A 67494-nucleotide genomic window follows, 5' to 3' on the forward strand; every position below is an offset into this window, starting at 1 on the left:
GAGCCCGGGGGGTCCACCCCAGAGGCCTCTGGGGAGGAGTGCGCACCCCTTGGTGGCCGAGGGTCCCAGGAGAGGCCGAGGAAAAAGTCAAAGAAAGGAGAGAAGCTAAAGGAGGAGAAGCTGAGGAGAAAGAAGCCCAGGAAGGAGGAGAGGCCCTGGGTCACCAGGGAGCCCCGCCAATCTCTGTCCCAGCGCTGGGAGGCGCGCAAAGGAGGCCATCGGCCGTGGACGCGGTCCTCCAGGGAACTCGAGCACGAGAAGCAGCAGGCCTGGGCTCCCCGGCGACTCCACGACCGTGACGACCGACCCAGACAGAAGCCCCGTGGGGGAAAGGGGCGCGACTGATCCTGCCCCTGTCCTCCTTGGTGAACCCCGTGTCCCTTTTCCCTACAGCACCAGTAAATAAAGCTCGTGCTGCAACAGCCACGCTTTCTGCTCCTTTGTGCCTGGACCCCAAGGGACGAAGAAATGGGGGTGGGTCGGCGAGATGGCGAAGTGGGTAAAGGTGCTTGCCGCTGAGCCTTTGTCCTGGGACACACTCCCCTCCATTATCCTGACCTCCATCAACCTGTTGTGTTGTGTGATGGCTTCATAAGCGGCCTGGCTTGAAGTTCTGACACCCCTGTCTCCACCTCCAGAGACACCTGCGCCGCCACGTTGGCATGTTTTTTTCTCAGGTTTGAGCCTGTGTAGGGGAGGGGGGGGGAGTTGGGATGTGCAAGCGTCCTTTAAGCCTGAGCTGTTTGTCTAGCTCCCCGTTTTTGGACTTTGAAACAGGGTTTTACTCTGTAGTTCAGGATGACTCAAAGCAATTCTCCTGCCTCAACCCTCCCCTCCACACATACAAATTAGTTAACTAATTTAAAAAGTGACATGGTCTGAGAGTTTAATGCCAGCATTGGGGAGGTGGGGGTCGGTTGGCTCTCGGTGAGTTCGAGGCCAGCCTGTTCTGCATAGTATGTTCCAGAATGGTCTGTACTACATAGAGAGACCCTGTCTTTAAAAAGCGATGGAGATGGAGCGCATTCTCACGGACTGGGTGGTGTGTGTACGTGTGTGAATATCTTGCACTTGAGAAGGGAGGTGACAGGAGGTCCCTCCACCCACAGACACCCCAGCTGAGTGTTTGCTGATCTTTATTGGAGTACTGACAAAGCAGGCGTCACCGGCAGCCGCACTCGGTGGCCACCATGTTAGGCACGTGATGCGCGCTGATGCGTTCCTCAGACAGGCTGATGAGCAGCTTGCCCGCGTAGGCAGTGGGCACGCAGCAGGGTAGGCGCCCCAGGGCAGCCCCGCGAGCCTGCATCTTCAGCAGGAGCACCACGTGGTTCCCGTAGTGCGGGTTGCGGTCGGACTGTGGCCACGCGCAGGCGCCTTGGCAGTTGTTGGCCTGGTAGGTCTCAGGGATGAGCACTGAGCGCTCTGCCCGCAGGTCTACGCTCAGCTCGCGCAGCCCGCACGGCCCTTCTGCGGCTGTCTCCACACTGCGTCCCGCCCTCCCGCGCCCTTCCCTCCCACGCCACTCAGCACGCAGGCCCTGCAGTGCCTTCAGTAGCAGCAGCGCGCGCAGCGGGTCCCCGGGGCTGTTGGAGTCGTTGGGGCACAGAGCCAGCAGGCGCGACAGCAGAGGGGGCGCAGCGGGTGGCAGACCGGGAAGGCCACGCAGCTCTGAGGCAGCCGCCTGCAGCTCCACGGCTACCCTGCGTGCCAGGCCGGCTGCCCAGGGAGCAGAGGCGGGGCCCTGCAGCGGCGTGGGGTCCCCCACGGTGGCTGCAGTGGAAGACAGCAGCAGTAGCAGGGGTTCCTCCCCATCGAGCAGGCATTCCAGCGCCGCGGGGTCCGACAGGTTGACCAGGCCCTGCGGGAAGCTGGCCAGCGCCCCAGGGTCCAGGGCCAGACGCGTGTGAGAGGCTCGGGTCGGGGGTCCCCGCAAGGCACGCACCAAGCGGGTGAGAGTCTCTAGGAAGGGGTCGGCGCTGTGTGGCAGCTCCTCCGGCTCTAGGGGCAGCCTGGAATAGAGGGCAGTGAGCCAACCTTGAACATAAGAGGCTGTGGAGGGAGCATTTCCTCCTCCCCACATCTTCCCAGTTCCAACTCCAGCCCGGCCCTGCGCACACCTGGGCGGCGGGAAGGGCATGGTGTCCAGCTGGCCATGCGCTGGCTGCATTGATGACTGGGTAGGCGGCAGCAACAACAGGGTAGGGGTCATGCGTGTGAAACAGCGGGAGTCAGAGCCAAACAGAAAGGCCTGCAGCTGGGTGATACTCAGGGTGGCACCTGCGGAGGATGAGCACGTGGCTAGCTGAGGGAAAGGGCTAAGGGCAGCCTCTTTTCACACCGGCCCCTCCCCTCTGCCTGGACCTGCCCGGACCTACCTTCTTTGCGTGGCTGAAGAGTTAGGGCGAGGCCAGGGCCACTCCAGGCCTCTGCTGGGAAATCCACAACCAGCACCAAATAGCGGGTGTCCCGTGTAGGGCAGAGGTTCTGTAGACATCGGGACTCTGCTGGACTAAGGAGGATGGCCAGGCTACCAGGCACACCCATCCCATACTGGGACCTTGTGTACTAGAGACCCCAGGAACCCTTCTATTAGGCAGATCTTTATACACCCCAACCAGACGGCTGTTCGGGGATGGCCCCATGCCACTCCCAAGTACCTGTGTGCCCTGCAGTCCAGTCCCTGTGACGGTGACCTGGGGGCCGGATCCCGGGTAGAGCACCAGCAGGGCCTGCTCCCAGCGGATGGCTCCCCCACGTGGAGGCTCTTGGAACTTAAGCAAGAGCGTGGGCTCCCATATCACTGTGGGCCAAATACTGGTTGACAACTGAGTCTGAAGCCACCAGCTTCCATCCATCCCTCAAGACCTGTCCTACAGAGTCCCTCAGCTGGAATCTGACTGGAGATCTGTGGCCATGCAGGCCTGAAGGACCCTGATCCCAGACGTGAAGTGAAGTGAAGTGAGGACCTTGCTTGAAGGGACTCGGTGACCCCTTGCCTGGGATGGAGTTGGGGTGTTGTGCTCTGCCATCAAGGCTGTGCCTGGCAGTCAAGCAATGGGACCTCCCCGCAACCTCCCCCAGGTCCTTGGGATGAGCTTCAGGTTGTACCAGGCGCAAGGCCTATCACATACCTTCAGTCAGATGCAGGACCAGCAATTGCTGCCCCCCAGGCTCCCCTAGCCAGGCCCCAAGGTGCTGCAGGACTGGCAGGGCAGCCTGGGCATCAGGACTGCAGACTCCAAAGGTGGCCAGGTTTTGGGGTCCCCAGTGAGACTCCTCTACAGCCTCCAGGAAGGCATGCTCATAGCTGTCCAGCCCCCCTACTACCCTTAATGGGGTTCTGCTTCTGTTCCCCCCAGCTCTCAGCGTCACCAGGCACAAGGGCTCTGGGGGATCGTTGGGAGGCCAGAGCCCATCCTCCAGGAAGATGAGGCCCCTGGTGCTGGGGGCTCTTTGGAGCTCTTCCTTCAGAGTCTCCGCCTGTAACACAGCCCCCATGGTCACCAGCAGTAGTGCCAGCAGAGAGAGGGGTCGCCCCTGCATGGCGGTGCAACAAAGCCTGGAAGGCCCTGCTTATATGTACGGCTGAGCAGGAGTGCTTGGGAGGGGCACCCCTATCAACTCTGGAAGTGACCTTGGGGGACAGTGCCTGGCGCCCAGTATGCCCAGCAGGTGGGAGGTGGCCTTCTCAAAGGGTTTTCTGTCCTCAGAGACAGGCCCACAATTGCAGAAACCACAACTGTCCTTGAGTAGCTCCCATCTGTCTAGGGAGCCCACCTGGAGGACTCACAGAACCCCGGGTCACCGTGCCTCCAATGAAGGCATGCAGTACCTGCCCATCCCCTCCAGCCCCCAAAAACACATAAACCACAATGCAGACAGGGAGACATGGGGGAGGCTGTTTAATGGACTCAGAACAGGACAAAATAGAAAACTTTTCAAGGACTGGCCCCGGGAAAAGGCTGCACACAGGCAGCAGGGGGTGCTGGGGCCATGACTCAGTTGCCTGGGGGAGGGGGAGGCATGTTCCCAGGGCCGTCTGAGGGGAGTGGAGGCCTTAGCATGGGGGGCATAGGAGCTGGGTGCACCCCAGGATTTGAGGGGTGAACCCCTGGAGGCTGAGGGTGGACTACAGGTGCAGCAGGGTGGACCCCAGGAGGAGGCTGGGGGTGTACCCCAGGTGCCTGAGGGTGGATGCCAGGAGCTGGGGGGTGCACCCCAGGAGCCTGCGGGTGAACTGCAGGAGCAGGTGGGTGTACCCCTGGAGCCTGAGGATGAACTCCAGCTGACGGGGGAGGGTGGACCCCTGGAGCAGGCGGGTGGACCCCTGGAGCTGGCGGGTGCACTCCAGGGGCTGCTGGGTGGACCCCTGGAGCTGGCGGGTGCACTCCAGGGGCTGCTGGGTGCACTCCTGGGGCTGCTGGGAGCACACCTGGAGCTGGGGGATGGACTCCAGATGTTGGTGGGTGGACCACCGGTGCTGGGGGGTGTACCCCAGGAGCAGGGGGATGAACTCCAGATGTGGGTGGGTGGACTACTGGGGCTGGGGGATGGACCCCAGGAGCTGGTGGAGGCATCTGGGGAGGTCCAGGGGGCCCAGAGGGAGCAGGCCCGGTGGGAGGCATAGGGGGCAGAGGCAGGCCACCAGGCGGAGGTGGGGGCAAGGCATCTGGCAGTGGTGGGCGAGGAGGCAGGCCATTCATGAGTGGGGGTGGGGGTCGCTTGACGCCTGGGGGTCCAGCTGGGAGGCTGGGTGGGGCAGGAGGCTTCTCCATCTTAAAGTGGAACTGAAGAAAAAACTGTAGGGGAGGAGGGGGAGGAGGGTCAGAGACTGGAGTGGGGAGAGGGAGAAGGAGTACCATGCAAGGTCTGCGGAACCTCACCTGCTTGGTCTCTCGGTTCCAGTGGGTCCAGAACTTTCCCTCTGCCTTGTCGATCTCCCGGCTTGGCACCTGGGAGAGGAAAGCAAAAGCTGCAGTACCCTGGGTGGAGACCGGGACAGACAGACAGCCTGATCCCAGCTGCTCCCTCTCCTGTCCTCGCTGTCACTACCTTGAAGGCAATGGTCTCGTAGGGCTCAGCAGCCATGAGCAGGTACTGCCAGCGGCGGTCCGGGGGCTCAATCCTCTGCTCATAGGCAGACATGAAGCGGTGGCGTGGCATGATGCCCTCGGCAATCTCAGGGTAGTCGATCTGTGGGACGTGCACAGCAGCATCAGCACCACATCCAGGGGTCCGCTCCACCCCAACCTCTGACTTGTCCCACCTCACCTGAAACAGCAGGCTCTGCTGGCCCATCTCTGTGTCCCTCTGCTTGGTCACTACAATACACAGGGGACAGGGCTGTTATGTGTCATAGGTGCTCACCTGGCTAGGATCTGAGCAAGAGAACCTAACCCAGCACTTCATGTCAGGGCAGTGTGGACAGCCCTCTGCAGCCTGGCTACACAACTGGCTTTCTGACCAGGCCAGGTCACTGGGGGCCTCTGCTGAGGGGCTCTGGGAGTGCTGACTGCAGATAACCTGCCTCCCCGTCCTTCTGGAAGTTTCTAGTGGGGGATGGGTGCTTATCGCCCACCTGTGGGCTGCTATGACGACAGAGGAAGCAGCGGCTGTGTGTCCTAGGGATGGGTGTATCCTGTGCCAGGGCCCTCAGGGCTCATTCATGTCGCAGCCCACAACCATGGGCTGGCCGACACACACACACACCTTTGTAGCCAGGGCGGCCAATCTTCACAAACTTTTTCACCTCCACCTTGACCTTCTCAGGTGCTGGCTGGGCAGGGGCTTCCTTGGCCTCTTTGGCAGCTCGCCGGGCCCTACAAACAAGAAACATGGGTGCATGGCCCCTCCACCAGCTGCCAAGGCCAAGCACACAGGCGCCAGAGCCCCCTGGCCTTGGAGCTCATGGCCAGGATGAGGGCTCAGCCCCGGAGTCTCCCCAGCAGGGACGGAGCAGGTGGGCACCAATCCCCCGCTGTCCTTGCTCCTCAGTGATCGGCTCTGCAGTGGGGCTGCCGGGCCGGAACACAGGCAGAGGAAGCACGGGACCTGTCCCTCCTCCCCACCCCGCCACAAAGTGAGGGCTTACAAGTTAGTCTGATGTTTCTTCCCTTGGGTGTGGGCCAGGTAGCTCCCCTGCAGAGAGAAAGGAGACAGGTCACTGAAGTGGGGGAGGCGGGACAGGCAGGACAACTCTAATGGGACCCAGCCCATGGGTCTGACATGAGGCCCAGAGTTTAGAGTTTCTTGGAGTATGGGAACCTACGGGGATGCCGTAGCCATGGCTGCACTGGGGAGCAGTGACCCGCCATGCCACCCTGGGAATCTCTCTGTGGTTAGGACAGGCACACACACAGGGAGCTCCTACGGGGGGGTGGAGCCTAAGCTACTGCTCAGCATCCTGTGCAGTTGTGGCAGCTGACTCCACTGTCAACGCGGTCACTGCTGACTGCTCTGCTCCTCCAGCCAAAGGGCTAGGAGGCGACCTCCTGGACTACCAATGGACTCCACAGTCCCTCCCCAGAAGACAGAACCATGGCTATATCTCCTCCCTGATCCCCTAAAATGCAGAAGCAGCCCTGTTGCTGGGACACGCTGACTGCTGTCCTGACACCAAGGTCAGAGAAAAAGGGTAAAAGGGCAGCTGGTCCCCAGGCCACCTTCAGTGTAGAGCCAGAGGCCAGGGCTCACACAGCAAGCTGCACAGAAAGAACTGGACGGGCATACAGTTCAGCACAGAGGCTGCTTACCCAGCATAGCTGAGAAAAAACAAAAAATTCAACCAAACCAGACCAACACTGAGGGAGTCTTCGCTCTGGGTGACAGGTCCAAGGCCCACCAATGTCACCAGTGTAAAATGCCCCAAGTCTGCCCAGCTGGGGAAGCGCATACCTCATTGTTATGCAGCGTCAGGCAGAGTTTGCATTCATAGGATCCCAGATGGTTTTTCATAAAATACGGGTCCTGGGAGGGAACACAAGTACCTGTTAGACCACAAAGCCTGGCTCTCTGAACCCAGGACGGAGGCGTGGTAGGGGGCTCTGTGTACATGGGGACACTCCTCCCAAACCTTGTTGATGTCGATTGTTTCAAGGGCCAGCTGCCGCAGGCGCTCCCTGCGGTCCCGGTTGCTCTCGGAGGAGGAGGCCACGCCCCCACTCCCCGTCTTGCCTCCAGGTCTGTGCTGAAAGTCCATGGTGCAGGCTTGGGAGCTTCAGGAGACAAGGAAAACCTGGGAGAAAGAAGGGCCAAGGATCAAAACACTGTTGATCCTGCTAGGACCGTGGGGTGGCCAGACACTCATGCAGCAGGCAGGCCAGCCATCACTTGTCTTGTATGTCCCAGACTGGATTCTACCTAATCTCTAGGGCCAATGTGAATCAAGTACAGAAACCGCCAGTTTTTGCTAAGCAAGCCTGAGACCCTAGTATCATTTCTTCAAATCTCATGTAGCCCAGGCTGTCCAGAAACTCATTATGTACCTGAGGCTACCTTTTTAACTCCTGGTTCCCCCAAGCATTGGAATTATAGAGGTGTGCCATTACATCAAACTGATTCTTTAGGTGTTATGAGGGGGTGGGGAACAGGCAGAGTCTTACATAGCCTGGCTTGGCTTTGAACTCCCTTTGTGGTGGTGGGGGTGCTGCTTGTGTTTGAATTCTTGTTCTTTCCAGGTACTGGAAAGGTATGAGCTACCTTTGCCTACTGTAACTTATTAAGATGGGATCTCTCTCCATAGCCCTGGCTGTCCTGGGACTCTCCACATAGACCAGGCTGGTCTCAAACAGAGATTCACCTGCCTCTGCCTCCCAAATTCTGGGACTAAAGAATCCCCATCTGACACACAGGGCATAAGGAGTTTTTCCTAGTCTCCCAAGTTCTGAGGGCTGTCCACAGTGCTGCAGAAAGCTCTGTGCCAAGGGTTCCACCTTCCAGGCTCAGTCAAAGCCACCAGGCCATGTTCTCTTGATGGTGGAACACTTTAGACTGTCTGCTGTTTATATGGTTATAACTCAGAGTAAACTCAGTGCCCAGGAGACAAGTGGAGGGCAGTTCCTGTTGTCATTGCTGGAGTCTCATACAGCAAAAGGGACCTTGCAAATCCTACTTATCTACAATGTCACCTTGGAGTCTGCCTAGGAGGTAGTTAGGAGAGCTCAAGGCAGACACTATGAGGTCACTGGTGGTCAGTTCCGAAGGAGGAAGGGACACAGAGGCCTCTGGATGTTGGGAAAATGAGAGGATGTGCACTCAAGCTGTGAGCTGGACAGACTGTTGGTCTGTTTCATACTCAGCCACCCAAGGACTGAAAAAGGGAAGCACTGTCCATATCTTCAAAAGTCACCAGGAGACACACTCCCAAATTAGATGGAGTTGGCCAGATGCAAGAGCAGAGTCTGCTCCCCAGAATAAGAGGGCACCCAGGGCAGTGACAGGAGGGAAAACTCCTTTGACTTCTGGCAAAGAGGACTCCCAAGAACATGAGACTCTGGCCATTCTTCCAAGGGGACAGGGTGTCCAGCCACAGGCTTGAGGGTGCAATTCAAGGGTGGAGTGCTTGTCTAGTATGCATAAAGCCTCTAGGGTGTGTGCCTGAGGTACTTGCGTGAGCGTACCCACTGAAGGAAAAATTCATCAGTTCTGGAGGGTGGGAGGAAGAAAGGACAAAACCAGCCCGGGAGAGCACAGTCCTTGGTTCTGGAGGAGCAGAGTTCTGCAAAATCTCACAACTGAGCTACCCTCTCAGCCCATGACGAATTTTCAGCCTCAAAAAACACAAGCACTTAATTGTGGGGCCTGCCTTTCATGTCAGCTCGTTTTGGGAGGCCAAGGTAGGAAGATGCCGGAGTTGGAGGCCAGAATGGGCTATGCAGTGAAAACCTTTCTTAAATAAGAGATAAAGGGCGCTGGGTAGGCTGGGGAGTTGGCTCAGTAGTGAAAAGCATTTGTGCCCTTGCAGAAGACCCAAGTTCCGTTTCTAGCACCCAAACTGGGCAGCTGACAACCAGTTCCAGGTCATCTGGCACCCTCTTCTGGACTCAGTGGGTGTGGGTACCACACTCAACATTCACAAACACACATAAAAGATAGTCTGGGGAAAGCAATGTGAACACCGGCATTTATCATTCTGCTTCCTGCCAAGTTCCTGGGACAACACTTCCCCACCAAAGCGAACTGTACCCTTACACTGTGTGCAGTAATAACCCTTTCAAACTAGACACCCAGGTGTGGAGGCACGCGCTGTTCATCCCAGTAGTGGGGAGGCAGAGGCACCACGATGTGTGTGAGTTCAGAGCCAGCCTGGTTCACATTAAAGTTCCAAGAGGGCTGAATTGTGCAGTGAAAACCGTTCGAAATAAATTAAAAGTTCTGCCAATGACTGGAGACGTGCGACCTCACGGCCCACCATAAGATTATCGATAAACGATCGATAAGGGAAGAAAAGTGGTATTTGAGAAGGTGCTGCTCTGGTCCACTTTGGGAGGAAATACCGTTATCTTTTAATCGCAGCAACGGACCTACATAGGAGCAGCAGTCGCCAGGGCCCTAACTAACGATGAGGGAAAGTGAGGCAACCAAGGACGTCAAAAGACTCTCCAAGACCCCGAATCACACCAGGGGCCAGACGCGCGGCGGGAATCCCTGACGCCGCTACGGCCCAACGGGCCTTGCGAGAGCGCGCTCTCAGGGCGCGCGCCAGGCCCGAGGAAGAAGAACGCGCTGCCCGCCCCCACCCCCACTTCCACCCCCCTTCCAGGGGCCCCGCGGTCTGGGCAGCCACCACCGACAAGCCGCGCAGCTCCTCACCGGCGCCCAGGGCCACGATACCCGGGCTTAACCTCCGCGACGGCCACGACTCGGCTGCGCGTACGCGCACGACGGACTTAAGAGATCACTTCCGGGAGCAAATGAGGCGGAGTTTCTTGTGTGCGCATGCCCGAAAGATGGACTCGGTTTCTAGAGGCGCGAGGACAAGGAGTCTAAAGTGCGCACGCTCACTGAGTTGTCCACGAGCTCTCGTTCCGCTCTAAGTCTCGTGACGCTAACTATCGCGACAAGACAGAATCTTTGTTTCACCAGCCCGGGAAGGGGCTTAGCTTAACGTGGGGTGCTATGAATCTAACTTAATACTTCACGTTTAGAGTATCTGACGGTTACCTAGGGACGGGGCTTTCTTTAACTTCCGGCTCTGAGTGCAATTGCGCCGACCCACACGCCAGTGCCACCTTATGGTAAACTACGCGATAAGCTCCACGACGCGCAGGCGCAGTAGCTTTGATGGGACTTCCGGGAACGTTCCCTGAGACTTTTGTGGCGCTGGTTGCCGCTTCAGACAGGACGGCGACCGGGAGTCAGGGCGCGTTTTAGTTCGCACGGATCCCGGCGGTGTGATGCGGTACAATGAGAAAGAGTTGCAGGCGCTGTCCCGTCAGCCGGCAGAGATGGCCGCCGAGCTAGGCATGCGGGGTCCCAAGAAAGGCAGCGGTGAGCGCTTCGGGGCGGGCCGGCTCGATTCCCGGGTGGGCGGATGAGAACAGTTCCGTACTGACAACGCCCTGTGTCCACAGTGGCCAAGAGGCGGCTGGTGAAGCTGGTGGTCAACTTCCTCTTCTACTTCCGCCCGGACGAGGCCGAGGTAGGGGCGTGGGGGACTCGGGGGGCCCGCGCGGCCCGAAGGCCGGCGCTCATGGCCGTGTCTCGCGCAGCCCCTCGGAGCACTGTTGCTGGAACGCTGCAGAGTGGCCCAGGAAGAGCCCGGCGGCTTCTCCATCAGTAAGTGCGCTGGTCCCCACTGTCCCCACCCTGGACTCTGCTCCGCGCACCTGTCTCCCTTTTACTCCCCAGGAGCCTCCATTTGTCCTGGATCCCTCGTCTCCTGAGGACCCAGCCCTGCAATAGCTGATACTCTGAGGGCCCCCGGGTCTGGTCTCCGCTGTCGCAATCATAGTTTCTTCCCCCACCTTCACAGTGCCTATTCTTCGCAAGGAGAGGCACAGCCTGTGCAAATTTTGTTTGTATTAGAAACAATCTCCGCGGGTAGCGCTTCTAAGGCTGAAGTGACACCTGTTAAACCTTCTTCCTTGGCGATCTTTACGGTACCATCTGGTAGAGATTTGGCCCTCATGTCTCACACGGGGTTCTCCATCTGTACTCCTAGTTTTTGCATGTGTATATGGAGGCCAGAAGTCAATTTCTGGTGTCTTCACCACCCCCTTTTAAAACAATACATTTGTATGTACACATACGTGTATTTGTCTATGAGTAAACATGCCACTAAGGCCAGAGGACAACTTTGGTTCTCCTCTTCCACTATATGGGTCCCCGCTATTGAGCTCTGGCCATCAGGCACGGCAACCAGCACCTTTACCTGCTTGGCTATCTCATCCGTCGCACATGGACTTGGTTTTTAGGCTATACTGGCTGGCCAGCAAGCCCTCGGAATCTCCCCATCTGTTTCCTCAGCACTGAGATTACAGGTGCATCCTGCTTTGACATGGGTGCTGGGGCTTGAACTCAGGTCCTCCTGCTTATTATATGTGTGACAGGCACTTTACCAACTAAGCCATCTCCCCAGTCCTATTACCATTAGGGCCGACTCTGACCTCACATCAACCAGTTCATACGTAATTATCCGACTTCCCAGTGGGTTCCCTTTTCATGGGTTCAGGAGTCAGGACTCTGGAGGAGCCAAGCCAACCTGTGACAGGCAGAGAGGATGGCTTGGTAGGACAAGAACCCCAGTGAGAGGAAGCTGGGCCTTCTGGCCAGCAGGATGTGGACCAGGTGGACACCCACCAGAGGTGGCTGGCTCCCTTCCTTTATTTACCCCTTTCTAGGCTTTGTGGAAGACCTCAGCAGGAAGTATCACTTCGAATGCTGTAGCCAAGAGCAGTGTCAGGAGTGGATGGAGGCTCTTCGCCGGGCCAGGTGGGGCTTTGGGAACCACTGGGAGCTGGGTGGAAACATGGGGGAATGTGATCAGTGAGTCTGGCCCTTTTCTCCAGCTATGAGTACATGCGACGAAGCCTCATCTTCTACAGGAACGAAATCAGGAAGATGACAGGCAAGGTGTGTAGGGGTGGGGTGGGGTGGCCCTTCCCTGACCTTGTTCACAGTCAGCATGCACCCCCCACAGGATCCTTTGGAGCAGTTCGGCATCTCTGAGGAGGCCAGGTTCCAGCTGAGTAGCCTGCCTACGGACGGGCGGACCGCTTGTATCGGTTCCCAGCTAGATGTGTTGGACTGACCTTTGCCCGGCCTCTGGCTATCTTTGAAGGTGTTTTTTAGAAATGTCTGTTCAAAGCCAGAGGTCCAGAGGAGGTGGGCAAGGACTAGAATCCTTGTTCCCATGCCATCTCCCTGTCAGTACCCTTGAGTGCCCCCAACTGGGGACTGAGCCTGGCACAGCTCCCCTGTCCGTTATTGGGTGAATGTATCATGCTAGGTAAAGCTGTGAACCCCACTCCTGCTGATAGAGCAGGCCATGGTGCTGGCCTTCAGTCCTGAGCCCGCTATATAATAAAGGTACCCCTTTTCCAAGCCACACAGTGAAGTAAATGGGGAGAGGTGGGGGCACGGGTGGCAGAATAGCTCTTCTAAGAGGTTAGCGGCTAGGCCGGGCTGGGCAGTGGTGGCACACGCCTTCAATCTCAGCACTCAGAAGGCAGAGACAGCAGATCTCTGAGTTCTAGGCCAGCCTGGACTACAGAGTGAAACTCTGTTTTGAGAAACAAAACGAAAAAGACTGGGCTAGGGACACATAAACACTCATGCATGCAGGTGCATATACACACACAGCTTGGGGGACAGGCAGTTCCCAGTGTGCCTGGTACCAGGCTGGTTACCCTCACTGAGGAGATGGGGAATCCTGCCTGGGTTTTGTGGGGGCACATATTAGTGAGTCCTGGGTAAGGGACCCATACCACCTGGCTGTGAGCAACTTGAATGCTGTTGACTCACTGGCTTGAGTTTTCCTCAGGCTCCTCCAGAGCTGTCATAGTCTCTCAAGGGAGGTGACAGTAACCACACAAAGACAGACCACACTAAGAACTGGCTCAAGTGAAAACAGCTTTTTATTACTGTGTCTAGAGGCGGCAACAATGTGTGAGATGCCTTGGGAACCAAGGGAGAGAACAGTGCACCCGTTAAGTACAGAGGTCATTACAAGACAGAGCGAAGCTGCATCAAGTTACAAACAGGCCAGGCTGCCAAAAAAGCTGTGTAGGTTGAGGGTGGGAACCGAGAGGTGTGTCTGGTAGAGTCCCTGTGTGGGCTAGCGTGGGAGTAGGTCCCAGTCCGTAGGGCTTCCTATCAGTTCCTGAGCTCAAGCCCTGCAGCACCCTTGGGCTGGAATACCGGGGACCACTGAGGCAGCCTAGCCCCATGCTAGGACCATCAGCCAAGGAACCCAGGGCCACCGTGCACCATGTTCAGTTTACTACGGGTTCCCCTTTCTTGTGGGCTCAGGAGAGGACTCACAACTGTGCCCGCCTGGAGCACCTGTGGCCCACTGGGCCATGCGGGCCACGAACATGCAGTGTCTGTCCCCTAACACTCAAGTAAGGTGGGGCAGCGACCACTGGAGCAGCAGCTGCCAAGGTGGCAGGTGGTGTGTACAGTGTTCACTCAGTGTCTCGTTCCAGGCCTGGGACTTGCTAACTTTATGGCCGCCCTGCCCTGCAGCACCGTAGCTAGCTGTGGTGTGCAAGAACAGGCCTGGCGAGCATGAGCACCATCACGGGGGGGGGGGGGGGGGGGTGGGAGTGGGGGTGGAGGGTGGAAGGGACACCAGCACCATCTTCACAACTGCCAAGGGAAGCAGGTAAAGGCTGAGGAGGTCAGCATGGCCTCCCAGCTTAGACCACCTACCCCTAACCTGAAGTGAGCAGCATTGAGGGCAGTCAAGACCGCCTCAGCAAGCTAAGTCAGCCCTGGCCCCTTTGCAGCCACACCCAGTGCACCTGTCCCCAGGACCAGGAAGCAACTCTTGGACATAGGCAGGTGGTGCCCACAGTGACCAGAGACCCTGGGTGGCCCAGCACATCTGGGCCACACTCCTGCAGGGCCCCTGACCAGCGCCATTTTTTTTTGTGCATTTGAATAAATAAATGTATTTTTCCTCCTCACTTTTCTTTCCGTTAAAGTTCACTGTGCATTATACAATCTAAAAATAAATGCAGTCAAGTCTATGAAATTTATAAATCTCCATCACATCTCTATAAAATACTGTCACTCATCATGTGACTCTCTTATACACAGATGCCAGGGGACCCACAGTGGGCCAGCCCCATGTCACCTGGCCAGCATGCCCCGAGCCAGAAAAGCAAAGAAATACAAAGTAAATGCACTTGTCACAGGAGCCACTGAGCACTGCAGTAGTGGCCCACACCTGTCAGCACCACTCAGCCCAGCCAGGCACCCAGTCCTGCCCCAGCCCAGTCTGCACCCACAGCAAAGACACGCCTAAAGCCACAGGGTTAACAGCAGGGTGTTCACAGTGACAGCGGGCGAGTTCCAAGGAGGGAACAGAAGTCAGCCCCCATCGTGCATGCCTGGCGTGCCTTTGGTATCAGGACAAGCAGTAAGGGTGCATCTGAGAACTGTTTGGCCATGGTCCACATCTGGGGCAGCACCCGGGACAAAGTTGGAGATGGGTGGGCATGGGCTCGGTGGTGAGATAGCACCGGGACGGAGTCTAGAGTCCTCCTGGTGGCCAGCCCGGCAGGCCAAGTCTTTATATGATTCTCTCTCACAGACACTTAGGCGTCCCAAGAGGTTGCCTTGGACGACTTTGATGGAATAAAATAAGTCAAAATTGCTTATACTTTAAAAAAAAAAAAGATAAATATTTTATCTAAAACTATTGACAGTACAAACTGGACCAGTCCAGCACCTCCTGCGGTGCCGCCAATTCACAGTGGCTCCACGTCCGGCTCCGCCGGCCTGGCAGGCAGCAGGCTTGGTCCACACCATCCTTGCATAGGTCGTGGCTGAGGTAGAAGTCCTAATTACCTGCAGGGAGGAGGAGCATGGGTTAGGTGCGTTCAACATGTCCTCTGTGGCCGAGCTGCCCCACAGGACGCGCAGGCTAGCTGGAGAGCTCTGGCCCTAGGACCTCCAGGTGCAGCTGTCAGGCTGTCCTGCACTCAGGCTACGGCTACCACATGGCCATACCCTACCGCCATGATGATAGCAGGTCAGGGTTTGACAGCCGCTGTTCAAGGAGAGGCGGACAGCTCCCTGAACCTTAAATCCCAACTCTGCTCAAGAATGCCCATGCTACCACCCCAGGCAGCTTTCTGCCCGTGGACAAAGTAAGTCTGCAACCTTACCCACTGACTACCCCTTGTTTCCTTTGCACAGGCAGGCTGGTGACAGATGCCTTAGTTCAGAGCTAAAAATGTGACCCCAAAATCAAGGACTGCTATGGGCCAGGAGTCTTACAGTAGGTTGGGGCTACCTTGGCTTTTGTGAGCCACATTCGAGTCCCATCACCTCAGCTGTCCTCTCAGCGGCTGGATGAGGACCAGGTAGTTCTGCACAATGTTGGCCCTGCTTCCCTTAGTCCCCCTCCCCCATCTCCACGACTCAGGACCCCAGGCATCTGGCGAGCCCTGCCAGCCGTCTTCTGGGCAAGAGGAGGGGTGGTTTGGCTCTAGCCTTACCTTACAGAACATGAACTGCTAGCTAAGCAAGGTCTTTATCGAGGCTTAACCCCCGAAAGGTGCGCAGCATAAGGAGGCGGCATGCCAAGGGAAACCCACACAGCAGATGGCCCCGAGGAGTTGGCCTGTGGGGCGGCGGGCGCAGCCTGCGCCAGGGCCAGCCGGGGCAGGGGCTGGTGGTGCACCGTGAAGGAGGGGCGGGAGACCTTGTGTGGAAGGGAAGCGAGCTTGACAGACAGAGAGGCATTAGCAGGCTGCAGAGAAGCGGCAGAGGAGGGGGGTAAGAAAGCTTTGTTAGCCGGGAGGGAGGCCAGGCTCTGCAGAAGCACTGGCTCCGAGTTAGAAGCCAGCAGCGCAGGTGGAGGAGGCAAGGTGACGTTAGGAGGAGGGGGTGCATGGAGGACAGGTGGCCCCGCAGGGGGCCGGCCCAGGTGCTGAGGAGGAAGTAGGGGAGGTGGAGGGGGCGGCCGAGTCTCGACCGAAGCCGCGGCCTGAAAGGAAGAAGCCGAGGTGCTGGCCGCCGCCTGCAGCGGGCTCAGGCCCAGCGTGGCACTGCTACACACAGCCCCGCTACTGACACCAGCTCCAAACGGGTGAGCAGAGGCAGAAGGCACCGCATGGGTAAAGACACCTGTAAACAGGAGAGAAAAAGCAGCTTCAACAGGCAGCACGGTCCAGGCGGGTGGAGCAAGAGGAGCATAGTCACCAGCAGGGAGAAGCAGAAGACAGCGTGACTCCGGTCCAAGCGCAGGCACAAGCAGCAAGCAGTGGGCTCAGTGCAGGGACACTTACCTGCCAGGCTGAGGCCCCGCCCCTCGGGCCCACCTGCCCGCCCCTGCCCAGTCAGGACTGCACCACGCCTGGCCTGTGGCCCAGGCTCCACTCCGCCCTGTGTCTGAGCAGGCCCTCTGGACTCATTCTTGCACCAGGCCGGCTTCCACAGACCGGCCATGAGGCATGTGGGTGGTCACCTCAAACAGGGGATGCCCCAGGAGAAAGAAATGCCTAGTTAAGTGCACCGTAGTCTTCTGAAAACAAGAGGCATGCGTTATAAGGCTAGACAGTCTCCTTCAGTCACACCATGATGACGGCTAGCGAGGACACAGGGACACACTCCCATTGTACCCTCTAGAGGGCTTGGGAGGAACCTCCAAAGCAGCTGGTGAGGAACTTGAACTAGACGTCCTCCCCTCCTTGCCTACCTCCAACGGTTCCACCGGTCACCCCGGAGGAGAAGCTGCCCATGGTGTGCGAGTTGGTCAGTCGGGGCGCAGCGGATGACACATGCACCAAGCCTGCAGCGGCGGGCACAGTGCTGAACAAGGACTGCAGCACAGAGGAGCCGGCCACAGAGCCCAGGTTGGCCTGTAGGGACATGGGGCCCAGAGTGAACTGGGGCCCAGGGGTGAAGGTGCTGAGAAAGGGCCGGGCAGCCTGGGCAGCAGGTGTCGTACTGCCTGCAGAGGAAGCCACAGTTACTAGACCAGGACCACCGAGGAGGCCACCTGGAGGCACGGCTGCAGCAGAGATGAAGAGGTTGTGGCCACCCTTGAAGTCCAGCTCACGGTCACGGCCCTTGCCTGCCCTGCTGCCATGAGGCAGTGCAACTTTGTCCGCAGACCCACACAGGGGCAGGGCCTCGCCTGACTCCTTGCCTGCGTTGCCCTCGCCCTTCAGGCCACCCAGGCCCTCTGGTTGCCGCCTGCTAAGGAAGGGATTAGTCTCTGTGGTACTATCCTTGCCCCGCTGTGATGGGAAGCTCAGGCTGGCCACCTCAGGGCCCTTGTGGGAGAGGGAAGCACCGTCGTTGAAGCTGTGTAAACCGAGGTCTGCAGCGAGGCCCCCATTGAAGGCCAGGCCGTTGGGAGGATTGGCGCCAGGGCTCGGGCCCTCGGCTGCAGTCAGAGAGCCGGCAAAGCTTTTCCTTGGGTGGGTAGGGAGCTTGGCCTCAGTTGCAGGCTCCTCCAGAACCGGCCGGAAAGAGAACAGGGGGCTGTGGCTCAGTGCAGAGCCAGCCTGCAATGGACTGTCCACGGCCTTGGCCAAGCTGAGGTCGGAGATAGGTGAGAAAGTGGACTTCCATTTGCTGCTGTTCACAGGCTCACTTGAGGGTGCAGGCTTCCTTCCCACCAAGCCACCACCTGATGGGAGAAGTCAGTGGCCATGAGCTGAGCCTGGGGCCTGCTGCTTCCTGCAGTGGGGAAGTGGGCTGTGCCTACCATGTGGCTGACACACATTCTACTAGGCAGAGGTGATGAAGAGATGAGGGGCTCATGCACTATGAGACTTCTCTCGTCTGCCCCTCCCAACTGCCCATGCACCAGATGCAGTCCCAGGCTGGCCTGTCCTGAACACGGGGCACCCCCACACCTCCAGGCTCCAGGAAGGGAGCACATTACCATTTTCCAGCGTCTTCGGAGGAGATTTGCTTTCTAAGGAGATTGTTGCAATTTTTCTTTCAATTCTGTGCAAAAAAAACAGTCACCGATGTATGAATCTAAGTGCTCAGGGAGAATCTGAGAACTCGTCCCACGCACAGCTCAGGAAATGAAAGGTCCAAAGGCTGCCCTCTGTCCCGTGTGGAAGAGTCAGCAGCAGTACTAGGGCTGTGTCTGTTCTGGTGGGGACCCCAAAAGGCCTGTGCACAGGGTGACAACTATGCATATAAAGCAGGGTGGCCTGCAGGAGCTTCCCTATTCTGAGCCTTAGCCAACCTGGAGCTTAATGCAGCAGAGGCCCAGCTCACAGGTGACACACACACCCACGATGGTCTACAATGGGCCTTAGGAATGACAGTGGGCAGCAATCTTAGAGCACATCCAAGTCAGAGGCAAGGTGTGACCAGAATTCACACTCGCAGTAGTAACTCCACTGTGACACTTAAAGGTAAGCTTGGGACCGCAGTGATGCACAACAGTCTGCAGTGCAGCTATAATGTAGGTGGCAGAGAGGGGCATGTGATGACTTTACTCAGGCTAAACACCTAGAAAGTCCCCACAGACCCCACAAGCAACACTCCACACTGCTCAACAAGAAAAGCAAGGTAATACCCATTGAGAAAACAGCCTTGTACCAGGGAGGTCAGGATTGAAAGACAGCTAATGGAGGCCACTTGGCCACACGATAGCCTGCACCTAATCCAACCATCACCCTGCAGAGCTGCCCCCCAGGACTCACCGGGTACTGCTGGGCTCATCCTCAGAGCCTGGTTCCTCGTCTGAGGTCAGTGGTGAGTAATGGGCCCCATTGGTTGGGCCCAGGGGCCGCTCCTTCCTGAGCACCGGGGGCTGATCGTGGTCCTGGTAGGGGGTGGGGGAACTTTTCAGGGAACTCTCAGGGGATGAGATGGCTGTGATCTCCAGGGGCTGATTGATGTTGCTGACCTGCGGGATCAGGGAGGGCAGATGAGCCACAGGCCCAGGCCAGGGTTTCGGTGGCACCAGAGGTCACATCTAACCCTTGAGACCTCTGTAATCACCAGCTCCTTGTGAGGGTACAGGTGGGGAGAGGAGAAGGCCAGCAGGGCTGCACACCAGCCACTGTCCCTGCCCTGTACTGCCCAACGGCCCACACAAGTGGTGCTTCCCCACCCTGCAGGGACAGGCCCTACACTTACCATGGAGTTCAGGTTGAGAGGAGACCCCGATGACTGTGTGAAGAGGCCAGCGACAGTTGGCAGAGCTCGGCGCTTGGGGGACACACCCGTGCTAAGGCTGAGGGTTCCAGCTGATGCTCGCTTCCTTCTGCTGCGTTTACGACTGTCCTGCCCATGGCTCTGTACAGAGTCCCCACGGGTGCCAGAGGTCAAGGGGCTGTGTCTGGTAGAAGGTGATTGCTTAGAGCTGGAACTGGCTGCAATGCTGAAAACAATCCTCCTCTTAGCTTCATTCTCTGGGTCTGAGACGGCAGGGTCAGAAGGCAGCTCCCCCTTGCTGGTATCCGGCAGTGGACCTTGGGCGGTCACACTCAGTCGGGGACTGGTCGAGAGTTGGTGGGCAGGAGAAGCAGGGCCAGAGTTGCGGGGCTGCGGTAGCAGAGGCGGGTGCTGTGGTGGTGTGCTGCGAGAGCCCATGGTGGCAAAGAGGCTGCCAGGGCCAGAGGACTCATCAAAAACAGCAGTTTCCATTCCAGAGGCCACAGGTGCTGGGCTGCTGGCCAGGGCTCCACTGATGGCCACCGAACCAGTGTAGAAGCCTGTCATGAAGACACCAGTTAATCAAGGGAGGCAAGGAGGCCAAACCCACTCTAACAACACCTCACCCTGGGAGGAACAAGCTGAGGTCAGTAGCGGCTTCCTAGGGTAGACCAGGGCCATAGCATGGGTAAGTGTGGGCAGGCTAGGCCCAGAGGAGGACTACATCCCGACTTCAGTCATCTGCAAACACCAGGGCACACTAGCCACACTGGGTGCTGTCCCTGCTGTGAGCCACCTGAACCTCTAGGAAACAGATGACGTCAGCACACAACAGCTTTCTAGAACTGTTCCAGACCGTAAGCATCCCTAAAAAAAGTTGCCTGGCCCTGCCCTAGCCCAAAACAAATCAACAGGAGAGAGCTAGTCCTCTGACTTCTAGTCACACAAAATCCTAGACTCAAAACCTCAGAGCTACCTCAGAGCTACCCAATGGGATCGTCTCCCCAGAGAACATGGCACCTAGCAGGAAGAGGTCCCTATGTGGTGTGTGTGGGGGAGTCACCTGTGGGTGCCAGTGTGAGGCTCCTGCTCCCTGCTGCACTGCCCCCTGCACCATGGGCGGAAGCACCGATCTGCTTTTCAAGTGTGGCTGAGGAGTCTCGGGGCTGTGGCCCAGGGCTGGGAGTGCTCCTCTGCAAGAGAAAACCTGCCTAGTCAGGGCAACAGGAGACAGTGGGGCAGGAGGACCCAAGAGGGGAAAGAGCTGGGTTAGGCCTGAGAGTCCAAGCAGAAAGGTCGGGTCACATTCAGTTAACGAGGGGTGCGACAGGCATGGGGTAAGGTGGTCAGGTGTCAAGGCCAGCCACAACTACATGGTGAGTTCAAGGCCAGCCCAAGTCACACAAGACTCTGTCCCCAAAATAATGCAGAAGGAAGGCAAGGCTGCAGTTTGCCCAGCCTGCCCTCCGTGAACACCGGCACTCCCAGGATCCAGCCATCGAGGACAGTAACCCAGGGCCGTGCCAGCCACTGCTGTTTGAGTGGTTAAAACCCTCTCGAGAGGGCTTTGTTGTTTCTTCTCTGTTCTGTTTCTTAAAAAATATATTCAGAGCCCAACTACATGGCAACAGAGTTAGCTGCGGATGCTCCCTCGGCAATCCCCGTATGACCATATGCTCAAACTCAACAGCATCCGACAGAGACATAAAGACTGAAGTTGAGCCTGGAGCCCTACCACAGCCAGCACAACCACAACCATCACAACCACCATGTGGCCCAGCACACTCACCGCCCTCTCGGCACGGCTGGGCAGCACCACACTGGCCAGTGGGATGCTGACGGGCAGCTTGTTGGGCTGCACTGTGCTGAGTGGAATGCTGACAGGCAGGCTGGTGATAGTCTCCCCATGGCTGCTGTAGGCACGCTCCTTCACACCCTGTCAACAGATAGGCGTGCTCAGCTACAGACTCACTGCAGAAGCCATCCTCAGGATATGAGCTGGTTAAGGATGCTGACCAATCTCTCTCTGTTTCAGAGACCTGTCACCCTGGACTGCCTGGTCTCCCAAATTCCTCTCCATCTCTCTACATACAGTGGAGGCTTCAACCCCCTTAGTCCCACACTAGATCCCCGAAGCAACTGGCTAAACCCCACTCCTGCATGTAAGCACCTGAATTCCAAGGACATAGAACCACCCATGCGAGGCTGACACACCTGCCTCTGCAACCACTCCATGAGGCCTGTGGACACTAATCACCATCTCTTCCCCAGGTCCCCAAACTAAGCTTCATACATCCTACGGATGCGAATGCTCTGTGGAGTGAATGCTGCAGTTGCCTGGCCCACTCAGGTGACTTCTTTCATTCAGTCCTTACCTTTTCACTGCCCTTCTCTGAGGTGAGCGGCGAGGTTGCGGGAGAGGCAGGCAGTGGATCCTGGGGACTGAGCTTCATGCTGTTGGACAAGCTAGGGCTCTGGTAGGGAAGGGTGTTCTCCTTGGCATGCTCTGCCCTGCAATGACAGGTCAGTCACCCTTGCTGAGTTCACAGCAAGCAGCCCACGCCCAACAGTCTCAGGGCAGCAGATGGTAGCACAGCCCCTAGATACATCTGTACTTACCGAGGGTGCAGCTCACTGGCAGCTGGTTTGCTAACCCCAGTGTGGTCCTGGCTCAGGTGCCGCCTCAACACAATCTTGGCAGGTGACAACCGGGTGTAGTCTGGCAAAGTTACTCCAGACAACTTTTCTAGCCGAGGCCTGCCACTGTGGCTGGGGGTGCAGGGTACGACCTCCTGATCCAAGGGGGAGGCCAGGTACTGGGGGGTGTTCTGCTTGGACGAGGGCCGACTAGCTGTGCTGCAGAGCTCGAAGCCGGCGGCATGGCCGTTCATGGAGAGCTCGGGGCTCATGCTGCTGAGGTGCGGCAGGGAGATCTTGGCACAGTCCAGCTCAAGTCGCAACCGTCCAGCATCGGTCTCCAACTCACGGCCCAGGGCACCCTTGCCACGCAAATGCAGGGACAGAGCGTCATCTGATGGCACACAGGACTTCAACTGCAGGAGCTCCTGCTGTCGCTGACTCTTCTCCAGCTCCACAATGCTGATCTACACGATGGGAGATGTGTCAGAGCAGCCTGGACTGCACTGTGAGGCCACACACACCCCTGCTGTCCATCATCACAGATGCCCTTCTGAAGGTGGGAAGATGGGGTCTGGTGCATCACCCCAACACCCCACCTGCAGCTCCAGGCAGTGTCGCTGCTTCTCTGAGATCTGGCTCCGCAGGGCCTGTTTCTCTTTCCGCAGGTTCTCCAGAGACAGTGTGGACCAGTCCAGCCTCAGCTCTTCACACCGGGCTCTGAGCTGTGGGCACAGACAAGATGTCAGCAGCTGAAGGCAGGAGAGCCTGTCTCTCTGGGCAGTACACTGAATACTTCCTATAGTTGTGGCACATGGTGTCAATACCCACCCACAAAGCAAGGTGAGAAAGGCCTGTGTGACACAGTACAAAGGGTCCCTGGTATGATCAGGTATGGGGTGATCCTTGCAGAGTCCAGCAAGAATGTGGAGGAGCAATTCCAAGTCCAGCGCTAAGGCACTAAGTTAGCATACTTCGGGGCTCTTGAGTGGGAGATCCTGCCCTCCATCCTCCATCCTGCCTGTGTACAAACTGGTTGCACCACCCCCTACACACACACACACACACACACACACACACACACCAGTTGAAGGCTCTGGCTCCGCAGCTCACTGTTGTCCTTCTCGAGCTGCTCCGACTGCTCCCGCAGCTGCTGGTTGTGGGCAGAGATCTCCTTCTGGGCCTGAATCAGGTCATTGTAGGTCAGCGCCTTCACGCCCAACTAAGGATGCAGAGGACAAACCAGGGTGAGTCCCAGTGCACAGGGAATAAAGGAAACGATACTAACCATGCAGCTCTGACCTGGGTACGGCCAGGGCCACCTTCTGCTTCCAAGGTGGCCAGCTACTCTATGTCAGTCCTTCCATAAGGATAAGGGAAGCTGAACTTTGGTCACCCCAGTCACCTCGTCCAGTTTCTGCTGGAACAGTCTGTGGATCTCCTCCTTTTGGGCTTGGCAATAGCCGAAGAGCTGCTGTGCGGTGTCCAGCAGCTGTGTGTTCTTCTCCTGCAAGGGAGGATGGGGGCAGGTGACCTCAGAACCCACCAGGAAGCCCCGACCCAACTACCACATTAAGGTGGAGCCCGCACACCTTCTCCTGGTCCAGAAGCTGCTGCAGGTTGGCCTTGTACTGTGGGGTCTTCGTGTAAGCCAGGAACTGCAGGTACTGGATCTTGAAGGATTCTGGAGTTATATAGACAGTGTATGAACCAGGGCTGCTGCCAATGCCCTTCCCTGAGAGGAGCAGGAGTGGTGGCCAACAGACAGGAAGCTACCTGACCTGGCCTGCTGCGGGGACATCCCTGCCTGTGATTTTACCTCTTCTCAACCCCAAAACCCGAGAGCAGATGCCTCCTTCAAGTAAGAGATTTGCCAGCATTCCCCATGGAGTGAACCTCTACCAGGCTCCCCCATGTCCCTGAGGTGAGTCAGTCTCATTCATTCACAAATAGGCAACAAAGCCTCCTCCACACCATCCAGCAGGCTTGACTAGGGCCCTATCACTTCACAGCCCCACAGAACTGCTTCAAGATCAGAGCCATGACCCACCTAAAAGTTTCTGTAATGCAGGCGGGGTGGGTGCCACCAGCAACGGATTGGGGGAGTGGAGCTGCGTGCTCGGAGGTAGCTGGTAGAACGGGCTATGAGGTGCCCTGTACGCATCTGCAGGAGAAAAGATTCCCCATCAGTCACCAACCATCGGTCCTATACTACCACAGGCAACACAATACCTCAGCTTGGCAAATCTGAGTCTTGATACTGCTGTGGCATCCAGATCCCTACCAAGCACCCTCTACTGTGTAGTCACAGGCTTGGCACACAGCAGAGCCCAAATGGCGACTCTAGTGTGCAGGAGCCCAGTCACTTGGATGGGGACTCTGCCACGCAGGAGAGAAAGAGGCTCACCCTGGGGTGAGGCTGAGGGCGGGGCTGGGGGAGAGGAGTGCAGGAGGTCCAATGCACTTTGGCTCTTCTTGGACTTGCGCTCAGCGTTTGCAGCACTCATTTTCTTGGGCCGTCCACGTTTCCGGCCAGCCATTTTCCTCCCTTTCTTGTTCAGTTTCTTCTTCCGGGCTTTGGAGGGAGATGGCTTTTTAACAGTGGCCACACCTGACTTTTCTTCCTCAGCACCAGAGTCCTAGAGGAAATAGGCAGGCAGTGAAGGGCCAGCAGGAGTACCCCCAGGGCGGCACCACTGGGCACCCTATCTACCAGGCATGTGCAGGGAAGGGCATCTCACCGCGGGGGCCTCTGTGGAAGCTGCCTTGCTCTCTGGGACCTTGGTGGGGGTGGTTGCATTACTCTTGTTCTCGCGCTGCTGCCGGCGCCGAGCTGCTTCCTGCTCCTCCTAGAGGGAAGCAGTGGAAAAGTCCTGAACATGCCAGAGGCTCCATCTCCACTCCAGCATCAAAGAAATGGCCACACACACACACACACACACACACACACACACACACAGACACTGGGAGAGGTGCAATGCCTAACCTGGACCCTACAGTCGCTCTGCGGGTAAGGCATGAGCCTGTCATGCGCTTGCAGCCCAAGACTATCCCTGCACTGACAACTGTAGAACCACATGGCAATGAGAACACATAGGAAATGCCAGCCATCATGGAGACTGCCCCACTTGGCAGGACAGATACAGTCTTTAGGTTAGGCAAAATCAAGCCACTTGTTAAGGGCCTATGGCACAACATAACCAGTGCTGACTTGAACCCAGTGCATGCACCAGTGGAATTGGGGGTTGAGGTGGGGATTCAGCCCCTCACTGAGTATATACACACTGTTCACCATCTCTAGTATGCCGGGCAGGATGAACTCCTTGTGGGTGTGCAGCAGCCTGCCTACACTCCTGTAACCCCAACAGCCCACCACTTCACCAAGTACCAGCAGGCAAGTGCTGTGCTCTGCTATTAGTGCGCACACGGAGTGAACAGACATTCGTTCATGCTTCCCCAGGGAAAGTCACATGGTAGCCCATCTCTTTGTGTCCCTGGACAGACAGGCAAATGTGCAGCAGATGTGACTAGAGAAGTGACTGGCATGGAACAGACTACCCAGTCTTCTAGGGTGCTGGATACAGGCACCCTCAACTGTTGTACACAGAGCTGGCATGGGAACCCACAGCATGGTTTAACAGAAAACCCGCTGGTAACTGGCATCTACAGAACGATGGATGCTAAACCCACTACAGAGCTGAGGCCTTCAGAAAGCACGGGAGGTAGAAATAACACTTGGTTGGGCCTAGGGACCTTGGTCACACATACCAACAGCACACACAAAGCCAGCCACCATGACCCTCATGAATGTCACAGTTGGGAGAGATGCAAACTTACCCTGAGTTTTGGATTTTTCAGACTAGAAAAATAATTTTCAAGCTAAAGAGAAGAAGAAAGAGCTTTGTTAGAAGCGAGCCCTGAGCATGGACACAGGTGGCGCACAGAGGTGCCGTGTCCAACAAGCTGCCAGGCCCACCAGCAGATACTGCAGGTGGCAAAGCAGGAGTAATATACAACTCAGGGTAGCTACCCTCGAGTTGCAAATGACTGCTAAGGAATGACTGTCGCATTCCTTAGGACAGGACCACCCGAGGGGGACACTGGCTGCTATACTGCACAGAGGGAACTCACACTGCAGTTCAGGAGTCTTTAGGGCCCCTTTACCTATAGCAGGAAGGGCAGAGCACAGCTGCTGCTGGCTCAGGGAGGGCACAGAACAAAAAGCAGAATTGCCAACACACTGCCTCAAGGAGCCCAGAGGTCACCAGGACAGATGGAGAACAGAGCCTGGGACCATACACAGAAGGCCCTGGCAAGGAGAAGATACCCTGTGGGGGCCATGAGGAAGAGGCCAGCACACACCCAGGGGAAGGCTGGGGACAAGGAAGATGACAGAGACCACAGGTATCTGAATATGATGACAAAACTACTATGGCCCCTATTCATCAGGTGGACTAAGGGCTGAGACCTAGAGCTGCCAGGGAGCATGGCTGTGACTCTCCCATTCTGTAGGGTGACAAGCGAGGAACACAGAGTCAGCGTGCTGTACTGCAGCACTGAGGACACTCACTATGGTGCGGTCAATAGTGTGCAGGTAGTAGGAGACGGGCTTCCCAGTCCATGACACGGAGCCCTTCAGGGGTGACAGCTCCACCACACGCATAATGGTGCCGATGTCTGTGGAAGAGCAGCAAGTCAGGACTGTGGCAGGAGGCCTGAACCCCACACCAGTGTCAACAGCATCCCCATAGGTAGGAATAATTTGGGGCCTGTCAGGAACAAGGTGGCGAGCACACATGAACGAGATCAGGCTTCAAGAGCAGCCAGCATCAAAGCAAGCATGCAGACCCTGAATTGGACCAGCCAAGCGCCTAGCCCAGGGAGACCCACAGGAGGGCTGGCCACCTCATCCCAAGGCCCCTCTTGAAGCGACATGTCTACAAGGGGATTTGTGTAACATACTGTGGGCAGAGGCTGGGGAGCAGTTAGTTGAGCGCTCTCCCTGTAGGGCAGAGTACCATCTGACTGGGCAAGGGGAGCCAGGTACCCTATGCACCACTGAGCCCAGAGCTTACCACTCAAGTTCCTGCTGTTGATCCTGAAGTTGAGAGGGGCAAAGGGCTTTGAAGAGACGATTCTGCCGCCTGCAACACAGAAGCCCATCACTGCCATGTGTAAAAACCCACACAGGCACACACAGCTGGAGACCACAAACTCAGGTGTGAGCAATTGCCCAGGACTGAAGACAGGTGAACAATGCCTGTGCCCAGGAAATGCTAGGCATTCTTCACAAGACCCCTGGTGCTCATCCCTGACCCTACAGCCATAGAGAACAGTGACTCTACACAGTGGTGACAACTGGCTAAAAGGGTCATGGTGGAACCCAGAACCACAATAAGGCACAAGAAAGAGATTGCTATAAGCCATGTGTTACCAGGAGGGGGAGCTGAGCCTGCCTTCAGCGGTTCCCTTAGAAACAAAGGCACTGAGAGGAGACCCACAGGCAGTGTAGCTCAGAGATTATCCTGGCATTCCAGCAGCTGAGAGAGGAGGACCATCATGAGTCTGAAGACAAACTGAGTGAAGTGGCAAGATCCCAGTTTTTAAAAAGAGACAACAGAGAAAGACCCAGAGAACAGGGCTGAGAAACTGATTGGCTGCTGAAGCCCTTGAGGCTGGAGAGGTGAAGGCAGAGGCTGGGGCAGGAGAGAGGAATCAGAACTGCACCACAAGAGGCCAAAGAGCCAAGCCAAACCACACAAAGATTCAAACCCGTGACAGCCACACAGGAAGAATAAACTTAAAACATGGTAGCCTAGGTGTGGAGGCACATACCTTTAATCCTAGAATGAGGCACAGAGGGGCACATCTCTGAGAGTAGTCTAGCCCGGTCTACATAAAGAGTTCCACTACAGTCAGAGCTACATAAAGACCTTGCCTCAAAACAAAACCCAGCCTGATTGTGAATGGTGTAGATTCTTTCCATACAGAAGAGAAGTATTGGGGTGGAGAGGGGAGAATGAGAACATCATGAAGCCCAGGCCAGCCTAGGAGCTCTAAGCCTCCTGCCTTGGCCTCCTGATTACTAGAACAACCCTGAATCCCACACCCATTGATCACTAAACAAAGAGATTCAAAAGACCGCACTAGCATAGCGATACATGTCTGTCATCCCAGCAGTGGGGAAGTTGAGGCAACAGTGTTCTGGGACAGCCTCAGTCACACAATGAGACTCCTTTCTCAACACAAACACACATTTCTCTGAATGTGTACGCAGCTGCTTATATTAGTAAACCAGTCTCTAGCCCCCTCTATGTCCTGCTTTCTGAGTACTGTCCACCAGCAAAAGGGCTGGCCTGACCACAACAGGGTCAGCTTCATGTCTCCAGTGTGCAGAAAAGCAGCAAACACCAATGGCTAAGGCTGAAAGGCCATGGGCCAGTCTGGCCAGCACCTGTGAGCTGCCCTAGGCGGTGATAGGAATGACCTGTAACCACCGAGCACAAGGGGGCCCAAGGTGAAAGCCTAGTCAAGAGAGGCCACAGGCACATTTTGATTACCATGAATACCCACAAGTGGGTGTTTGTGCTGGATACTTTTTGTCAATTTGACACAAACTAGGGCCTTCTAGGAAGAGAGAATCTCAACTGAGAAAAATGCCTCCAGCAGATTGACCTGCAGGCAAGTCCGTGGGGCACTGTCCTGACTGACTGGTGCGGGAGGGCCCACCACGTGCTCCTGAGGAGTGTGAGAAAGGCAGCAGTAGAAAAGTATCTGAGCCCGAGCTGAGCCAGTTGGTAGTCTTCCCACAAGGCCTCGACTGCAGCTCCTGCCCTGATGTCCATAGACATCATGGTGTCTGTCACCACAGAGCACACCAAACAACACTGCAGCAGTCCACAGGGTGGTCTCCAAGGGGAGGGGCAGAGCCTGACCCACCTAACATCTGAGCACACTAGCTCTGAGAGACAAGTTAATCTAGGACTGGATGACTCACAGTCAAGATCTGGCTCCAAGCAGGCTAATGTGGTGTACACCGCGATAAAGTTAAAGGCCAGCTTGGGCTATATACTGAGTTTAAGACTAGAATGGGTCTAGGCTAGACCCTGTCTAGAATGGGACCGTTTTAAAACACAAATGAAGGGATGAAGGAAAGAATATGAGGCAGGGGTGAAGCTCAGTGGGGGAGTGTCGGCTGAGCACACAAGGCTCATCCCCAGCCCCTCAAGTAAGTAATTCTAAAAGCATGGGGAGGCTAAGGACAGGCCCTACAGCAAACACTCGTCACTTCTGTGACAGCTACAGGGTTGAGAAATCAGGCTAAGAAATTGGAAAGTATGGGTATTCCTGCTCCCTGCAGAGGGACAGCAATATGCAGTGCAGGCCACCTAGTCCTACGCAGGGGGCTGTGTGTACTCTACGCAATGCCTTATTCACCAAAGACTGACAGGCACAAGCACATGTGCAGACACACCATGAGCTCACAAGCAAAGAGCCCTGGTGTTGGTGCTTGCAGCAGGAGACTGCTTCTGAGATGGGCTAGCCCTTCAACTTATCTGCTGGCTGTCTGAGGTACGCTTGGGCACCAGGGCCCTCAGTCACCAGGGCCTCACTTCTGCTGTGCAGCCCAGGAGCTGGGGATGGGTAGCAGGAAGCAGGTGGGGCCTGGGGCTTCCATGCACTACCCATCATGAATAGGGAGGATCACTGAGGACCTCTCAAGGCAAACTGATGTAACTGCATGTTCCCCACCCCCACACTGTGGGACTAGCAGGCCTGTGGGGCAGGAGGGTTGCATTACCTTCCTTCATGTTTGCGAATCGCTCCTTCAGCTGGTGATCCACCTCAGGACCAAAGGCAAAGTTATTCACAAATATAACACTGCAAAACAATGTTTCAGTTCAGTAAAACTGAGGCTGTGTACATCAAGTCCCAGCCTGGACACAGCCTGCTGCCGGTCCCTGCCAGGTGCTGCGCCCCCTCCCCCGCCCACCCATCTGAGGTGAGCAGAGTAAGCAGAAAAGCAGGGGCAGGAGATAGGCACAAACCACCTGGGCTGAGTCCAGCACCAGGCGCCAGTTCTTCTGAAATAAAGTGGGCTTCCTGGAAACACTCCCTGGCGACAGAACCCAGGGAGGTGTGCTCACAGAAGGCGGGGTAAGCACGGGCACGAGCAAATGGAGACACTTGACGAGCAGGCAGGTGCAATATGACAAGCAGGCACCACCACCCGATAGAAAACACAGAGGTGAAGCCCCAAAACACCTAGATCCCCTGATGGACCCCATGAGGAGGACAGCAGTTTGCTCAAGGGGACCGGCACAGGGGCTGCCCGCACTCCATGTGAGATCAAAGGCAGGCCAGCACTGAAGAGGGACTGGCACTCTTGAAGCAGCAGCCCTGCAGTACCCTCCACAGCGGCCAACCACACCTGGGGGGCAAGAGTCAGAGGCCACAGCACAGCCAGCAGCACAGCCCATAGCCGGCCGTACCTCGTGTTGGCGATCCGTTCCCTCCACTCCTCTGAGAGGAAGTCACCTCGTTCCAGCTAAGAAAGAAAGGAACACGTTTACTCATGGGCTTGCTTGGTTCAAACCCAGTCCCCGCAGCTGCTGTGAGAGACATGGAATGAGCTGGATCTTGGGGTGGGAAGGTGACTGTGGACAGCCAGTAGACAACTCTGAAGAGGGCAGAGCCTAAACCCCAGCAGGAAGCAGCCCCCATTCGGGACAGACAAGAGGATGGTGTGGGTCCAGGTGAGGAGCCACAGTGCCAACCTTCTCTGCACCCAGACTGTGCCCCCTTAAAAAAAGGAACACCACACAGAGCTTCTGCAGACCCTACAGATACGAGATGTATTTATGTGGCCAGGAAGCCACTGGATCAACCATCTTGTGACTAGTCATCAACCATGAGGACCGTGTCCGCAGATAAGGTCACCTCTGTGCACCTTGCATTAGTATAGATGTTTGCTGCACCACTGATCCCAAAACTGCGGCCTGCAAACTGTCAGCACTGATGTCATTCCACCTTCTTCAGGCCAGAGTGTGTTAAAGGGAAACAGCTTTTTTTTCCTCCCGTTTTTCTTTTTGGCTTTTCAATACAGTAGCCCTGACTGTCCTGGAACTCGTTCTGTAGACCAGGCTGGCCTCAAACTCACAGAGATCCACCTGCCTCTGCCTCCGAGTGCTTTTACCCTGACTACCTGGAACCAGAGTCCCAAGCAATAAGGGTTTACAATTCTGCAGACCACCTACCACCTGCAGTGCCAGGCACACGACCCAGGAAAAGAGCAGTCCAGTCCGCTCTACATGGAGGTCATGGAGGTGGGGGTAGGATTGTTTAGTTGTTTACAAAACCCAAAAGACAAGGACATTCCTGAACAGATGGACAGACATACAGCATAATCTGTCCATTCAACGATGCCACACTGAGCTGGAAAGTTACTTGGCAATGAAGAGGAGCAAAGATCTGATGCACTACATGCCACGCAGTGCCAGCAACACAACAGGCAAATGCACTGAGCAGAAGTGGATCCATGCGTATCAGAGCCTAAGGGATGTCGACCACGGCTAATGCCAAAGGCCCACACTGGAGTCCCCATGAGCTGTGGATGACAGGATGACAGAGCACCCGCCAAGCTGCAGGCCCGGGACTAACCCCCCCCCCCCCCCCCCGCTAGGACAAGGCTGTCCCCAGATAGGAGCTGTACAGCCTCCGTCCTCCGGTGAGCAGAGCGGACCTGGGCTGGAGTGGCCAGAGCCCTGCGTGTCCCTGGAGGCTGAGCCAGGGCCTGCCTCTCCTTCAATCTACTCCTCAGCAACCTCTGTTCTGCTGTACACCAGCCAGCCCTGAAGATGGGGGCTTCAGTCATTCCCGAAATGCAGGGGAGCACCTGGGCCTAGGAGACCTGGGCTCTGGGCTCCCACTCTCCCCTAAGTTAAGCACTACAGCAGAGACCATGCCTCCATCTCCCCTACGAGTCTGAGCTAAGCAGAGAAACCATGTCCCTTTAAGCCCTGGGTGCTGGGTTTCTCTATCTCTGGATGAGAACAACCTACAGTGTGTTCTAAGACTCCTAGGAAGGACTCTGCAAGCCCTGATGGCCTCCCCAGCTCTGCTGAGTGCTTTTGCTGTGGCTGACCTCTGGGTCCTGCAACGTGGTTGCACAGACAGCCACAGGCTGGCTCCACTCCAGGAACCTGAGGGGTGCCTGCTGTGGCCTCTGGAGCTCCCTGTCCAGGACAGACCTCTCATCCTGCAGCTGTGTCAAGTGTGGACCCAGCATTCCTCTCCCTGCAGGCCCTAGTACTGTCCCAGTCAAGCAGGCCATTCCATTAAGTTTGGGGAGTCAACTAGCTGCACCGTGTGTGAGGCCAGGGACTCTCAAGTCCTAACCATCTGGCCCAGGATAAAAGCACAGGCCTGAAGCAAGGTGTCTGTTGCTGTGTAGGAAATCTCTATATACTCCACCCTGCAGGGAGGCCCCTTCAGACAAGGAAGTCCCTGAAAATGAGCAGATGTGCTGGGCCCTCCCTCCCCAGGCATACAGGAGCAGTAAGGACTGCTGAGAGACTGTCACACCAGCCAAGCAGCCGGGGAGAGCCACCTGGAAAGGACGCTCTCCAGCCTGCCATGCTGCCGCAGGCCATGCAGTAAGCTTCAGGTTCCCAGCTTTGGGAGCCGTCACCCATGCTGGGGTGGATCTTGTGATGTAGCTGTCTTTGAGTCATTTCTGCTTCTGTAAGTAACCCCTCACCAGCACTTCTGTAAGGAACCCCTGGAAAACTCGAGAGTTCTCCAAGCAGGGCTTTATTGGTTCTATATCTGGGAAACATTTGTTCATATCCCCTAAGGAACAGTGTCACAGCTACATTTACCAACATGGAAAAGGAGGGGAACAGCACACAGCAGGTTAGCATCCATGAAGCAAGTGGGGAAGATTGACATAGGCCCCACAAAAGTCTGGGGAGGGTCAAAAAAGGTCACCATGGGTGAGATCCAGGAGGCCATGGTCAGACAGACTCAGCCATTGCGAGAACCCCATCAGCTCAGTCTGGAGAGCAAAAGAGCAGAGGTACTAAGGTCTGTGGACACAGTCTCAGATGCATGCCCATGGGACACCTTGGCACAACTAACTCCCGTGATGGGGATGCCTAGGCAAGCTCTAGCCAGCATTCCAGGAGTAAAGGCTATTCTACTCTCTTCCAGGGTCAGGGGTCAAAGCCCAGAGACCCCTCTGAGAAGATGAACTGCATACAAAACTATATAGTCGGGGCTGGAGAGATGGCTCAGTGGTTAAGAGCATTGCCTGCTCTTCCAAAAGTCCTGAGTTCAATTCCCAGCAACCACATGGTGGCTCACAACCATCTGTAATGAGGTCTGGTGCCCTCTTCTGGCTGCAGGCATACACACAGAAAGAATATTGTATATGTAATAAATAAATAAATATTTAAAAAAATATCTGGTGTAGCATTTATTTAAAACACACACACACACACACACACACACACACACACACAAAACTATACAGTCACGGCTGCCCGGGCAATGGAAAGGCAGGCACACTCTGAATACAGGAGGTTACCAAGACTGGGAATGTTAGGAAGCACCGCCAGCAGAGATGACCATGGTTCAGGGTCTGCTCCAAATTGGCTAAAGGACCATGGAGGATGAGGGAGGGGACGCCAGACTCAATTCAGCCACTGGAGGGAGCATGTCAGCAGACCTGGCTGGGGGCAGCATCCAAGTGGCCACTGCAATGGCGGGTGGCAGCATCCCTGGCACAAGGCAGTTCTGGGCCAGAAGAGTCCTCTGGGCTATTTTTAGGGTCCCCTGAATTTTCTCCTGCATGCTCCTGAATAGCAGAAGGCAGGGCTCATGGCTTTGCAAAATCAAAGCTGCAGTACTGCAGGTGCCTAAAGGCCAGGAAGGTGCCTATGCAGCCTCCTAGAGAAGGTTGGTGGTCACTCAAGGTGCTGTGGGAAGCCAGAGTGGACACAATTAAAGGCAAAAAAGTTACTTTCTATTTCTGCTGCCAGGTTGCTTCTGATGGTCACCAAGGCCTCAAGAACAGCCCTTGGCTCGACTGAGAACTCTACATGGTATGTGGAACCCATAGGCCCCACCAAAAGTGTGAAGAGTCATCACAGTTGATTATGAGGAGAGCACAATGTCTCAGAAATCCAGACCCGTCTCCTGGGTCCCAGACACAGTATCAAGTGGGCCTCTCCTAACAGATTCCCAAGACTCTCACGCTTGGGAGACTTCTACCAAGAAGACACGAATGAGCTGGGATTATTGAAGGAAGGGTGACACACAGAGCAAGACAGAGTTATCGCCGTGCGGTCCGCTGCACACAGGACACAGGCACCACAGACTGCCTCTACCAGCCAGCCCAGAGGATGGCCTAACCAGATCAAGAACCCAAGGGTCCCAACCCCTAATGTCACAGACTACACAAAGGTGCAGCTCATTAGGGGTGCACTTGCCCAGTCTGGAGGTCTCAGCTCCTTAGAGTTGAGCATATGCTGACACAGCCCAGTTAGCACATGTCTAGGAATGATGCCCAGGCCAGGGAAGCAGGAAGGGCAAGGCTCAGTTGGGGCTCTGTAGCTAGCTCCAGAGACTGTGCCCATTGCCACAGAGGGCCATATGGTTACTGGTCAAGACTGACTGGGGTCAAGAGAGGAGGGGAAAGGGGGCTGGGCTAGGATGGAGGCCGCGGGCATGGAGCGATGGCACTCACTGTGTATTCTGCATGCTTTTTTCCATACCATTTCATCCACTTCCTGAACTCTCGGTCCATGGTCTGAGGAAAAGAAAGCACACAATGTTATAAACTCAGGAAGGTTGAGGCGGTGGAGGGTCCACAAGCTCTGCAGGATCACACCAGACAAGGTACTGATGCCTATCTACAGCGCCCCTGCTGTGGAGCACACAGTGGTGGGGGACACCCAAAGGAGAGGCTATGGGAGAGTCACAAGTTCCCAATCCTCCAACAGAGCCCCAAGATCAAGAGCCTGAACCCCACCCTGGGAGGAATAGATGGGGTGTCCACAGGAAATATGCACCCTTTCAACTCATAGAAGCTCAGCAACATTCTCTCTCCAGGAAGGGGTGGCCATGTCCCGCCAGGAGAGCAGGATGTGCGTATCACGAAGCTCTGCCGAGTCTACTAGGGACACAGGCACCCTGCTCAAAGGTGCTGGGTGTCACAAACACAGAAATGCTTGGCCTGAAGGAGCTCTACCCAGACACAAAAGCCTGAAGCACTGTGCACTCGTGACTGCTCACCTCCGCGTACTTGGCTGGGATGTCCGCTTTCTCCACTCCGTAGTGATGTTTGCAGTTGGTGGCCGCAGCAACCTGAAGGACAACCTGCCCCACACCTTCAGCCAGAGAGACACAGGTCAGAGTCTGTGTGGCCCCAACAGAGACCCAGTAGCCTCAGCCACATGACAATGTCCCTTGGCATCAGAGTAGAGACCATTCAAAAGCACAGACCTCCCAGCAGAAGATGTTTGCACCACTCTACAACCCATAATGCGATCTGTGAACCTGCAACCTGCCTGCTCCTGTGTGGGGACGGCTGCACAAAGCTTAGCAGCCCCCAGGAAGTCACTTCTTCACGTAAGTCACCCCCGGGCCAGCTAGCACCCTGAACCAAACAGGTCTGCTTGAGGATGGGAAACAAATAAGAAATCCAGAGGCTATAACCGCCAGCGACTGGCACCTGCTGGCCCTACGCAGGAAAGTCAGGCCTGCCAACACTGCTTCATGACATCAAGGGACAAGCCTAAGATGACCCTTCACTTGGCAGGCCAGTTTCACATTTGAGATGGTACATACATGCCACCTGATTTTCTATGCTGGGCAGTGTTTTCCAGTAACAAGCAGCTCAGAACCATAGAGTAGAGAAGCCAGGAGACACACCACATAGTGCCTCAGGAGACATAAGGCCTGGCCAGGGGCATCTCCTCCACAGTTTAGCAGGGCGAGCCCCAAAGCTACAGTGCCTCGGGAGGGGCTCTAAAAGGTAAGGGACCCAGGAGGCTCAACCTCCAGGACTGGACCAGCAGCTTCTAAAAGAACTGGAGGTGAAGCTGGGCCTTTTCAAGCCTTTACCTCACAACCATGAGGTATGGGAAATAAGTCCCATGCTAGACAGTTTTACGTCAACTTGATACAAGCTAGAGGCATCTGAGAGGAAGAAGACAATGCCTCCATAAAATCATATTAGAGGCAAACTTAGGGCACTGGGCATTCTCTCTCTCATTCTCTCTCTCTCTCTCTCTCTCTCTCTCTCTCTCTCTCTCTCTCTCTCTCTCTCTTGATTTTCAAGACAGGGTTTCTCTGTATAACAGTCCTGGCTGTCCTGGAACTTACTCTGTAGATCAGGCTGGCCTTGAACTCACAGAGATCCGCCTGCCCACCTCCCTGGCCTGGGATTAAAGTCAAACACACCACACTACACCCGGCACATTTCGTTAATTAGTGACTGATGAGCAAGGGCCCAGGCCAGGGAGGGCCCAGCCCATTGTAGGTGGGGCTATACTGGGTTCTATAAGAAAGCAGGATGAGCAAGCCATGTGGAGCAAGCCAATAAGCAGCATCCTCTATGGTCTCTGCATCAGTTTCTGCCTCCAGGTTCCTGCCCTGTGAGTTCCTGTCATGACTTCCTTCAGTGAGGAACAGTGATGTGGAAGGATAAGCCAAATAAACCCACTCTTCCCCAGGTTGCTTTAGGTCATGGTGCTTCGTCGCAGCAATTGAAACCCTAGGATACCATCAGAACTACAGCCAGCCATGCAGGCAATCCAGCAGCCCCAAGTGTGAGGCTGCAGAGTGTGACCAGAGGCCTCAGGAATACTGCTCTGGTTGAGAACCCCACAAGCCAAGACCCATGGGGTCATAAGAAGGTTCAGGGGCTGTAAGGAGCCAGTAGGATTTAGGGTGGAAGCCCTGAGCAGAAGCACTAGTGGTACCAGAAGCCTCGGCTAAGCCAGTGTCCGCCCTAAAAGGTCCTAAGAAGTCCCTTGAGCATTCATGTGCAGCCGAGGGTGCACTGAGAGCCAAGGACAGCTCAAAGACTGCTACAAGACACTCACCACTGCCCAGGTCTACAAACAGGTCATCCTCGGTCATCTTGATCTCGTCGATCATCTGGGCGACCAGGTCAAAGGAGGTCTCCCCATACACCTCAGGGGAAAAGGGCTCGTAGTTGTTGAGCTTCTCAGGGTCAGTCACAGAGTGGTTGTACACCTGCTGCAGGATGTGCCGCAGGAGCCCATTGGAAGGTCGAGTATTTAGCTTCATGGGCTGTGTGGTGCCCTTCCACTGGGGACAAGAGTGGACATGACCCATTACACTTCACAGCAGGCGGCAGCACCTGCCTGACACCCAAAACTTGGGAGGTTGAAGCAGAGAAACACTGTCAGTCCAAGGCCAGCCTGGACTACATAGTAAAATCCTGTATCAAAAAGGCCACTAAGTGGTGTAGTAGCAGATGCCATTAATCCCAGCAGAGGCAGACAGATCTCTGAATTCAAGGCCAGCCTGGTCTACAGAGCAAGTCCCAAGACAGCCAGGGCTATTACACAGAGAAACCCTGTCTCAAAACAAACACAAAAAGGGGTTGGAGTGTGGCTCAGTGGTAAAGAGCCTACTGAGGTAGTCCCAAAGACCACAAACAGAAAACAACACATAGCAGCTGAGTGCGCCTATGAGTGCACAGAGCCAGTTCTGGCATCCAGGCTTCTGTGCGACCCCTCCATGCCAACTCAGGCACTCCATCTATGTTATCACATAAGGTCAACTCCAACTGGACCTGGTAAGCGTCCTTCCTGACTCCAGGCTCCCTGGCAGGTATACCTCCTCCCAGGACATACCTAGCCTTGTGGCAGGGTCTTGAACTCAAGTTCACAAGAAAGCAGTGAATAGCTAGCTGCAGACTCCAACTGCAGTCTCTGGCTGGCCCTGCGAATACACACTGGCACACCCTGGCACTCATCTACTGATCTTAGCCACCAGATCAAATTCCCTCAGGGGAGAAGGGCTTAACCCTTTGTCTCATAGCCATGGACACTCTACCAGCCAGTCATAGCACTGGGACAGGATGTGATGAGACGGGATAGTCCAGCTGAAGGGGCCAGGCCCCACATCTCTTGCTGCCCCACAGGAGCCCTAATGCAGCTGATACAGCTGGTGTTCCTCCGGTACAGTGATGAGGGCAGGACCAGAGCCCAGTGGGCCATCACTGCAGAGCTGCATGAGCGTTTTAGCCCAAGGAACCATAAAGCTACCCTGTCCCAGCCCAGCCTCTCCACACAGCCCCACCTTCCACCGAGTGTTCCCTGACACCACAGATCCCCACAAGGGCCCAACACCTGCTAAAAACCCCACTGCTCCTGTGCCTCCTAGAAAGACCATTACCTGGGTGCTCAGTGGTCAAGCTTTGCTGCCTGCACCCAGTTTGTCAGCTAAGGTGGGCAGGCAGAGCACAGCTTTATGCAGCTCTACTGTGAGGAGAAAACACACCCCAGCAGGTGGAGCACAGGCTTATGTGACCCTATTGTGAGGAGGACAACCCCTCCCAGCAGGTGGAGCACACTACAAAAAATCAGAGTAGAGGCCAGAGACTCAAAGACAGCCGCAGGGCAGAGGGAGGCAGGCTCCCAGTTCCAAAGGGTGCTGACTGTCTGCACCTCTGCTGCAGCATGCAGAGATGGGCAGAGAAGCAATAACCCCAAAAAGCTACTTGAGAAGCTGGCTGGGGTAGCTGGGGCTTAATGTGCTGCCACCCAACTCCCTTATCTCATCATGCCAACTGCCCTCCCCACCATTCTTTGACAGCAACCAGGAGGTCCTAGTGCTTGGCTGCCCTGGGAGGTCCAGAAGTCAGCATCATGCAAATGCACTGGGGGGGGGGGGGGGTTGAACAGCCTCACAAGTGCGGAGCCACCTACCAGCTGGTGGATGCTGTCGATGGCTCGGTTGTACTTGTCACACAGCCTCTGCATGCTTTCAAAACTGAGAAAAAAAAGAGAGGATGCATCAGTGGGCTGCAATGTGCCCAGCTTTCACAGGCTTGTAGGGCTGGGCAAAGCCTCTAGGAAGGCATGGGATTCCAGAAGCACCAACACGGCAGGCCAGCAAGAGGCTGCATGCTGAGACAGTCTCCAGCCACTGGACCAAGTGCAAAGGCAGTCTGGACAGGTCTATATCCACGTGTCAACTTCATGATCAGACCATGTCACTAGATGAGGAACTCAAGGAAAGTCACTGTGAAGACTGTTCTAGGGCTGGGGAGATGGCTAGCAGCTAAAGTGCCTGCTGCCATATGTGAGGTCCTGAGCTCGAGCCCTCAGAAGACATCTGTGGTCCCATGTTTCTAAGACAGAAGAGGGCGAGCTGGCATGTGTACCCAGGAAAACCAAGGGACGGTCTCAAACAAGGCAGAATGTGGACAGTCACCCAGACTTCCCTGTCCTCTGAGTATGGTGTCCCAAGCGCGCGCACACCAACAAACACACACACACACACACACACACGCGCGCGCGCGCGCACACACAGATGAGAGAGACTAAAGAGGTGACAGAGTACAGGCCCTTACATGGAAACCAACACACCACAGGAGCCCAGGATTTCAGCAGCAGTCAGGGACCCTGTTCCCTACAGAGCCTCTGAGGGCCACCCCCCCTCCTACACAGCACTCACTGCTTTAGAGCACATCTAGGTCTCTGAGCTACTGAGCGCCTGAGAAACCCTGGCCCTCAAGGCAGAGATATGCAGATCTACAGGGCTACACTGTGAGATGTCTCCAAAAGAGAAAAAGAAAGCAGAATTGGGGTTGGAGAGGTGGCTCAGTGATCAGAGCTCTCACAGAGGATACATGGTGACTCACAACCATCTCGGGGACATGACTCCCTCTTCTGACCCCTGTGGGCACTGCTCACACACAGGACAAAGACATACAAGCAGACAAACATTCACACTCAAAATAAAAATAAATGAAAATGGGTTTTTTTTCTTCTTCATCTTTCTTTTTTTGGTTTTAAGACAGCCCTAGCTGTCCTGGAACTCACTCTACAGACCAGGTTGGCCTTGAGCTCACAGAGATTCACCTGTCTTTGCTTGCCTAGTTCTGAGATTGAAGGCGCACGCCACTGAAAGACCTGGATAAAACCAGACCGCCCCTAGCAGGAAAAAATAGAGCCAAAATTCTAAGCAGGGAAGAGAAGAATCAGAAATCTAGGATTAGCCAGTTCAGGGTTTCAGGAACTAGATGAAGATAAAGGTAGATTGTAATCTTGAGAATAACCTTGAGGAACAGGGAGTTGCCCCCTTGTGGATCCTCACTGGTATTTTCTGTGACACCCTCCCTACCCCTACTGGATTACTGGGCTGTGGTTTCTTCCCGTGAAAACCCCTTCGCCCAGCTACTCGGGGTCGAACTCTTCCCCTGCGTGGGTTCTGAGTCTCGGGCCCAGTGCACTGGTTTCCGTCTTGTCAATTAAACCTCGAGTGACTGCAGCAAGGACGGTCTCTCGTGAGTTACTGGGGGGTCGTGTTACCCCGAGACTCGAGTGAGAGTCTCCCCACACCGTGGGTCTTTCACCACCACACACAACCAAATGAAATCTTTTAAAAAGGAAACAAGCAGAGCGCCAAGGAACGTGCGGGCAGAGGAGCCCAGCAGTCTCTGGACACCACGTGGCCCGGGGAAGGCTGACTCAGTTAGGAACTGCCTCTGGGAGGACTCCTGCACACTCTGGGCACTAGGTGAGAAACTAACTCCATTTTGAAGGCAGGAACCATTATGCTTCACTTTTAAAAATAAGTTTTCTATTTACTGTGAGAGTTAAGTTGCTCTGTTTCCGGGAACCTGACCTTCCCCAACCCATGATCTCCATTTGTTTATGTAGAATACCCTCCCTGGCCCTCCCCACCCCCCTTAATCACATGGTGACTATGGGATTTTTTTTAAAGGTCTCTTTGTATTTCCTTCTTGCCCCATTGTCTCCTTTCTATAAATCTATGAGTGATTTTATTTCTTTAAAAGAGTCTAAGAGGTGGATTAGGAGCTGCCTTCTTTAACTTGACTTAGGAGGCAGTCGCTGGCCAGCTTTTGTGTGCACTGCAATAAAAATCAAGCTTGCTTCAAAATTGGCCCAAAGTGGTCTTATTCTCGCTATTGAGATTAACACAGGCAGCAGAAGCATAGTTCTGGGGACAAGGGACCACTCCACACCCTATATGCCCAGTAAGATTCTAAATGTCCAGAGCCCACAGGGAGTCCCATGCTTAGGGGTAGGGTCTCTGGGACACTAATACACACAAGCAGCTTCCTCCCCATTGAGGCCCTAGCACTCCAGCATGCTACAGTGTGAACCAGGACGGGCCAAGTCAGTGTCTTACACCTTTCTATCTCAGAAGAGACCCAGGCCAGCCAGCAGCAGTCACAGATAGAAGCACAGCTCCCAAACTGAAGGTACTATGGACTATGGAAAAGCCAAAGCACACACAACCACAGTCCTAGCTATTTATGAGTTGAGTCTCACGAGCCCAGAAGTTTGAGGTCAGGCTAGGTAAGAAGACCCACTCTACTATCAATGGGACTGAGGGGTCCACATGCAAGGCCCTGGTCACATTCCTCGCATAGCAAAAGTAAAATTCCTAGAGGTCTAGGAACTCCTAAAGTATGAACTCAAAGGCAGTGAGACGGGGACCATCCCAACTCCACAAGGACAGAGGCCTCTGTCCTGGTCACCCAGCTGTCCATGTGTCCTTATCATACACCAGAAAGGTAGGTTTTTGTGCCTTGTGTGTCCAGAGAAGGAACCTGTGGCACAGGAGGGCTCACACAACCAGAAGCAGAGGCCCACCCAGAAGACTAGTCCAAGGTCACCAAGGCTGACCAGCGCAGGAGTCCTTTCTAATAATGAGGTCAGAGGTCAAGCGAAGCTTTACAGGCAGAGTCCGGAATGAAGCGGAATGAAGCAGGCTCTGAGCAGGAGGTGGAGCCTGGGTTGGCCTTTCTCAAAGGAAAATAAACCCCACACCAGGCAGCATTCCAGGGATGCCGGCTCTTCTCCACCCATTCTGTCCAGGAGGAGAGGGTGTGGGTAGAGACTGGCCTCACCCACACCTACTTATAGTCAGGGCTGAGAACAAATGTGAAGTGGACCCTGGCAGGACCTGCTGCTGTAAAAAGGCCCTTAGCTCCCTCACCAGCCCTGCTACTCTCCCATACATCAGTTCAAGTTTGTTCAGTGTGGAGTTCCCAGGGATGGCCTCACTCCACCAGCTAGATACATACTTCTACCAAGCTTCCAGGAAGCTTTACACAGATGGTTGACCAGGGTGTGGGCAGTCAGGAAGTAGAGCCAGCAGTCCACTCACCCTCTTCCAGCTCACCTTTTGGTGTCATAGTCGATCAGAACGTAGTTCTCCATGGCCAGCTTGAGATCTGGGATTTCCTCACAGACCCACCTGAAATGGAACACAGAGCTTCTGTTGGCCTAAGCCCCATTCTCCAGATTGGCGGGAAGGGGCTACTGTGAAATCATACAGATTTTTATGAGGCCAAGGTCAAACAGTGTTGGCACTTGGAAAAGAAACAAATTCACGTGTTATAGTAAAAAGTAAACTATCAGCCAGGCCTGGTGGCACATGCCAGCCATCTCAACCAAGGTGGGTGGGGCTAGCACACAAAAACACCAAATTCTAGCCAGACTGAGCTACACAATGGGACCTTTCACAGGGGGAAAAAAAGGTGGGCGGGGGTTTCTGGCAAGATGTCTTTTCTTTTTTTTTTTTTTTTAACCATTTATTTACTTATTTATTTAGGTGTTTCGCCTGCTTCTGTGTCTATATGAGGGTGTTGGATGCCCTGGAACTAGAGTTACAGACAGTTGTGAGCTGCCATATGGGTGCTGGGAATTGAACCCAGGTCCTCTGGAAGAGCAGCCAGTGCTTTTAACTACTGAGCCAGCTCTCCAGCCCCCTGGAAAGATGTCTTAAAAGGTAAAAGCAATTGTGCATAAGCCTGGGGCTTACACAAGATGGAAACAGGAACTCCACAAAGCTGTCGTCTAGCCCATCATGTGCTAAGGCTACACACACAGACATATCAACTACACACAAACACAGTAACAATAAAAACTTTGAGGGAAGGGCTGGGTCTGAAAGGAAGATTAGGGGTTCGAGGTCATTCAAGGCTACAGCCTGGGATACACCAGATAGTAAAATTCACTCATTGGTCTTCGAGACAGGATTTCTCTGTGGCTTTGAAGACTGTCCTGGAACTTACTCTTTTACCTATTAATTTATTTGAACTTGGCATTTAATTATTTATTTGTTTATTTAGGATTTTCAAGACAGGGTTTCTCTGTGTAGTTTTGGAGCCTGTCCTGGAACTCACTCTGTAAACCAGCCTGACCTCGAACTCAGAGATCCACCTGTCTCTGTCCTCAAGTCCTGGAATTAAAGGTGTGCATCACCACCGCCCATCTAAAATTTAATTTTTTAAATCATTTTTTTCTTTCTTTCTTTCTTTTTTTTTTTTTTGAGACAGGGTCTCCCTACACAAGCATGACTATCCTGAAACTCACTATGAAGATCAAGACTCTACCTCCTGAGTTCTGGGATTAAAGATTTATGTGCCATCATGCCCAGTGGTAAAACAAAATTTTTAAGAATTAAAAAGGGGAAAGGGCTGAAGAGATGGCTCAGCAGTTAAGAGCACTGCCTGCTCTTCCAAAGGTACTGAGTTCAATTCCCAGCAACCACATGGTGGTTCACAACATCTGTAATGAGGTCTAGTGCCTTCTTCTGACCTGCAGGCATGCACGCAGAAAGAATACTGTACATGTAATAAAAGAATTATGTAAAAGAAAGATTTAAAAAGAGGGATATCCTACGTTCCTACGTTGGAAGTTGTAGAAGGCTACAATGGCAAGAAGCACCAAGAGGAAAAGGCCCCGTTCCCTGTTCAGTGGAATCTTCCATGCTCCCCAGATTCTTCCTCTATTCCACCCTGAAGCACATCGGTCCCAGAGGCTGCAGTAGGATGAGGTGGACCCAGGCCCACAGGGGTCAGAGGACCTCAGGCGCAGACCTGGCCTTCCACCTTGACAATCTCCTGCATGCCACCGCCTGCACCCAGCTGGCTGGCCCATGAGCTCCCAGACTGCCTCTCTGCTTTTCAGCATCATGGTGGCTGGTGGCTGGCCAAGTCCAGCTTGGTGGCCTCCAGCAGTCAGAGCACTGTCCAGGGAACTACAGTGATATGGTTCTGGTGATGCACTGGACCTATCTGCTGACTACAGGAAGAAAAAGCGCTGAGGTGGCCCCTGAGAGGGTGTGCATCTAGGTCTCCCCGTCTCCCACCTTCTCTGATCTGCTGAGGTGAAGGAGACAGGAAAACACCTGCCCAGAGCCCCCCCCCCCGCAATCCCAGACCATCTTGTCTCTGGGCCTACCCCATCCTTCTCCAGGTTCTGTTCTACCTGCAGCCCCCACCTCAACCCACAAAAAATGTCTCAGTTTTAATCCAGACTTTCAAATTTTTTAAAATTATTAGTGCATGGGGGTGGGGTTGTGTGTGTATGCACTAGTGGATGCACAAGCACAAGACAGGATGACATGTGTACCACAAAACATCTACATCTCTGGGGCTCAGAGGACATCTACAGATGGTCCTTTCCTTCCATCTCCACAAGAGGTCCCAGGGATGACAACTTAGGTCTCCAGGCTAGCAACATAAAAGTGCTGTACTCACTGAGCCAACTTACTGGCCTCTTGGTAGCCCAGTAAGTACACACTGTTATCTCCACATCTGAGCACGTAATGGGAATCTAACTCTGTACAGGGTCTCAGTTTTGTGGGTGTACTGGGCTTTTCTCCCACTAATCTATGCCCACTATTTTGGGAGCTTCAGAGGGCAGAGGCTCCTAAAGTAGGCCACCAGAGACAATCCAACAGGCAGCCGCCCTGGCATTGTGTCTCTGCAGGAATCAGGATGGAGCCCCCCAACACATACACACATACACACACACACACACACACACACATTCAGCAACATCAAACCTTAGTGGGCCTCACAAGCTCCGATCTTTCTCCAATTCCCCGAAAGGTAGGGACTAATGAAGGAGACAGGAGAGCACAGAGACACTTCCCCCAGCTCCATCTCACAGGAGGCTGCAGGCAGAGGCTGAACATGAGGCCTGAGTCATCCCTGCCATGGCAGGGGAACAAACAACTGAGGTTTTCTCTGACAAGCACAGTGTGTGGCAAGGGCCGCGGCAGGCTGCCCTGCAACTTGATGCCCTACACTACTAGCCACTTGAGGAGGCCTCAGTGAGGACAGCCTCAGGAAGCAGGTCGCTTGGCCTCCATGCCCCCCACTTACCCCATGCAGCACTCACCGGATAGTCTCAATAATCTCATGAGCAGCATCGTGGTGCTTGTCCTGAAAAAGAAAAGGCTGCAGAGTGGGCTCCTGGCAACCACACAGCAACACCCCACTCTTGTTCTGCGGTGCAAACCCACAGCACCTGGACCCCACAGAGATGCTGACCCAACACATTCCCCAGAGCTGGAGCCTGACTCAGAGCTTTCTCTCTCTGCAAACCCGAGAGGTGTCAGCAAGTCCTACAAAGTCCCATTGGGCCAGTGTCCCCATTGACAGAATGGGAAGCAGACATCACAACCACATCATTGTGCTGTGCCTGAAATCAAGCCTGGCCCCAGCATGACCACTCAAGGCCAGATCTCAATTTGTCCCCATTAGAAGCCCAAGGATGATGCCAATGACACACTGAAAGACACAGAGAGAAGAACGACAAAAGGAAACAGGAGAAACAATGCTACCTCCCACCCTTCTCGGCTGGCCAGTGGCCCCTATAAACTTTCCACACACCCCCTCACTGACTGCACACTGGCCTAAGACCTTTGTCAGCTCCAGCTCCATCATGGAAGTGAGCTGCAGGATGATGAAGACCACAGGGAACAGTGCCTCGCGAGAACAGACACACGAACACACGAACATCATGTCTAGGTTCCCCGGGGCACAGGATTCCTCCCAGCTCTGCCAAAGTCCTGGTCATCACCCCCTGCCACAGAGGAGCTATAGACTTCCAGTGCACCCTGTCCAGGTCATGAACACTGGTGTGTGGGCCCTGAGTGTCCCCACAACCCTAAGTCTCTAGACAGTCTCCCACTGTGGTTGTGTGGAGGTGACCCCACTTACACAGGGCGTTTGTGGGGGAGCATAGTAAGTATGGAAGTATACCCTACAGGTCTCAGGAAGTTTGTGAAACTTCCATGATCCACAAGCACTGTGAGAGAGACTGAAGCAGGCAGTTGGCCAAGTCTTGCAGGGAACCCCAGAAAACTCTATGCTGGGGTGTTCTTTCCAGTGCTGGGCTGTCTCTGAGTCACCTACGCTCAGTAAATAACCATAGTGAACTCATGGGTCGCCTAAGCTTCACTCTGTGGGATTAGTTCTGCGGTCTGTGGTTGATGCCCTGTCTGGGGTGAGGTGACAACTGCCCATGCCTCCCCAGGGAAGACACACAGCTAGGGCAAACTGTTACCCAAGTGCCTTACCTCTACACTGTGTAACAACTGTGTATGTTCATATGCTACTTCTGCCATGAACACCCAGGCTCCCTCTCTCTGTCTTGTCCACCCAGACACTCCTGAGCACCTGGGCCACAAAACAACAAGTATCCACTGTTGTGGTGCCGAGCACCGCTGGAGAGGTAGACCTACATCATGCTACACCATACCAAGCCACTCTCTGGGTACTCAGTTGCTCATCTCAGGCAGTTCTTACAGTTCCCAGGCAAGCAAATCACCACTCACCACAAGCTGAGACTCATAAAGGTCTTGGAATTGGGAGAGGGAGGCTTAAGAGGCAGTTCAGAGGTTAGAGCAACGCTAATCTGGTAGACGACGACCCAGGTTCAATTCCCAGCACCCACATGATGGCTCACGACAGTCTGTAACTCCAGTTCCAGTGGATATGATGCCTTCCTCTGGTCTTCACAGGTACTACATGTACACGATGCACAGACACATGTAGGCAACACAACTATACACATAAAATTAAAAAAATAATGGACGGAAAAAGAAATGTCTGGTAGCAAGGTTACAAAACAAAGCCTGACCTAGTGGCACACACCTGTCCCCCTAGCACTCTGAATGGTGCAGGCAGGTGGACTGGGAATTCAAGGTCTCCTGAGCTGCCTGGAGCTCAAGGCTGGCCTGGAATAAGAAAGACTATCGAAAGGAGGGGGTAGAGGCAGGCTGGGCATGGTGGCTAGGGCTAATCTAGGTAGATCTCTGTGATTTTGAGACTAGCCCAGCCTACAGAGATAGGACAGCCAGAGCAGTTACTCAAAAAATTCTGTTTTCAAGCAACAACAAAAACAGTAAATTAAAATTAAAAAAAAAAAAAGAATGGGGAGGGGAAGGGAGGAATCCACTTAGCTAGGACGATACTGGGCAGCATCAGAACACACTGCTGGTCTTTCTTTTATGGCCCTCAACAGAGGGTCTGGAGCGACACGCCTCAGCAGCAGATGCTCACCTGTCATGCATAAGGCCGTAGGTCTCAGCCAACACAGGAACACTGGTGCAGGCCTGTGCATTCAGGAGGCTCAGGCAGGAAGCTGGGGATTCTGCAGGCAGCCTGACCACTCAAAGCCTCGCTCACGCTCTGCCAGTTTCCAACACTATGGAAACCCAGCCCTTGGCTTTCTGAGTCTCAAGGTTCTCCTGCCTGCACCTCCCAAGCACTGGTACCAAGTGTTGGGATTACCTTGCAGGGTTTTTGTTTCGTTTTGTTTGTTTGAGACAGGGTCTCTCTGTGTAGCCCTAGCTGTCCTGGAACTCGCTCTGTAGCCCAGACTAGCCTCGAACTCACAGAGATCCGCCTGCCTCTGCTTCCCAAGTGCTGGGATTTAAGGAGTGCATCACCACTGCCCAGCCCTTGTAGGGTTCTTGAAGCTTCCCAGTACTGAGGACCTAGCACTGTTGTTTGTTGGGCCCTACCATGTCCACAGACAATCCTGAGCTGTGCACACTAAGAGGCAGATTCTGTTCAGCTATGGCTACGGCCATTCATTGGTCTCTAGGAAAGGATAGGCATGCAACCATCTGGGAAGGGAGTATTCTGGGCACAGCCCCAAGAGCCCGAGTTTCTTAGAGGTGCTGATCTCTTTATACAGGGACAGCCCCTACCACCAGTCATCCTCTACTGGTTACCACATCTGACATAAGATCAGGAATTCACTGCTGGGTGGCCAAGCCATTTTATCTTTTTCTCTCTCCCAGGGCTAGTAATGGAGCCCTGAGTCTTGTGAACACTAGGAAGGTCACCTACTGAGCAATTTCAGTCCTTTTGGATTTGTAAGCAGGATCATCCATGTAGACTAGACTAGCCTGAAATGCCTAATCCTGCCCTGGCCTCCTGGAGTGCTGCTGAAGTCAGGGACATGTGCCAACCACACTCTTCTCACCAATATCACAACAGTCCGATTCTTCCACAAGACATCCAAGTGAAGCTGGACATGGTGGCACATGCCTTTAATCCCAGAATTTGGGAGGCAGAGGCCTATAGTTCAAGGCCAGCCTAGTCAACATTGTGAGTTCCAAGACAGCTAGGGTCACACAGAGAAAGAAACCCTGTCTTTGGGGGAAGGCGAGGATGAATCACTCTTATGTGGTTTCCCAAATAACATCACAGCAGGAGTTACACAGCAAGCTGTTAGAGGCTGTTCCAAACTTCCTCCTGGATTTGCTCCCCCCAGTGACTATCGGTTGCTCAGATGAAAGGCAAAATGACCAACAGAGCCAGAAAGAGCAGAGACTGCACAAGGACAAGAGGGGCAGGAGCGTCACACAGGGCTGTGTTCAAGGATCAGCACAAAGGAGTCAGTCAACACCCCATCCCAACCTGAGGAAGACAGAACATGACCACAGGGAATCCCAACAGGCAAACCAGAAGCATGCATCCTGTAGAGAAGCCTGAAGAGTGACCTCAGGCATTAGCAAACATGGTCCCACATGAAGGGGGACTAAGGATCCTGGTTCCAGATGGGCAGCTCAGTCAGATGTGCAACACCAAACGTCCCAAACATTGTACCTCACAGGAGGAAGGAGACCATTAGAAAGGGCCATGGAGATATGACACACACAGGCTGCCTGATGGGCTGCCCCAAGAATCGCACCACATTCCAGACACGCATACATAGAAAGAAGAGAGTTCAATACAGAACTTTTCTGCTAGCTTTGGAGTGGGAGTCTCACAATGCTATCCAGGCTGGCCTCCAACTCATGGGCTCAAGCAATCTTCCTACACCACCCTCCCAAGCAGCTGGAACTACAGATATACCCAGCCTGGAGAACGTTTTTTTTAGACTTGACCCTGAACTCTAAAGTCCACAAAGGGACTCAGGGCATGGCCAGCTCCTGGCCACTAATTCACAGCACACACAGAAACACTTAGCTTCCTACTGCCTGCCTTCCTGAAGGCAGGAGAGATGGGGATTCAGAGGTCCACAGAGGTACAAGTGTCCTAGCTCAACTACCAGGACAGAGATGAGGCCACAGAAAGCCTGTCCATCTGTGCCAGCTGCCAGCCCTGCAGGCAGAAGAGCTTCTGCTGAACGGTTCATGCCAAGCTGGCCTCTACAGTCTTCAAGGGGGAGTGGCACCACCTATCCAGGCCTAGCAAGTGACATAGGTGAGTCACTTGCTAAGAGTGACTGCGTGCTCACCACCAGGACATATCTTTGGGCCAGGCCACTCCTCCCTCAGGGTGTGAGGGAAAGGATAGGGGCTCAGTTACCCTTGTTTTAGAAGAGTTGACACAAGTACTGAGGGAAAGGCAAGCAGCCCTGCCCAGACAACAGTGAGACAGGGGCACCCTGCACCCTGGCAGCTGCAAGTACCTGGCACAGGAACTGTAGAGGGGCCAGGATCTCAAAGCATTTGCTCTGCAATCAGAAAGGACAGTAACAAGTTAGGCACCCTGAAAGCACCTGCAGCCCAGATGGGGTGTGGAGACTGGGTACTAGAATTTGCTAACTTTCAGCCCAGCTGAGAAGGCTCAATCACCATGTCTAGCAAAAGGCCCAGTCTCAAAGGAAGATGGTGACAGAGGACACATGGCAACCTCTTCTAGCCTCTACACTCCACAGCGCATACCTGTGCACAGTAAATTTTAAAAAAAAAAACTATTTTAAAACTACCTGGTGCATATAAATGCACTATCAACCTTGGTGCCACACCAGTTCTTATCAGAGGTCCATCCTAGGATAAAGTTGAAACAAGTCCTACCTTAGACCTGGAACCTCTCCAAACTCAAACACTGCAAGCCAACACAACACACACGCACGCTCGATAAGGTCACAATGTTGAGCTCCACAAAAGGAGACATCAAAACAGGTAATTCTGAGACAGAAAGTATACTCTGTGTGCTGGAACAGATGACTATTCCCGGGGGTGATGGACTGTTCTAGAACTAGACAGTTGTAATAGCTGCCTGACCTGTGAATATTCTGCAGATCCTGACCAACGCTTTGAATGCATGAACTGTACTAGGTGCGAATCAGGTCTTAACAGAGCTGTTTGGGGTACTGAGAAGAAACCCAGGGCTTCCCAAAGGCAGGGCAGGTGCTTACTAAAGAGGGTATAACACTCTCTGTTGTGCACAGGCTGGGCTCTATTCCCAACATGACATAAACCAGGCAGGTAGGTGTCTGGAAGACAGAGTCAGGAGTCCATAGACACAGAGAGAGAGGGGTTGGGGAAGAGAAAGAGGGGAGAAGAAAGGAGATTGCAGGACACTCCCTCCCCCAGTAGCTCTGCCCTGCCTCTAGGACGCCCACTCTACCAGCAGAGCAGTCTGCAGGACCTCAGAAAGCTGTCACGTGTCTTCTCACACTTCAGTCCCAGAGGAGCTGTGTCTACACAGCCCAGACACCTGTGTTTGTCTGAATCAAGCTAGCAACAAGGTGGGCACCTGTACTACACAGGGTAGGACCATGTTTGGGAATCAACGAACCTGACTTGCATTCTGGGGACCCTGGGAAAAGATGACAGGACTGCCCCAGCAAAGAGATATGGGGCAGCTGATCTGTGCCCCCGAACTTTAGGCAACAGTGTGTGGTCTTTCTGTACACCACTGACACCCTGAACCGAGTTCTGCAGGGGCCAGTGTCAGAGCCTCCCCTCTTCCAGTTATGGCAACCACAAATGTCCCTAGACATCACCAAGTGTCAATTTGGGGCAGGACCTCCTTGAGAACGGCTGGGTAATCTCTCCATAAGGCAGAAGTAAGAAAGTATGCCCAAGAGCCATATATCCCACAGGAGGTGTTCCTCACTAACCTAAGGATTTCACTTTGTAAGAGTGAGGACACAGGAGCATTCCTGAGTGCATAAACCTATAATTACCCCCAAATAAAATATCTAACTTGAAGCCAGCATATCTCATGGCCATATTCACAGCATTTGGGAGAATGAGACAGAACTGCTCAGAGTTTGAAGCCAGTCTGAGCTACTTGGTAAGTACCAAACTGCCCTGAATACATAATCAGACCATCTCAGAAAAGAAACAAAAAGGTCTAGGTTGAAAAAGGGCAGTGCTTCCACAGACAGGGAAGCCCAGCTGGGATTCCCCAGCAGCTCCCAGTCTCTTCATGAACAGAGTAAGTGGCCTAAGGTTGGATTTGAAAGGCAAGCGCAGAGTCAGTGTTTCACAGGGAAGCCTACCATCACCACCCCTTCCCTTCTGGAGCAGGTCAGCCCACACAGGCAGGCTAAAGGTCAGCCTGCCTCCTGCACACATGAGCAGGGATTAGCCAGGACACTCACCCGCCAAGGTCAGCAGCAGAAAATGCTTTCTGAATCACACTAGGGCTGGCTCACCCTACTCACAGCACGACTCACCCAACTACCCACAGGACTGCCAAGCTCATCAGAAGGGACACGCCACTACACAAGGCCTACTGAGTCACCAGCAGGAAGGCCACCCTGGCCCTCCCTCTCAGGTTTGTCGCCTAAGCTGCCTGCCAAGCAAACAACTAAAAATGGCATCTGCATCCTTTCTGACGAAAGGGTCATTCCACAGGGACCCAGGGCCCTAAACTGCTAGAAGGATAATAGCCCCTCCCACCCATCAGTTCTCCAAACCGGGTCCCCAAACTGGGAATTTCTGAGTGTGGACAGCATGGCTGCTGTCCTCTAAGAAGCCACTGGCACCTGCCCAGGGCCACGCCTTACTCAAGTGTGGGACTGTCACACTCAGTTCCTAATCTGCCTGTGAAGGTCCAGAGCCTGCAATGATGAATGTCTTTTTGCCTTCTGTGCATGTCCCCAGGGACACCAAAGGTGTTTTTACAAAGGATTATGAAGCCAGACCTGGTGGCGCACACCTGGCCTTCCAAACTGAGGGAAGGCAGGAGGGTGAGTCAGGGCATGCTGAGACCACCATCTCAAAAGACAACAGACTGGGAAGGACTACAGGCGGGCATGCAGTGTGACCTGAACTCCCACCTCAGCAGCAGGATCGCCTTCATGGTCCCTTCTCTCCATGCCTTGGAAATAGGATCACCTGGCAACAGAAGATTTTCTGTTTGCTTGTTTACTAGAGGATCTGATACATGTAGGGCAGGCTTCTGTGGAACTATGTGGCCAAAGCTGGTCTTGAACGCTTGATCTTCCTACCTCTACTTCCTGGGTGCTAGAATGGCAGATCTGACACTGTGTGGAGTATGCCAGTCACTGCCAATGGCTTCCTGAGAAGCAGAACTCTCCATGAGAGCACAGGCATAGAAAAGAACACTGTGAAGTGGCTGTCTCCACTGAGGCTATGTGGGAGCCAATGCCACCCCCCATCTGCGGGCCCTTGGACAGCAATGTGACAGCCACAGCTGGAATGGGCCTGCCAGATGTCTGGGCCAGCAGACTCAACCCTGTCAAGTGAGGTCCAGGCCAGCAAGGGAAAGGCGCTGGCCAGTCGTTCCCACTGACCACTGGAAAACTAGTTCCCACCAGGCTCGACTGAATGCCTAATTCACATGGAGTGGGAACTGGGCCGGTGTCACTGGATGAACATTCATCTTCATCTCCAGGGAACAAGGTAGAAGCAAACTGGCAGCACCACTCCACTGGGGCACCAACAAGGTTGAGACACATTTTTTTTAGCCCTTCATACCCAGATATAACAACTTTAGGAATTCAGGTTGATGTCTGTCCACTCAGTACGGACCTAGCAACTCAGCTCTTGGTACTTCCAGGGATTACTCCAGCTTGGACGAGTCCACATGCAGGTGCCTAGAACTCACTGCCTCTAGTCACACTCACACACACACACACACACACACACACACACACACACTGGGGTGCAAGCCCATCACCCCAGCACTAGAGGCAGAAGCAGGATATCACTGAAGGTTCAAGGCCAGCCTGAGCTACAGAGTGAGTTCCAGGCCAATCACAACTGCATAACAAGACCAAAGAAATAATAGAAAAAGAAACACTGGACCAGTCCAGGCATCCTGTGACTAAAAGAATGATCACCAAACTGGCTCACTGTCCAAAGGATGTTGCCGAGCTAAGAAGAAAAACCAGGGGCAACCCCAAGCCCTCAGACAGTGTGGTGGCTGGGCGAGCCTCAGACACATTCTCCCTTGTGACTCTCCAGAGTCACAGGTTACATGCTGTTGATCGTTCATTGGACTTTTTGGGAATAGACAGCCAAGAAAGTGAGAGGCAGGAAGCAGAGGGGGTGGCTCAAGTGTGCTGCACCTCAACTGTGACAGTGACCACAATTCACAGAACTGTACACTGGGAAAAGTGAAACGCTGTCCCTTGTAGATGAAGAGATGAGAATTAAATCAGAACTTTTATGTCCACAGAGGAAAAGTCCTGAGAAGACCGACGACCTTCCTTTCTTCCAGACAGTCTCACCACACAACCCTCCAGATTTCCCGAGGCCCCTTTAGGAGCCACCAACATTGAGGGACAACTTTTTCAGTTTCCCACAGTCCTTGTAGTCACAGCAACAAGAGGGAAGAACCTCTCCAATTTCTCAGACTCCTTCTAGACAAGCCACCAACCTGGAACTCGGAGATCCTCCTGCCTCTACCCCTGCCCAATGTTAGGGGGCATGCCACCCTGCCCAGCATGCATACAGGCAGGTATTTTTAAATGCCTGTTACATGTGCTTTCAGCTGTGCACGTGAGGAGGCTGGAGAACTTGGGGGAGTTGGTGCTCTCCTTCCACCATGTAATAGGGATTGAACTCCGGTTTGGCAGCAAGAACCTAGGCTGAGCCATTCTGCTGACCCTAGCAGAGTTGACAGTGAACACCTGTAGGAATTTTTTTTTTTTTAAGACTGGGTTTCACTGTGTAACAGCCTTGGCCACCCTGGAGCTCACAGAGATCTGCCTGCCTCTGCCTCCCAAATGATGGGATTAAAGGGTGCTCCACCACACCCGGCAGCTGCAGAAATTTTCAAGGACACACACACACACACACACACACACACACACGGAGCTGCCCATTGGGAAGGCCAGCTGCAAGGGCATTCTAGGGCACATATGTAGTCCATGGGGTCCCAGTGAGGCGAAGAAATTGGCTCAACAGCACCCATGGACCATGCTTCATTTTCTACTCAAAACATACAGGACCCCCAGCAACCAGGACGCTGAGGTCCCCAGGCCCTCCTGGACTTCAGAACCCAGTACTCCTCTGGCACTTCCACTTTGCTTATCGTTTTCCAAGGCTCCTTAGGATTAGAGGATGACACCCCAATTTCCCAGGGTCTCACCAGCCCTGCCCACCAACAAAAGGGGACAACCTCCCAGACTTCCCACCACCCCCCCCCCCCAGCCACGACATCAAGAGGAGCAGACATCTCTGACCTGGCAAAGCCTCTACACACACTCTACCAACACGCGGCAACAGCCCCAGCTCCTCGTGGTCTCACCAGCCAAGTCCACCAACCTGAGATGACACACGAGGGACAAACTGAGGTGACAACCTCTCCAACATCCCAGGGCCTTCCAGCCTGGCCCACTGACATGAAAGAACAACTTTTCATAACCCTCCAGTCGTGTCACCAACATGGGGGACAACCCGATGAAGTGAACGGCCAACCTCGCCAACTTCCTAAGGTCCCTTTAGCCCCTGCCCACCAACACCAAAGGTGACAACCTAAGAGGGCGTGAGGGGACAACACGAAAAGTCAGCAGGATGAGACAGAGACGACAGCGTGAGGGAACGTGAGGTGACAACGTGAGAGAAGGTCACGAAGGACCGAAACAGAGACTAGACGCCCCCGACCTCGAAGTCCCCGCGGCCCTGCCCACAGCGTTGCCCCGGACTCAGGCCCGCAACGCCCGGAGACGCGGGGCTCCAGGCCAGCGGCAGCGACAGCGCAACAGGCCGCGTCGGGGCAACGGCAGCCGCGGGCGCGGGCCAGGAACGGCCGAAGACCCGCCGCCGGCCCGGAGCTCCGGAGCCCCGCGAACCCCAACCCCGGCCTCCCCGCCAGCACACTCACGTAGACCGGCAGCGGCCACGGGTAGACAGCGGGCTCGGCGCCCACCGGCGACTTGAGCCTCAGCTCCAGCTTTTCGCCCATGTCGGCGCGCGCGGCCGCCGCACCATGCTAGGCGGACGGTTGGGGGAGGGGCGGGCCGCCGGCGGGAAGCCGGGCGGCGGGGGCGGGCGGACGCGGGGCGGACGGCTGAGGACAGACGGCCCGGCCTGCGCCTCGGCCGCCGCTCCCGTGCAGCCCCCGGCTCCCCTCTTTGTAGGAGTCACAGACCCGGGACGTCTAGCGCCGCCGCCATCTTGGGCCGGCGTGAGGAGAAGGCACAATGAGCCGGGGGGTAGGGTCGAACCACTCGGCACGCGCGCGCGGGGGAGGCCGGGAGCCAAGAGGCGGTGCGCGCCGAGAGCCTCCGCCCGCCGCGCCGCGCGCACCACCCCTCGCATGCCACGCCCCCTTGGACTCGCCCGCCTCCGACCCACGCACGCACGTACGCACGCAAGGGGGCACGCACGTCCTCGGTTGCCCTCGGACGCCCCCACCAGCCGGAAGCGGGGACCCGGGGAAACCCTGCAGAGGCACTGGAGAGAGAGGGAGGGAGGGAAGGAGGGAGGGAGGGAAGGAGGGAGGGAATGAAGGAAGGAAGGAAGACCGGCAGTTCAAATCCCAACTTCGCAGGCTCGCTTTTTTATCTTTTTCTTTTTCCCTTCCGTTTTTCCTTTTTTTAATTTGTCTTTTCTTTTTATTGTTTTTTTCTTTTTATGGATTTTCAAGACAGGGTCTTCTCTTGTAGCCCTGTCTGTCCTGGAACTCACTCTAGACCAGGCTACCCTCGAACTCACAGAGATCTCTGCCTCCCGAGTTCTGGGATTAAAGTATGCGTTACCGTGACTGACTTCTTTTTATTTCTTTAAAAATTTTTTTCTTGCTTTAATACACTCTCACACTAACAAAGCCTACTGAAGAGCCCAGGAATGTGAAAAATTGTAGGCCTGTAGCCTAGGGAAATTGGAGCTGTCAGCTGCTGTGGAGGAAGCATAAGCCTCTAGGAGCAGCTTCTGACCCTCTGGCCTACATTCCTTTCAGTTACAGGGCAAGCAGCTGCGTAAGATAGCCAGGCTTTTACAAACATCTTGAACTAAGACCCTGTAATCAAAAGTTGTGAATCTTAGAATGTACCGTGACTCAACCCCTCTGACTCACCACCCAGCGTATGGTTCCTGATATGGCCTCTTGGTGTCACAGTGTCAGAAAGAGCAAATTTTGCCTGTGGCCCTAAGCAGCTAGAAGTTTTTGGTAGCCCATGGTATTTGGAATAAGGTTTGCTTCTGGTTAATTGACTGGAGGTCTGACTCCCATTATTTGTGCGATCTCACGCAACACTATCATCCAAGCCCTTGGGAGAGTGAGGCAAGGGGTCACAATTCAAGGCCCACTTGGATTACAGAGTGAAGTCATTCCTCAAGACTCAAAACAAGGGAGATGTTTCAGCGGCTGGAAGCACTGGCTGCTCTTCGAGAACCTGGATTCAATTCCCACTACCCACACTAGCGCACGACTATCATCACTCCGATTGCAAGGATTCCAACACCCGCTTCTGGCCTCCATAGGCACCAAGGAAGCCTGTGGTTCATGAACATAAATGCAAGCAAAATATTCAAATACATAAAAAAAGAAAATTCAAAGCCCCATAAACTAGTCGAGTGGGTGTGGCCCACACTGTAAATTCCCAACACTCGGTAGGCAGAGGCAGATTGATCTCTGTGAGGGAAAGGCCAGCCTTGGCTAGGAAGCAAGTTTCGGGCCAACCAGGGCTATATAAGAAGACCCTGCCTGTAGATAAACAAATAACCAAATTGGAGCTTCCCAGCTTTGAATCTCCTCATTATACAAACAAAACAAAATTATTCTCAAACTTTCACAGAAAAATAGGGAGAGAGCTAGAAGCCAAATGGTCTTAGAATTCCCTAGGTCCTCTTGCTTTCTTGATTGATTTTCTCAGAGACCAACCTTTTGTTTGTTTGTTTGTTTGTTTGTTTTCTGTTTGTTTTTTCAAGACAGGGTTTCTCTGCCTAACAGTCCCACCTGTCCTGAAACTAACTCTTATAGACCAGGCTGGCCTCAAACTCAGAGATCCGAGTGCTGGGATTCCCGGCTCCAGTTTCAATCTTTCTAGCACCAAAGCTCCCTCCTTCACAATCCCTCTGGAGAGGGTCCCCCAGGTGAGCTGGTGATATAACTCGACAGCTATTTTAAGGGAGCCACGCCCCTCCTCCTGTTCTCCATGGAGGGTTTGACTAGGCAAGGTGGCTTACAACCCTCATTCTAGCCTTCTCTAGCCCCAAAGGAGGACCGGCAGCTAGAAGCCATCCTGAGCTACCGAGTGAATTCCAGGCCAGCCTGGGCAATTTCATGAGACCTTCAAAATGTTAAAATACTGTATAAAAAGGCTTTGTGACTGTGACTCCCGGTGACACAAACGCTTTGCCAAGACTGGTGACATATATATGTCGCCCAACGCTTAGGAGGCCGAGGCAGGAGGATGTCTGTGAGTTCCAGGACAGACAGGGCTACACTTAGAAACCCTGTTTGGAATAAATTAATAAACAAATAAATAAATAAATCAGAAACATTCGCTTAGATTGCTAAATCCAGGCCTGAGCTGAGCGCAATCCACTTTACCAAGCTCTTCCTGCCTGAATTGCTTTGTTGCTTTATTTCTTGGCTTCTAGGTTTGATTTTGTTTTCTTGTTCTACATTCTTTTTTCTTAGAGACAGAGAGGCTCTCACTGTGTAACCATGAAGCTGCTCTGTAGACCAGGCTGGCCTTGAACTCACAGACAGCAACTTGCCTCTGCCGCCTGAGCTCTGTGATTTAAGGCGTGAGATAGGCTGTGATCATTTGTTTTTAATATGATCTAATTCCTCACCCCCTCCAGAAGAAAGGTCCAATCCTGTTACTCAGTTTCCTTATTTGACTCGATGCTACTCCAAGAGATCCAGGGCCACCACCCTCCCTTCTTGGGTATGGATCTCTACATTTCCCTGTTTGCCCGGAGTGAAACTCCATCTCTACCCACAAGACAGTATCCCATCACTTTGGTCCGTAAGTCAGTGGTCTTACAATTTCCCAGGTCCCTTGCGCTTTGTTTGCCAGAGGTAAGGAGGGAAACCGGTACCTCTAGGAAGCTAGCCTAAGACGCTAACTCTAAACCACGCCCCCAGCCCCTTCACTGGGAGTGGGGCTCCACCCCCCATATGCCTCCAGCTCCTCATAGGGGATCTAGGCAGGGGCTCCACCCTGACCACACCCCAGTCTTGAATTTTTGAGATATAATGTCCCTAACTTGCCCAGAAATGTTAGAATGTATGATCTCCCTGCCTCGACTTCCCAAGTGCTAGAATGTGGGGGGGTTATGTACTGCGATGTGGGGGGAGTGCATGCAGGACCTCAAAAGAACACCCCACTGTGTGATGACTTTTACTCTTAGTTATCCACCTCAGTCATCATCTGAAATAAGCAAAGTCCCCCCACTGTGGGTCCGGAGGGAGAGGGAACTCCCCCACTGTAGGTCTGGAGGGAGAGGGAACCCCCCCATCGTGGGTCCGGAGGGAGAGTGAGTCCTTCCGGTGGTATCCCCTCCCCCTGTCTTTGAAGCTTCTCTGAGCTTTCTGCGTTCCCTTGGTCTCAAGGCTGTCGGCCGGCTGTGCTAATTTTGGGCTCAGAGCCCACAGGATTGTGTGAGTCACATCTTAAAATAAACCTCTGTCTCTATATCTGTGTACACTCGGCTCTATTTCTGGAAGCCTGAGTAATAGCTAAGGAAGACGGGGGTTTGCGCCCAGCCACTCCCTCCCAGCCAGCACTGTGCCTGTACTCCTAGCACTCCTGAGGCTGAGGTGGAGGATCGAAAGTTCCAGCAAACACCAAACCTAGGTGGGTCGGTGTGGGGTGTTACTTAGCATTCGGGAAGCCCTGGGTTGCATCACCAGCAACTCCTAACTGGGTGTGGTGGCATAGCCTACCATCCTGGCACTGGGAAGTGGACTCAGAGCAGTCAGGAAGTGCTCAGCTGCGCAGAGAGCTTGAGGTCAGCCTGGGCTAGAGGAGACAGTGTCTTTTGTAAAGAGGGGGAGTTGGGGTGGAGGCTCCACTGAAAAAGTACTTGCCACAGAGCTAGGACCCCCGGAACCCGTGTCGGTGCTGCATGGGCATGGCTGCTAATCCCAGGACACGGCATCAGAGCCCAGCCACAGCTTCAGTGCCTAAGGTGGAGCGGATTGGGGAAGGACAGCGGACCTTGAGCTCAGACCTCCAGGCATCATACAAGCCTACACACAAAAAAAGAAAAAGAGAAAAAAGAAGGCCTGGGAAGATGGCGCAGTTGGCAAGGAGTTTGCCTTGCAAACACAAGGTTCCCGATTTGGCCCCGGCACTGACACACGAATGCCAGCCCAGTGTGGTGGCCACTGACACCTGAAATTTAGGACCTGGGAAAACAAATTCAGGAGCTAACCTGGTCTAATCAGTGAGTTCCAGACTAAGAGACACCCTGGCTCAAGAGTGGGTTAAGCCCAACAGTGGTGGCCCACACCTCTGATCCCAGCATTCAGAGGCAGAGGCAGGGCTAGTTCCAGGACAGTCAGGGAAGAGTTATTACACAAAGAAACCCTGTCTTGAAAAACTAAAAAAAAGGGGGGGGGCTAGAGAGATGGCTCAGAGGTTAAGAGCACTGGCTGCTCTTCCAGAGATACTGAGTTCAATTCCCAACAACCATATGGTGGCTCACAGTCATCTATAATGAGATTTGATGCCCTCTTCTGGCATGCAGGCATCCATGCAAGCAGAACACTGTAAAAATAATAATAATAATAATAATAATAATAATAATAATAATAATAATAAAAGAAACAAATTTTTAAAAAAGAAAAAGAGTAGACAACATTCCTAAACATCATAACTGAGGCTGCCCTCTGACCTCCACACTCACAGAAAAGAAAACAGGGCCCGGAGAGACGGCTCACCATTATGAGCACCGGCTGCTCTTGCAGAAGACCTGAGTTTGGTGTCCAGCACTCACATGGTGGCTCACCACCATCTGTAACCCTAGTTCCAGGGTATCTGACACCCCTTCTGCTCTCTTCAGGCACTGCATGCATGTGGTGCACAGACATGCATGCAGGCAAAATACACAAAAATAAATCTCTATGATGATAATGATGATGATGATGATGATGATGATGATGTATACAACATTCTGTCTGCTTGTATGCCTGGGGGCCAGAAGAGGGCACCAGACCTCATTACAGATGGTTGTGAGACACCATGTCGTTGCTGGGAATTGAACTCAGTACCTTTGGAAGAGCAGGCAATGCTCTTAAATGCTGAGCCATCTCTCCAGCCCCCTTCTTTTCTTTTTAAATCAGCGTCACAGAAGCTTAAGAGATGCTGGCTTCTGTTCTCTGGGTAGCATGCCTAAGGACAGGTAGCTTCAGTGGCTGGCTCGAGGTGCCACAGTGACAGGTGGGAAGACAGAGGTTGAGTGGCAATGACATTATGACTGCAGAACACTTCCAGATCCAGACTCCCTGTCCCTCCCAGCCATGTCTGTCTGTGCAAGTCTGTATGTCACTTAACACCTGACTGGGATAACTTCCTGATGGAGGTAGCTTAGGGAGAGGAAGGGTGCTGGGTTCCTGCTGGGGAAGTTCTGGAGACAGGGAAGATGTGAGGTGTCATGTCACATTGAATCTCGTCTTAGTGGGCTGCATTGACATCTATGCAGGCAAAGCCCTCAAACATATATAAAACACACACATACACACAGTCGGCTGGTAGTAGAGTATGTCTTCAATCTCAGCACTGAGGAGGCAGAAGCTGGTGGATTCCTGTGGGTTTAAGGCCAGCCTGGTCTATGTAGCTAATTCCAGGACAGCGAGAGCTAAAAATGAGAGGGGAAAAATAGTCTGAAAATAATTGGATTAATTACATTAAATAAATAAATCTTTAAAATGTAAAAAAAAAAAACTAAAACAAGCAAACCAACTAATAACAACAAAAGAAAGTCTGTGATGAAACATTGCAACCAAAAGTGTTGTGGGGAGGAAAGAGTCTATTCCATTCTGTAGCTGGAGTCCTCACCCAGAGAAGTCAGAATGGGGACCAGGAGGCAGGAGCAGGAGCGGAGCTGCGGAAGAGGAAGTGCTGTTGACTGACTTGCTCCTCGTGGTCTGCTCCGATATCGGTCATCAGTTAAGAAAATGCTCCATAGGACCAATACATTGGGGTACCTTCTCAATGGGTGCTCTCTCTTCCGAAAGACTCTGGCATGTGTCGAGCTGACGTAAAACAGGCCAGCACAAAACCACCACCTCCCCCAAGGCTGAGTTGGAGACAGTCCAACTCGAGTGCTTGCTGGCAGGCCAGGAATTCCATTTCTGAGACCCATGTGGTGGAAGGCGAGAACCAACTTCCTGAAGGTGTCCTCTGACCTCCACGTGTACGAGCATACACGCCATAAATAAATAGAGTTCATAAAAAGTTACTTAATTTTAAGTTGTTTGTTTGTTTTGAGGCAGGTTTTCATTGTGTAGCTCCGTCTGTCCTGGAACTCACTTTATGAACCAGGTTGGCCCTGAACTCACAAATATCCACTTACCTCTGTCTCCTGAGTGCTGGGAAGATTACAGGCATGCAAAACTCACTATGCTTGGATTTTTTTTTAAATCTTTTAAAAAATAATCAAATACTAGGGCTGGAGAGATGGCTCAGGGGTTAAGAGCATTGTCTGCTCTACCAAAGGTCCTGAGTTCAGTTCCCAGCAACCACATGGTGGCTCACAACCATCTGTAATGGAGTCTGGTGCCCTCTTCTGGCCTACAGGCATACACACAGACAGAATATTATATACATAATAAATAAATAAATATTTTTAAAAAATAATCAAATACTGACCATGTGGTGGTGGCACATGCCCTTAATCCCAGCACTTGGGAGGCGGAGGCAGGCAGATCTTTGTGAATTTGAGACCAACCTGGCATACAGAGCAAGTTCCAGGACAGTCAAGGACAAGCAAAGACTACAATACAAAGAGAAATTCTATGTCAGAAAACCAAATAAAAACAAAAATAAATAAATAGATAAACAAAGAAACAAACAAACAAATAAGAATTAAATACTAGAGGGTTGATAAAGACCCTGACATGAAATCTTGAGGGCCTGAGTTTGATCCCCAGAACCTACAATAGACCCAGCCATGGTGATGCACACTTGTGATCCCAGGGAGGCAGAGACAGAAGAATCCTGGGATTTTCTGGATGGCCAGCCGAATCTAACCTATGAGTTTAAGGGCAATGAGAGACATAGTCTCCAAAAATAAGCTGGACAGAATCTGAGGAACGACACCAAGGTTGTCCTTTGGCCTTTGTATGTGGATGGTTGAGCTAATATGCACAGAAAATCTTGCTTTGTCGGTAAGAATGCTTGGGGAACAAGAATTAGCAAGATGAGGGGAAGTGGGAGTCCGGCCCCCAGATGCTCCAACCTTGCCTTGGAGAGGCAAGAGCAGGGGAAATTCAGCACCACGGAGAGTTCCCCCCTCTGCCTGAAGACCTTGCTCATCTTCCTAAAGGGAACCCACGGAAAGGGACAGCAGCCGGCTGTGGGGGGAAGGGCCTCCTGAAACTGGAGTTACAGACAGCCTTGAGCAGTCTTGTGGGTTCTGGGAATCGAATCTGGGTCCTCTGGAAGGGCAGTCAGTGCTCTCAACTGCTGAGCCATCGCTCCGGCCCATGTTCTTTTTAATTTATTTACTTTGTGTGTATGTGTGTTTTGCTTGCATGCATATCTACTGGTGCCCAGAGACCAGTGGAAATCAGATGTGAGATCCCCTGGAACTGGAGTTACAGATGGTTGTGAACCAATATGTCGGTGCTGGGAATTGAACCGGGGTCTTCTGAAAGAATAGCAAGTGTTCTTAAACAGTTGAGCCATCTCTCCAGTGCCCCTGACCCTACCAATTCCTTTGTTGTGGTGGTGGTTGTAAGACAAGGTTTCTCTGTGTATCCCTAGCTGACCAGGAACTCACTCTGTAGACTAGAGGGCCCCCACCCCCAGAGATCCTTCTGCCTCTGCCTCTGGTGTTCTGGGGAAAGGTGTGTGCCACCACGCTTGGCACCTTTTGTTTGTTGAAATCTTTTTTTTTGTTTGTTTGTTTTCGGTTTGTTTTTTGAGACAGGGTTTCTCTCTGTAGCTTTGGAGCCTGTCCTGGAACTTGTTCTGTAGACCAGGCTAGCCTCGAACTCACAAAGATTTACTTGCCTCTGCCTCCCAAGTGCTGGGATTAAAGGCATGTGTCACCAACACCTGGATTATTTTGTTAAAATATTTTTTTGTGGGCTGAGGAGATGGCTCAGTGGTTAAGAGCACTGCCTGCTCTTCCAAAGGTCCTGAGTTCAATTCCCAGCAACCACATGGTGGCTCACAACCATCTGTAATGAGATCTGATGCCCTCTTCTGGTCTACAGGCATACACGCAGACAGAATAGTGTATACATAATAAATAAATAAATAGATATTTAAAAAATATTTTTTTGTTATGTGTGTATGTGTGTGGGTGTGTGTATGTAAATTGGTGCCTTTGGAGGCCAGAGACAAGAAATGGTTCTGGGCTGGAGTTACAGGCACAGGCCCATGTGTGTTCTGGAAACCAAGGTCCAGCCCTCTGCAATAACAGTATATACTCTCAGTCACCACCCAGCCCCTGCTGGGCTGTAGGTGCAACGCGACCAGTTCTCTTACTCTCTTGAGGCTGTGACTGCCCCTACATGATGGGCTATAACCTGGAACTTCGAGAAAAACAAGCCCTTTGCCCACCAAGTGACTTTGCCTGCATATCTTATCTCAGTAACCAGAAAAATTCCAGAGACATTGGGCAAACACACTACTGTAGTCATAGCCCCATGCAATACATAGAGAGTCCACATGAATGGTGAGCTGTAACTGGACCTAATTCTGCCCATGATGACGTGCCAATGACATACTATAACCAGCCTCGGTGGGAGCCTTAATACCATAGACATTGGGAAAAGTAGCAAGTGCATCCCCATCCCAGGAGCTAGGCAACAAACATGCACCAACTGGCCCTGGAGCAAGTCAAAGCTTGGATCCAATAAGAGCTAAATTGAGATCAGAGCCATTCGTTCGTGGAGGAACTGCCCAAGAGAGTAGATGTTTTGGCTACATAGCTTGAGAAAGGCCTGTGTTACTTAGCTCTATTCCAACTCCTGGTGACTGGTACACCAGGCCTCCAGATCATTGCAGTGCAAGGGTTCCAACCATGTGAGGCCCTGTAAGAGAATCTGTCCTGAGAATGGGTTTGGGGTCAGTGGAGGAGAGCTTGAGTTGTGGGGACAGGGGGGGCTGGGTTAATGAGCTTTAATTCTCCTAACCTTGGCTTCTTCTTCTTTTTTCTTTTTTTGGGTTTTGGTTTTTAGAGACAAGGTTTCTCCATGTAACCCTGACTGTCCTGGAACTTGCTTTGCAGACCAGACTGGCCTCGAACTCACAAAGATCCATCTGCCTCCAGAGTGCTGGGATTAAAGGTGTGTGCCACCACCATCGGCACCTCTGTTTTTTTCTTAAAAATACCTATTTTATTTTGTGTGTGCATATGTGTGCAAGTGTGTGTGTGTGTGTGTCAGTGTATGTATGCAAACTGACCGTCAGAGGTCGGAAGAGAGCTCATAGAAGTCTCTGTTCTGGAGAACAAAATGAACGTGACCATTTGAGTTGCGTTGCTGTTATGAAACACTGCCCAGAAACCACACAGGGATAAAACAGTCCACTGGGGGCAAGCAGGGCAGAAGCTCAAGGCAGGAACTGGAAGCAGGCCTCCTGGCCATTTCACACAGTGGGCATGCGGGGTGGGGGGGGGCTCGTCAATTAATCTGCCCACTGTCCAGGCTGGGGTAAGGAGTCCCTCAGTTGAGGCCATCTTCTCAGGGTTGTGTTAAGTGGATGACCTTGCCCTACCTTCACAGGATCAATAAGAAGAGTCCACACTGCCATACTATGGCCACTCAGCAAACACTCCTGTAGAGTAGTGGCTACTACAATGCCTGCTAGCCAATGCGGTCCATCTGCATACACATTCCTTTAGCCCCATGAAGTTCGTCAACACTTCTCCACAGGCCGGGCTACTTTTATCCATTTATTTTTTGCTTGAGTTCGAACCAAGGGCCTTTTCCACGGACAAGCTCGAGACTGAGCTGTGTCACCAGCCCCTGAACTGTTGACCTTTGCTTTGTCCCCACATCTACGTGCTCTTTCCAGAACTTTTTCCTCTGAGTAGCTCCTTGATCTCTATTCATTGCTGAAGTTGGAAAAGAGTAGATTCCTAGTACGGTTCTGAGAGGATGGGCAGATGTGTGGATGGATGGGCGGATGGGTGGATGGATGGAAGGGTGGATGGGTGGATGGATGAGTGGATGGGTGAATGGATGGATGGGTGGTGGGTGGATGGATGAGTGGATGGGCAGATGGATGTATGGATGGGTGGATGGATGGATGGGTAGATGGATGGATGGGTAGATGGATGGATGGATGGATGGATGGATGGATGGATGGATGGATGGAAGGGTAGATGGGTGGATAGATGGGTGGGTGGATGGGTGGGTGGATGGATGGGCGGATGGATGGATGGGTGGATGGATGGATGGGTGGATGGGTGGATAGATGGATGGGTGGATGGATGGATGGGTGGGTGAATGGGTGGATGGATGAGCGGATGGGTGGATGGATGGATGGGTGGATGAATGGGCGGATGGGCGGATGGATGGATGGGGTGGGTAGGTTTCTGATGAGTAGGAGGACAGAATCTTTGTAGATGTGTGAAGGATTCAGGGCTGAAGTGTGATTGATAGTAGAGCCCTGAACATCTGACCAGGTCAGTCTGCCTGGGTTATCAGCTCTGGGCCTGGCCAACACTGCCCCCTACTGGACACAGAGGGCTGTTTATCGTGCCTAAACACCCAGCAATGTCAGATCTGTCAAATGCTCTTCTACCATCATTAACTCAAATTGTTTCCTTTTTTGTTTTGATGTGTCAAAATTGAGTCTCAGGTAGGCAAGGCTGACCTTCAACTCTTGACTCCCACTGCCTCCTTGTAGAATGCTGGCACTAAGAGGCCTGTTTCCGTGGAGTTTGGGTGGAACCCAGTAACTTCAGGCTGCTAGGCAAACACGCTGCAGGAAACTGTAGCTCCAGACCTTAGAACCTGCACTCAACAGAGTCTCTTCATGTGGTTGTGGCTGTCCTAGAACTCACTATGTAGACCAGGCTGGCTCAGAACTTACAGAGATCCTTTTCCCTCTGCCTCCCAAGGCTGAGATTAAAGATGTGGGTCATCACGCCTGCTTCACTTTGAGGTTTTTGAGATAAGGTCTTGTGTAGCCTTTAATTTACTATGTAGCCAAAAAGAAACCTGAGGCTCTGCTTCTCTTGTCTGCAGCTCTCAGGTGATAGGATGCTGGGCCTGCATTATCACACCAGGCTGGTTCTCTTTCTCTCTTTGTTTATTTATTTTGTGTAATTGCAGAGTCTCTCATCCTCCTGCCTCAGCCTTCTGGGTGTGAGCCACCATGCCCAGCTATATTTACCTGGTTGATAGAGCTTTTGTCTGTATGACACCGTGCCCTGAAATTCAACGTGTAGTTCAGGCTGTGTTCACACTCTCAGTGGTCCTATTGCCTGGCTCAAAGTAAAATGCTATTTAAGTCAGGTGTGAAAACTGTTGCCTTTAGTCCCAGCACTTTCTCCAGGAAGGCAGAAGCAGGCAGATCTCCGTGAGTCCGAGGCCAGCCTGGTCTACAGAGCGAGTTCCAGGACAGCCAGGGCTCCACAGGGAAATCCTGTCTCGAAACACAGGGTTTTGATGAAAATGGTCCCATAGGCTCTTACACTTGAATACTCAGACCC

The 67494-nt window shown here is 53.6% G+C and overlaps 5 protein-coding genes across 11 annotated transcripts in view; 2 read left to right on the forward strand and 3 right to left on the reverse strand.

The window, feature by feature from the left end:
• Jsrp1 (junctional sarcoplasmic reticulum protein 1) overlaps positions 1-422 on the forward strand; it is a 5368-nt gene extending 4946 nt beyond the window's left edge. For both annotated transcript variants that reach the window (XM_087909369.1, XM_087909368.1), the window contains one exon: positions 1-422. This exon is cut by the window's left edge and continues 117 nt beyond it. In XM_087909369.1, the coding sequence (XP_087765495.1) occupies positions 1-345 (345 nt within the window). In that variant the 3' untranslated portion in view covers positions 346-422.
• A 697-nt stretch (positions 423-1119) lies between these two features.
• On the reverse strand, positions 1120-3629 carry Amh (anti-Mullerian hormone). 2 transcript variants are annotated; one of them, XM_085692486.2, is made up of 5 exons: positions 3135-3629; positions 2661-2803; positions 2379-2568; positions 2121-2280; positions 1120-2012 (listed from the first exon to the last, which is right to left on the reverse strand). In XM_085692486.2, exons 1-5 carry the CDS (start codon positions 3544-3546, stop codon positions 1163-1165), a joined length of 1755 nt encoding a protein of 584 aa, XP_085548612.2. In that variant the 5' UTR covers positions 3547-3629; the 3' UTR covers positions 1120-1162. The 2 variants fall into 2 exon arrangements, with proteins under 2 accessions (XP_085548612.2, XP_048316578.3); XM_048460621.3 differs by having other exon boundaries at positions 2379-2487; positions 3135-3619.
• A 259-nt stretch (positions 3630-3888) lies between these two features.
• Positions 3889-9977, reverse strand: Sf3a2 (splicing factor 3a subunit 2). Its single transcript, XM_048460602.3, has 9 exons — positions 9814-9977; positions 7076-7237; positions 6898-6969; positions 6095-6141; positions 5713-5822; positions 5275-5324; positions 5056-5196; positions 4887-4955; positions 3889-4802 (listed from the first exon to the last, which is right to left on the reverse strand). The coding sequence occupies exons 2-9, from the start codon at positions 7199-7201 to the stop codon at positions 4002-4004; spliced, it is 1416 nt and encodes a 471-aa protein (XP_048316559.1). The 5' UTR covers positions 7202-7237; positions 9814-9977; the 3' UTR covers positions 3889-4001.
• Positions 9978-10131: 154 nt separating this feature from the next.
• On the forward strand, positions 10132-12550 carry Plekhj1 (pleckstrin homology domain containing J1). 2 transcript variants are annotated; one of them, XM_048460610.3, is made up of 6 exons: positions 10132-10491; positions 10575-10642; positions 10713-10779; positions 11844-11934; positions 12012-12075; positions 12123-12550. In XM_048460610.3, the coding sequence occupies exons 1-6, from the start codon at positions 10398-10400 to the stop codon at positions 12189-12191; spliced, it is 453 nt and encodes a 150-aa protein (XP_048316567.1). In that variant the 5' UTR covers positions 10132-10397; the 3' UTR covers positions 12192-12550. The 2 variants fall into 2 exon arrangements, with proteins under 2 accessions (XP_048316567.1, XP_048316566.1); XM_048460609.3 differs by having other exon boundaries at positions 10144-10491; positions 12143-12550.
• A 511-nt stretch (positions 12551-13061) lies between these two features.
• Dot1l (DOT1 like histone lysine methyltransferase) lies at positions 13062-55846 on the reverse strand. 4 transcript variants are annotated; one of them, XM_085692483.2, is made up of 29 exons: positions 55526-55846; positions 45372-45415; positions 42361-42435; positions 38910-38973; positions 37053-37281; positions 35239-35333; positions 34691-34753; positions 30435-30490; positions 29744-29823; positions 27018-27086; positions 26513-26619; positions 25780-25821; positions 24684-24791; positions 24350-24581; positions 23993-24106; positions 23535-23626; positions 23348-23449; positions 23027-23164; positions 22542-22667; positions 21925-22409; positions 21681-21816; positions 21095-21241; positions 20369-20498; positions 19288-19865; positions 18849-19054; positions 18071-18135; positions 16874-17812; positions 15672-16302; positions 13062-15018 (listed from the first exon to the last, which is right to left on the reverse strand). In XM_085692483.2, the coding sequence occupies exons 1-28, from the start codon at positions 55604-55606 to the stop codon at positions 15707-15709; spliced, it is 5199 nt and encodes a 1732-aa protein (XP_085548609.2). In that variant the 5' UTR covers positions 55607-55846; the 3' UTR covers positions 13062-15018; positions 15672-15706. The 4 variants fall into 4 exon arrangements, with proteins under 4 accessions (XP_085548609.2, XP_085548608.2, XP_085548611.2 ...); XM_085692482.2 differs by having other exon boundaries at positions 13062-16302; XM_085692485.2 differs by lacking the exon at positions 15672-16302 and having other exon boundaries at positions 55526-55841.
• Positions 55847-67494: the final 11648 nt, after the last annotated feature.

Source organism: Myodes glareolus, chromosome 8 (assembly GCF_982192425.1).
Source record: "Myodes glareolus chromosome 8, mMyoGla1.1, whole genome shotgun sequence".
NCBI lineage: Eukaryota > Metazoa > Chordata > Mammalia > Rodentia > Cricetidae > Myodes > Myodes glareolus.

What these genes read in the sequence shown, in the direction of transcription:
- Amh (XM_085692486.2), bottom strand. Translation starts at nt 3,546, where the DNA reads ATGCAGGGGCGACCCCTCTCTCTGCTGGCACTACTGCTGGTGACCATG. An exon ending in GGTCCTGCATCTGACTGAAG is followed by an intron (nt 2,804 to 3,134) that starts GTATGTGATAGG and finishes TTTGGCCCACAG; the next exon opens with TGATATGGGAGCCCACGCTC. An exon ending in CTGGACTGCAGGGCACACAG is followed by an intron (nt 2,569 to 2,660) that starts GTACTTGGGAGT and finishes TGGGGTCTCTAG; the next exon opens with TACACAAGGTCCCAGTATGG.
- Sf3a2 (XM_048460602.3), bottom strand. Translation starts at nt 7,201, where the DNA reads ATGGACTTTCAGCACAGACCTGGAGGCAAGACGGGGAGTGGGGGCGTG. An exon ending in TGACGCTGCATAACAATGAG is followed by an intron (nt 6,142 to 6,897) that starts GTATGCGCTTCC and finishes TTCTCTCTGCAG; the next exon opens with GGGAGCTACCTGGCCCACAC. An exon ending in GGAACCGAGAGACCAAGCAG is followed by an intron (nt 4,803 to 4,886) that starts GTGAGGTTCCGC and finishes CCTCCCCTACAG; the next exon opens with TTTTTTCTTCAGTTCCACTT.
- Plekhj1 (XM_048460609.3), top strand. Translation starts at nt 10,398, where the DNA reads ATGCGGTACAATGAGAAAGAGTTGCAGGCGCTGTCCCGTCAGCCGGCA. An exon ending in TCCGCCCGGACGAGGCCGAG is followed by an intron (nt 10,643 to 10,712) that starts GTAGGGGCGTGG and finishes TGTCTCGCGCAG; the next exon opens with CCCCTCGGAGCACTGTTGCT. An exon ending in GCCCGGCGGCTTCTCCATCA is followed by an intron (nt 10,780 to 11,843) that starts GTAAGTGCGCTG and finishes ACCCCTTTCTAG; the next exon opens with GCTTTGTGGAAGACCTCAGC.
- Dot1l (XM_085692483.2), bottom strand. Translation starts at nt 55,606, where the DNA reads ATGGGCGAAAAGCTGGAGCTGAGGCTCAAGTCGCCGGTGGGCGCCGAG. An exon ending in CGTGGCCGCTGCCGGTCTAC is followed by an intron (nt 45,416 to 55,525) that starts GTGAGTGTGCTG and finishes TTTCTTTTTCAG; the next exon opens with GACAAGCACCACGATGCTGC. An exon ending in TCCGAAGACGCTGGAAAATG is followed by an intron (nt 17,813 to 18,070) that starts GTAATGTGCTCC and finishes TTCTCCCATCAG; the next exon opens with GTGGTGGCTTGGTGGGAAGG.